The sequence below is a fragment of the Castor canadensis genome, chromosome 8, assembly GCF_047511655.1.
Source record: "Castor canadensis chromosome 8, mCasCan1.hap1v2, whole genome shotgun sequence".
Taxonomy (NCBI): domain Eukaryota; kingdom Metazoa; phylum Chordata; class Mammalia; order Rodentia; family Castoridae; genus Castor; species Castor canadensis.
In genome coordinates, this window is record NC_133393.1 from 146,765,799 (window position 1) to 146,826,746 (window position 60,948).

Below are 60,948 nucleotides of genomic sequence, written 5' to 3' on the forward strand. Positions count from 1 at the left end.
GATATGTGAGGGCAGCATCAGATTTGAAAAACAGGCCAGGAAGTTGTTGGTGTGTAGAGGTCACTAGCTTTGGGTCAAGAGATACAGCCTGTCTGAGCCTTGGTTTCCTCATCAGCTGGACAAGAGGACATCACATATCCACCTGGCTCTTCCTTCTTGCTTCTATATACTTTGATTTAATAAATGTTAAGTGATGATTCTGTGGGAAATGTAAATGGCTTATAAAAGAACCCTCTGCCACAGGCAGAAATGGCCTGTGACTTGAGAAGGGCCAGAAAGATGTAGAATTACAGAGTGTTTCTTTTTGGGGACCTGAAGACAAATGTGTGGAAGCAGCAAGACTAGTAGCTCCCCACCTTGGGTCTTTGAGAGAGGGCTTAAACAGTGATCAAGGCCAAGGTCTCTTCTATCCAAACTAAACCATACTTAACTTTTTCTCAAGATAACATCAAAGGGGTCAGCATCCTAATGCTGAGTACACCAGGGTCAGTCGTAAAGCCCACATGTCACTCTAGTGGTTGTGCTTACACAGGGTGATCTGAGAATTCGTGCAGGGTAAACAGGCCAGGGTCCCTCAGGGACAGTCATGGTGGTTATGATCAAGATGGCTGCAGTCAGGTCAAGCTGGATCCCTACCCTGACACACTGAGCCCTTGTTGTGTGGGCTGATTGGCTCACCTGTGCACCAGATGCTCAACTTGGAATTCTTGTGGATCGTTTCTCATGAGCAAGTCGTCCATTGCCTTCCTGCTCACTCACTCACTCTTACAGCCACCATTGCCCCAGACACCAGCACCTGCAGGCCCCACTGGAACACTGGGTGAAGCTCCTTGTGTGTGGCTCAGGCTGAGCGGTCCCTTACTCACCAAGCAGCCAGGGTCCAGCATTAACCGGGTCACAAGAGCCTGTGTGAGGTGTGCTCAAGGGTCAGTAGCTCAGGGACAGAGAGAGCCATACAAGAAATGTCCACATTCAAGCTGCCCCGTGTTTCTCCTAGACTTCTGGAAGGGCTTCCAGAATGTTTTTTCCTTGTGGCTCTGCTCCAGTCCCTGCCCATTCTCCACATAGGGCCACGTTGATCCTTCAGAATGTAGATTTGGTTAAGTGCCTGCTATCAGCTGTTTCATGGCTCCCCATTGTTAGGGTGAATAGTAAGGCCAGCCATATTTGGACCAGATCCCCCCCTGTTCACAAGTAGCTTACTGGAAACTCCCTACTCGACCTCAAAGATTTACATAGGGACAGTTGTTAACCTTTATCTCCAGGTGGGACCAAGGATAGTTGAGCAGACAAGTGACTTAACCACAGCTTATCTTCCTTAGTTGCCCAGCAACTAAGTGAATGCTTAGGGAAGCATTCTTAGCGACCCTCAAGAAAATTTTCCCACCCAGTGACCTTCCTGGTACCTTTCTACCAGCTCCTGCTTTATGTGCCCCAAGCTTGTATGTGGTTCTGGGCTCTCTTGCTGGAGATCCCCTTCGCATGCTCGTTCCTAATTATAGCCTGTGCTGGTGTTGAGCCCTGTCCCACCTATGCTTCCATGGTTCTCTTCAGTCTAACACCCAATTATGCTTAGCACTTGACTTGTGCTGCCTGGAGGAGCCAGCTGTAATCTGAGGTCCCAAGATGACTGGTAGCACCAGAGGCAAGGTTTGTGCTTGGTGGCTTGTTTCAGAAATGATTCTGGGAGCAGAACTGGAGCACTGGGAGGAGTGATATGTGGAAGGACAGGAAACGGACCAGTGACATGGTCTTCATTTGGTCACAGGTGGCTGATTGAACCTGACAGGACCCTATGAGAGGCCTTCAAGGAGCGTCCTCAGAGTCCTCCTCTCCAGGGAGCGAGGAGGGAGCTCCTGTCTTGCATGGGCCTGCCCAGGGGCATTAATCCTCTGTTTCCACATGGGGCAAGTGAGTGCCATGACTGGAGCCCAGGATGTGCAAGCCTGTCTCCAAATCTCCTGTCACTCTTGAGATGCCCACAGTGCCTTGAGAATCCTTTGCGTACACAATCATGCAGGAAGGTTTTCACCATTCCCCTTTCTCTCATTTGGCAATTGCTTTCCTGGGGCTTTCGATGGATTCTTCCATTCTTCCTCAAGGAGTCAACAGAGTCTTGGCCATCTACTTGCCTTGTTGTGGAAGTATGGTCAGACAAGAAACCAAGCGACACTCAGAGGAGTGGAGAACTCAGATTTTATTTTTATGCCAGCGGGCTCAGACGTGTACCTGTGTCTGAACACTGAACAAAGGATTCACAGGATATTTAAAAGGCAGTGCAGGGCATCAGGTTACAAGGAATTGTGCTCTCCCATAAATTAGGGGCTAGTAGTGGATTAGAGACCTAAGGTTTAGATAAGAACAGCAGGGGAGTCCTGCTTTGGAAAGTTTATTTACAAGTGGAGACAAAGGAATACGGGAATGAGTGTTTATCCCTGCATGGTGCCTTACACCTGGATCCTGAACTTTTGCATGGCTCTAATGGGCAATTCCTCATGCTTTACAACTCTGTCTGAGGTTACAGCTTTTAATTGACAGATTACCACGTTTTATGACCCTGTTTCAAGGCTATCTTCCTTTTTTTTTTTTTCAGGAACTGGCTGTTTTTTTTAAAATTTTACTTTTTAATTTTTTTATTATTCATATGGCACACAATACTTGGGTCATTTCTTCCCCTGCCGTCCCCACCCCCTCCCTTACTACTCATCCCGCCCCCTCCCTCTCCCCCCCACCCCCTCATGAAGGAAGGCTATCTTCCTCTTCAGCCTCATGACTTGAAAAATGTGCTTTACTTTTTTGTCAATTCTCATCAATTCTTGCATAATTCACATTCTTTGATAGATTTCAATTGTTCATTGTGTATCAGGCACCAAGTAATGGAGTTGTTCAGTGATTCTATTCCAGTGATTCCGCACACTGAGCACAGCAATAGTATCCTTGCAAAGATGCGACTCATATGGACATTTATTTACCTGATTCTGCCTCTCTATGGTTTTGTCTGGTTGTAAATCTAAATTCTTGCTGGGAGAAGGGGACAGAATTAGGAGCAAGGGATGTTAAGACAAATAAAGACCAAACCATAACAAACAAGAAGGGTGGTCTCAGGTATCAAATATAAGGTCAAACGCTGAGTCTTGGTTTCTCCTCTTAGTTACTGATAAAAGTTACTGCCCTTTTCCTCACCTCACCTCCCTCATCTGAAAAATCAACTCTCACATCCCCCATGTATGTACAATATTATATATTGATTTGAAAAATAAGGGGAAACACTATATTGTGTGGGCTCTTTGTAGTCACCCACTGTCCCTCCCTCAAACCTGATAGCAGGTGACCATCAAACTCTGTGAACATTTGCCCAGGATGAAACAGGCACCATTGGAAGGGTCAGTTGTGCGATTTACTAGCCTTGGACCCAAGGAAGAGCAGTGGACTTTGTCCCCTCCTCACAAAGTACATTAGGCAAAGAGATGTGATCAACTCTTCTGGGAAGGTGCTGGAGGGCTTCTCAGAGGAAGTAATGCTGATGTTTCCAGGTGGCAGGTGCAGGTGCTCCTGGCAGAAGAATCAGTGTAGCCAAATGTCTTGAAGTCATATGGGCAAAACATTCAACAGCAGCACAGCTGAACCTGCAGTGGGTGTCCAGGTTTGGGAGACTGTGCTGATGCTGCTGGTAGGGAAGTCAGAGAGATAGGTCTTTTGAGGTGTTCACTATTAGCCCAGGAGGTGCATAAACTGATCTGTGCCTGGCCCCAGTCTGTTGGCTATGATACTGTGAAACTTGAAGGACAGGTGACTGAAATGGAATGAAAGGACTGGAATTTCTTTCTTCCTATCAAATCTGTTCCATTTGCTGCCTCAACCTTTGAGTGAGACTCTACTCAGCTCTGATGTAGACATGTTGATTATTTAAGAAATATTTTATCCAAGACCACAGAACAAGGTGAACTTGGCCTATGGCCTGTTTGAACATATACGTTTATTTTACTCCACCTTTGTGGGGCTTGTTTGTTGTTGTTTTACTTTGTTTTAAGTTTTCAGACTCAATTTTTAGCCCTTTCATCAGGCCAGGATATCTACACAAGACAATGACACCAGCCATGAGAGCGACTCAGCAGTTCCTAAGTAGAGCTGACTGCCCATTAGCCCACTAGGCATAAGGCCACAATATTTGCACACAAGATGTCTTTCGAAACTGTGGCCATGACTAAGGGAAGGTCACTGGATTAGCCACTCCCAATAAATCAGTAAAAAATCAAGACTCTTCCTTTGTTGAGGGAGCAACTTTATCCCTTCTTGGCCAGAGCTGACTCCTAAATCAGATTGTCCCCTTAATCTCACAATCTGGTTGCTCTTTCATTTCTTTTGCACCTCTTGCAAAGATACCATTTCCAGTATCAGCTCCTCTGATTGGATCAGCAAGGAGTGTGGGACCGAGGGTGACACCCAACAAGCACCGTGTTTGCTGTGTTGGATTCATCCTGTGCTGTTCAGAACTCTGGACTTTCCATTTCCTTTTTGGGTGCCTGGCTATATTTGCTCATGAGAATGCATTTGGTTATTCCTCAGACACACAGCTAGGGACTGTATATACACAGCTAAGGATGATTGGGTCACATCCAAACTCAGCCAGGTAAGTCGGAAATAGTATGCCCTCCCCCTGGTCCTCATCCTTACAAGGACTCTTAAAGAGAAAGAGTATCTCCCAATTTCATTGATGAGCTGTGGCAATTGGCCCCAGGTCACACTAATAAAGCAGTAGCAGAATTTGGATTGGCACCCAGAATCATGTCTGACTGACCCTATCTCCCTCTGTACCCTACACATAGCAGCTTGAGTGTCAGGCTGCCTTATACAGGGCCAGGTGACCCCAGAAAGAAGGGGGCTGTAGTGGATGCAACCTCTTTGAAAAATGGAGGAACCAAAGGATGTAGGAGAGGGCAGGAGACTCAGAGGTCACCAGTCTTTGTGGCCTTGCCATCTTGAAGCTGATCCTGAGGTCCTGCTGGCAATGCCGATGGAGGCAAAGGGTTTTTAAGATAAGAGCTTGTGTGAATGTGTACCCTTTGCCAGGCCTTGTGGGAAAACAGGCCCCAGGAGAGAAGTGACTTGCCCAGTGTCCAGAGAGGAGGGAGGCTGACCATGTAAATGGCAGGGCTGAGCCTCTTTGTCCTCACCTGGCCTCTACCCAGCCTGTGGGGGATAGAGGAAGAAGACATAGGCTGTCCTGTGTAGAGGTGGAGAAGGTGACCAGATGTGGGGACTATGAGGACACATTGCAGGATGGTGTCCGCTGTACAATCTCAAGCTTGTAATACTGTAATCAGGGCACAGACAGTGGGAGTAGGTATGTGTGTGTGGGGGGGGGGGGCTCCATGTTTATAGAAGTAGGGAAAGACTAGGGACTTTGGAGTCATTACATTCACACTTTTATTTGTTTTCATCTCAGGGTCAGTGGGGTTGGGTTGGTCTCTAGCCTGCCCAGCAAAAAGTGTGTGATGCTCTGCAAGTCACTTCCCTACTGAGCCTCTGCCTTCCTACCTGATGGATGGAATTAGGATTCCCCTTCCTGCTGCCCCCACAGCAATCTGCTGTCTACCTCCAGGGGGTGGGGGGATGTGCAGGGGGAGTGAGGGCCAACAGGCATTGGGAACCCAGGTACCAGAGGGGCCTTGGGAAAGTGGGAGAGCAGCGTGGAAATGTCACCTGGTGAGGAAGCATTCTGGGTGCAGCACACAACCTCTGCAATGGTCTAGAGTTGGAGAAGCAGATCAAGGTCAAGGAGGCATGGGATCCTGGACTGTGCTTTTGGGGATTGTGAGTAGGGCAGTGAGGAAGTCAGGAGCTGCAGCAGAGAGGGGGCAAGTGTGCTGGGTGAACTTGAGCTGGAAAGTTATCAAAGATTCCATAGGCGGAGCATGCTGTCTGAACCCCTTCTTACACTGCCCTCCACACAGTGGGTAGAGGCCTTGCTGAGGGTCTCTGCTCTGCTGCACGTGGAACTCTCAGGCCCAGGCTGGGTTGGAGGGCTACAATCTGGGTGGCGAAGTTGGCCAGGACCAGGGCAGGGCAGGAGCCATCTGGGCTTCCTCCCAGCACCTGTGCTCTTCTCCCTCTATACCCTTTCTGGGAGTTGGGCAGCCACAGGTCATTCACGGTTGTTCACTGGCAGTGGAGAAGGAGGGAACATGGTACCCCCTCAGCACCCAGTTAAGGCTCAGAGCAAAGGAAGCATGACAAGGAAGTATGAGACCAAGGGTGTGGATCTTGTACTAATGTGCGGGGACACTCCAAACCCCAGCACTTTCTGCCTGCCCACTCTTCCAGCCCTCTGAGCTGTTCCATGGTCCTTGTGTCTCATGATCTCAAAAGGTTGTACATGTCTCTGGAGTCATGTACACCAACACAGAAGCAAGAGGAAGGGGTATCCAGCTTGACTGTCACGCCTGTAACCTTACAACAACAACTCCAGAAACCCCTCGTGACTTGTTTCTCAGGACTGAGTCACACTGTTGCTGTGTTACTGACTCCAGGTCCAGAAGCTCAGTCCTCAGCAACCAGCTGTCTGAGAGCCAAGAGCTGGGGGAGAAGAAAGGCTTTATTCAGAGGTGGAATAGTGGAGAAGTGGAAGCATTGCTTGAAAATCTATTTCTCAACTCCAGGAGGCCAGAGTCATAGATGTAGGACAGGAAATGAAGGAGGAAGTCATAGATATAGGACAGGAAATGAGGGAGGGAGTCCCAGATATAGGACAGGAAATGAGGAAGGGAGTCCTATATAAAGGAGAGGAAATGAGGGGGGTAGTTACAGATACAGGACAGGGAACGAGGGAGGAAGTCACAGATATAGTATTGCAGGAGGGCTCAGACAGAGACGGAGAGGGCACCAAAGCTTTTGGGAAGCAAGTTTATTAAGCAAGCTGGCGGCAGCTCAGTGGACTAGAGTCCGAAGGCTGACCCTCAAGAACAAAGGGGCCTTCCTTATATACCACTTAGAGGAGGTTACAGAAATGGAGAGGGAAGGTTCAGTTTGTCCCATACATAATCACATGCCATTGCATTACCCACTCTAACTTCTGGGTTGAGGTGACCCTTCTCTGGTCACCAGGTAACCTTCCCCGACTCCGGTTTGTCTGTTTCACTGTAGCATTTATCATCTCCCTTCTCCCTCCCTGCCTTCCTGCCCCATTCTCCCCTTTGATGTTTGGACCCACCTTTGGGTCAAAGAGCATCATCTTGATCTATGGGTTTATATTTCCATAGCACCATTTACATGAGCAGCTGTCTTTCTTTCTATAGTAGCTTCAATATGGTCCTGAACGTTGGCAGTACCAGGAATATCAGGCAGGGTAACATCAAGCATTTTCCTAAGACAAGGAATATTGCCCCTACTAAGGTCTTGAACCTACCTAGGGTTGAGAACCAGCCTCTGACAGGTTATTGGGATTCCATCCCTTCCAGGTCTGTACAGGGACAGGGGCAAGCTTTTTCATCTTATCACTTCAAAGGTAATCTCTTCAATTACCATTCCCCATCCTCAATCTGTAAACTGCAGTTACTCAGATTGAACTTCCAAATAGTTCCACCTGCTGAGGCTACCAAATAATCTACAGTTTTGGTAGATAGCGTTATGTATTTTACTTTGTTGTTTGGCTAATATGTTGAGGGGTTTAGCTGTTTTTTTAATTCATTTTATTCACTTAATCATATGTGCATACATTAGTTGGGCCATTTCTCCCCCTGCACCCACCCCCTCCATCTCCCCGCTGCCTGAAGCTGAGTGATGCGGTTGGGCTTATAGGTTGGGGTGCCAAAAGCGCTAGGAGCTGTCTGTCCTCTGCACGTGCAGTTGGACCACAATATTGAATTATCTGCTCTGGAGGCCATTCGTCGTCCCTCCAGCCCCCTATTTGCAGGGCATCTTACCTTCTTCTGTTTACCCTTTCCTCATATATGGAGACTCCTAACTTTTCACCTTGTCTGAGCAGGAGTAAGAAGAAAGAAGGCCAGATGGTGCCCAGAAAATAGGATCCAAGCCAATCACTGGGAAGGACTGTGTAAGCTCATTCCCCACAGATCCAATATAGCGCCTTAGACACCCGCCACCCTATACTCGTGGTTAGATTATTCCAGACTATTGCAGCATAGGGAATTTAACTAGCGGGTGAGGTTGGGGCTCTGTGTGATTGGGAGCCCCCATTGAGTCTCCTGAGCAGTATCATTGTAACACTTTTGTCCCAAATGGATCAAGTCCTCTACTGGGGTGGAGAATTGGCCTTTTGGATGGGAGATACAGTAATCCCCAATAATAGAGGTTTTTAGGAGCCAGACACTCTCCCTGAGGCTAGGGAGAGTAGTTTCTTCAAAGGGCTCTGTGGGGTTTAGCTCTTTCACCTTCCATGGCCAACGGTCTCCAATATTTGTTCCTCCACAAGTGTAACACAAAGTTACCTTCAGAGTCTGTGCTATGGACTCAGCTAGTGAGAGGGACAGGTTTTGGCTTTAACTGAAATGGGAAACTCACTTTGTATCTCCTCATAAAGGAGTGAAAGACCTGGTATGAAGAGCTCTCATGAGTGATCATGATGAGTTGAAAATGCAGCAAAGTGCCAGGGTCTGTTCCCTCTCCATTGATTAAAATGCCAAACTTTTTCCCAATTTCCAAACCTGTTTCATCGAGGTTGAAAACAGTGAAATTTGCATGGTTACAGGCACCAAGAGTGCAGTTGGGGGTGGCTCCCCCTTTTTGTAAAAGAGTAGCAGTTCCATGTGAAGTATGGACTTCCCCTTTAAGCCAAGTTTCCCACAGGGCAGTAGAGTTGTTCATAGTACACACAGCTGGATGTCCTACTGTCATCTTCTGGTATATGTTCATCATATATACTAGTCATCTAACCTATGATAACCTTGTCATCTAACCTATATCTAACCTGTCATCTTTTCACAAGCTAGCCCCCACAGTTTCCCCAAGGCCTGGTGTTTTCAGTGATTGTGGCACACACATCAAAGTATATAGACACAGGTTTGTTGGGGTCATTAATCTGGATGTGGTTAATGAGCTTCCTGGTGTGGAGAAGCTTCGGGTTTCTAGCCATTGCTCCCGAGGGTGATAGATGGAGTTAAAACAGATATACTGACCATCATGAGAGCACACTGAGTAGGTGGTATGGTTGTGGGTGCATGACCCAGCAATGGTGCCCACACAGGAATAATAAGAATGGAAAACCAGAGTTTTGGTAACAGCACTCCCTGCTTGGATAGTGTGCATACATGAGTCATAGTCCAAAGCCTGGGGGTGCCCAGGTAGAGAGCTGACCAAGATTAGCAAGAAGAATGAATGGGACAGACTCATCCTCAAAGGTGAGATGGGTGTCTCCTCAAGCTTCTGACATTAGACTAGTCAGCTTCCGGAGTGACTAGAGCAGGGCTGACATCTTGTCAGTAGTCTCCTATTGTCTTCTGGGAAGCAGGGTCCTGTAGGGAAAGGGCACAGGTGTTCTGAAGGGTGATTTTGTATGGTGAGGTTGGGTCAGTTGTGCACTCCCATTTGAGGGAAGCTGGCTTCACTTGACTGTGGTGGATCCAGGGAACAATCTCTGCTACTTTAATTGCAGTGGGGGTGGACAAAACAACAACAAAAGGGCCCCTCCAGTGGGGCTTTAGCGGCTGAACACTTCATTCCTTCACCCAAATGGTATCCCATGGTTTATAAGGGTGGGTGGGAGTTGTCAGGCTAACAGGGAGTCTCTCTCTTACCCAGTTGTTGAGTTTTGAGAGTCAACACAAGGGCCTGTATGTGTTGTCTCAGAGTGAGATCACCTATTTCCTTAAGATCCCCTCACAGGCCCTTGACTAAAGGGGTTGGACACCCAAAAAGAATTTCAAAAGTGGAGAGACCTGCCAGTTGGAAGGGGTTTGACCTAATCCTGAGGAAGGCTATGGGCAGTAACTGATCCCATTGTAGGTGGGTCTCCTGGCATAGCTTTCCCAGTTGCAGTTTTAGAGTCCTGTTCATACAGCCTACTTTCCCTGAACTCTGGGGGAGGTAGGTCATATGCAGCTTCTAAGTTATCCCTAACCCCTTAGCCACCAACTGTACCACCTCAGCCACGAAGGCTGGCCCATTGTCTGATCCAACAGCACAGGTATTCCAAACCAAGGGATGATTTCCTTAAACAGGCATCTGGTCACTTCTTAGCCTTTCTCGGTCAGAGTGGGGAAGGCTTCCACTCATCCTGAGAAGGTGCAGACAAACACCAGAAAATATTTACATCCTCTGGCCTGTGGCATCTCAGTGAAGTCCACAACCAGGTTTTTAAAAGGAGTCCCTTCAACACTTTGCACCTGAGGTGGTAAGGTGGTACTCTCAACCCTTGTTGGAGACTGTTTCTGGCAAATAAACTGCACCTCTCACATACTGTCTTACTTATTCTGGAAAACTTGGGGATGTAAAAATGCTAGGCCAAGGTGCTCTGGAGAGCTGTCCTCCGTGAGTGAGTCCCTTCATGGACCTGCTTGACAAATGTGGGATGCAGTGACTCAGGTATGGCAATGCGGCCATAAGTAAACTTCCACCATCTGTCCAGTAGAAAATTTCCTCCTTCAGTCTCAAACCAAGCCTGTTCTTCTGAAGTATACCATGGGTCCCATTCAGATAAAGTGCACAGGAACAAGGCAGCTGTCAGTGAGGCCAAGGTTTGTCCTCCTGTGAGGGCTGCTTGCTTGACCTATCTATCAGCCTTTCTGTTTCCCAGAACAGCTGTCATCTCTCCCTTCTGGTGTCCTTGGCAGTGCATAATTGCTATTTGCTTATGGGCCCATACAGCTTTTAGTAGTTCTAGAATTTCCTGTCCATACTTAATACTGTTTCCTCCCAAGTTAATGAGCACCATTTCTTTATATAGGGCTCCAAGGACATGAATAGTAATGAAGGCATACTTAGAGTCATATAGATATTTACTTGCACTCCTGAAGTGAGCTGGAGAACCCGCATGAGAGCAATAAACTCAGCCTTTTGTGCAGAGGTCCCAACTTGGCGTGGTCGTGCTTCAGTGACACCCTCCAGTTTCAATACTGGATATCCAACAACACGTGTGCCTTCCCAGACAAAGCTGCTGCCATCGTGAAATACTCAACATCCAGATGACTAATAGGCTGGTTGATCAAGTCTGTCCACCTGGAGAACACCTCACCCATAATCTGTAGATAGTCATGCTCCAGTGGGCCTGAATCAACTGGTAATAGTGTGGCTGGGTTTAGTGTCTTAACAACCTAAGCTGGATACACAGGTTTTCATATAACATGCTTTTATATTTGACATTTTGGGAGTTTGTTAATCAATAATTTCCTTCGTATTCCATGAGAGTCAGAACAGAGTGGAGAACTTGGACTGTGAGTTCTTGTCCCAAAGTAAGTTTGTTTGCCTCAGCCACCAAGATGGCAGTGGCTGCCAGGGTGTGTGGACAGGGCAGTCAGCCCCAGGATACTGTATCAAGTTGCTTTGATAAATAGGCCACTGGGTGGTGCCAGGAACCTAGCAGTTGGGTCAAGGTTCCTACAGCTGCCCCCAGTCTTTCATGTACATATAGGAAGAAGGGCTTTCCCCATCAGATGCTTCTTCCCCTTCTCAGGATGGAAGCAAAGAGGAGTATGGTGGTGGCAAAGATGGGTACACTGGTACATAAGGGGGTGGTGTCCCCCACTAATATGGGTTTCTCTGGCTTTTTATATTTTTTCCAGGCATTTGGAAACTGCTGCCACCCTGGCTACCATGACCTCACATGCTTCCTCTAGGTGGAGCTTTAGCCACGTGGGCTTACTGAGGACTGCATCCTGCCAGCAAAAAGGAAATTGATCTGGGTGTCTGGGTTCCCCGATTTAGGTGTCTCTTGCAGTAGTGAGTCTGTATAACAGGACCAGGGGCCCTGTTAGGACTCATCCTAGACCATATGAGTTAGCCACAGATTGGGACACCACACTTGCTTTGTAACCAGGCTATGTTTCAGACTCGTGCTTTCACACACTCTCACACAGCACAGTACTTCCACCCCACTCCCTAAACCTGAAAGACACGGTTTCACCCCCAAAAAGGGCACTACATGGGTGTCTTTGGGAGGTGATCAGTCTCCCCTTCTGCCTCCTGAGGCAGGCCTGAATTTGAACCTGGGTTCTTACCAGTCTGATGAGTGGGGTCCCAGGTTGGTTCCTGAGCCCTTCCAGGCTCCTTTGGGCAACTGGAGCTTCTTTGGCTCACTGGGAGTGAAGTTCCCTCCCCCAGATCCACATGGTCTGGTGGTGCATGGCAGGGGTGGCCCTCCTGGTGGGCTGGGGACTCTGAGCCAGCAAGAAGGAGGTGAAAACACAACCCTACAAATCCCAGATGATGCACCCAGAAATATTGCAGGAGGGCTCAGACAGAGACTGAGAGGGCACCAAAGCTTTCAGGAATCAAGTTTATTAAGCAAGTGGCAGTAACTCAGTGGACTTGAGTCCAAAGGCTGACCCTCAAGAATAAGGGGGCCTTCCTTATATACCATTTAGAGCAGGTTACAGAAGTGGGGGTAGGTACAATTTGTCCCATACATAATCACATGCCATTGCATTGGCCACTAACCTCTGGAGCGAGGTGACCCTACTCTGGTCTCCAGTTAACCTTCCCCAACTCCTTGTTTCACTGTAGCATTCATCATCTCCCTTCCCCCTCCCTACCTTCCTGCCACAATAGGACTGGGAATGAGGGAGGGAGTTGCAGATATTGGACCAGGATGAAGGAGGGAGTCCTGGATATAGGACAGGGGATGTGGGAGGCAGTTGCAGATACAGGACAGAGAATGAGGGAGGGAGTTAGGCTAATAAAGAGGAGTACCCATGTTCATCTCACTTCTGGGAAGAGATGACATCTTCTAGGAATTCAAGTGCCACCTCTTTTTGCTCATATCATGATCTGGTCTTTCCTGTCATGGAGGCTGGTGGGTGTTTTTAGTCTTGTAGTGGAAAGAGGAAGGTTGGACAAGATATGTCAAGTTAACTGTTTTGAAGGGCCCAGTGAGAGGACATTATTCTCAACTCATTGTAGGATCTGGGCTTTGGTCATAGGATTTGGAGTAGGGTTCTAGACTGCATTCTGTAGAAACTGATGGCTATTTTTAACTAAGGATATCTCAACAAATCCTATCTACAGAGAAAGAAAGCTAGAAGAGAGATAAAGCTATGTTTGGTAAAGCTGTAACAGTCATTATTCATAGCCAACACAAAGTATCTCAGTTTGTTTCTGTGATTATAACAAAATACCAGAAACCAAGGAATTTATAAAGAATACAGTTTAATTTAGGTCATGGTTTTGTGCTGGGAAATGTAAGAGAGCATGCAGGCATTTTCCTTGATCTCTGCTAAGGACCTTCTTGCTTCATCGAAGCATTCCGGAGAGCACCACATGGTCAGACAGAGCAAGTGCACGACTCAGGTCTCTCTCCATCTTCTTCTACAGCCATAAGTCTCATCATGGAGACCACAGCCTCATTTGATCACCCAATTCTAGTTACCCTCCAAAGACTCCACCTGAAAATACCATCAGCAAAAGAGACTGATGGATTACATTCCTAACACATGGAGTTCGGGTGACACACTGCAGCCATAGCAGAGGGAGTGTCTGTGCTTAGATGAAATTGTAAAGATGAAATCGTCATTTCAGTATAATCTCCTCTAAGGTTGATATTCTGGGAAGTTACTTGTATCCAATAAAAGAATAATGTAGCCTAGCTGGGATCCAGGTTAGCTTGCAAATGTCATGGGCTGGTCTTTGCTTTCTCAGCACTTATAAATATGCATATAAGTAAAAAAGGAAAATTACCATGTATATTAAGACTCTCCTTATCAAAATCAATTAACAACTAGACATTCCCTATATAATAGTTCTTCTTCACATTTCAACTACCTTTCTGAGATATTACAGTTAGCTTTCTTCTGTTTCCTAATACAGGGTCTCACTGTGAAGCCTACATTGGCTTTGAGCTTGTGATCCTCCTACCTAATCTCCTGAGTGCTTGGATTACAGGTCCATGGTATCATGCCTGGCTTTATGGACACCATTTGTGTATGTTATCTCAACTCCTGTCTTTGGTGATTATAGTGAACGCACGTTCTTTCCAAGACTCAGCTCAGCCCAGCCCAATTTAACATCAGCACACGAATCATTGTCCACTATTATTGTTGTGTTAAATTTGTGAGGATTTACCAGTGGGGCCCTCTCTGAGCATAGCTCCTTATGTCTTTGCAAGCATCCTTGCTCTCAGGAGCAGTAGATGTCACAGGTCCATGGAATTCAGTTCCCCACAAGGAATCTGGAATCCTCACAGTGGAGAGTCAGTCTGCAGGTGCACATGGGAAGGTCAAGGTGTTGCTGAAAGACAGATCTGCTCAAGGTTAGCGGTGACTGTCTTTGCCCAGTTCAGCATGCTGTCTTGTCATATTTACTTCATTCTTAGAGAGCTTGGTCCATAAATACCAAGGTTTCTCCTAGACAGACTTTTCTCATCCCAGGAGTCAGGCTCATTTCTCACTGTAGCCTGCTCACACTCCTCCATCATTGGTACAGTGTGACACAGAAGCCAGCCCTTCTTTACCATGGTTGGCGGTTACTGATTGCTAGAAAATGACTTCTGTATCTTTTTAAAAAATATTTTTTATTAGTATATAATAGTTGTACAGGAGGATACATCATGACATTTACATATGTGCTTACACTATATCTTAATTAGACTCATCCCTTCATCTTTATTCTTCATCCCCCGCCTGCCTTAAAACAATTTCAACAGGATTCATTATTCTATTATCATACATGAATACAAAACACAGTCACCACATTCGCCGTCCTTCACACTCTCCTATGCCCTCCGCCTCCTGCTGACACCCACTCCTGGACAGGACCTGTTTTACTGCCCTGCTCTTCATTTTTTGAAGTATATATTGATAGCTCAGGGGTTTTGCCTCTGCATTTTAGACATGTGCATATGGTACTTTAATCAGATGAATTCCCACTTTTAATTTTGATTTGTCCCCCTGCCCCCCATTATTACTTAACAGCTCACAGTGCTTTGTGTTACATTATCTTCATACACGGATGCAACGCTTTAATACTTTTCATGCCCTAACACTCTCTTTTCCTCTCTCCTGCTCGTAGCCCCTAGACAGGCTCACCGTGTTCACACAGTGCAACCGTGTTCTCTACTCGTATGTGTGAATAGACGCATGTGTAATCATGTGTATATTTATGTGTACATTTTTCTTATTCGTCTAACTTCCACATATAAGGGAAAACAGGTGGCCTTTGACATTTAGAACCTGGCTTACTTTATTAACATGATGCTCTCCAGTTCCATTAAGAATGCAAGAATTGTCTCTTAAAATTTAAAAACATCAATGTGGTAAGTGCATACGGTTAAGGAGAATCAATGAGTGCAGAGGGCTCTGCTCAGCCCTTTCCCATGAAAAGAATCACTTTTCATTTGTACCTTTTTCTTTAGGAAGCAAATCAACATCTTTAAATAATTTTCCTCCAGAAGAATGAGACAGGGAGAAGAGGAGTAAATGCTTAACTTCAGATAAACTACTTAACTTCTCTGAGTCTCAGTTTCTGCATCTGAAACGTTGGGTGATAGTTGTGCTTTTCTACCAGGGTTTGTGGGGGAACTAAAAGTGAGTCCATGACAAGAGAGCCCAAAGAATGGAGTTTGGTGCAAAACAGATGGGCAGTAAGTATTAGCTCCTGCTTTTTCCTTATCTTGATTTTAAATTATACACATTTTAAAATTTGCTTCTTATTAGGATTGGTAATGCTTTCCCTTCTTTTCCTACATTTTCCACCTCCTTCTCCTCATGTCCTTAAATCATTAGCCCTGTATTTCTTATTAGAAACATTGTGACTAAAAATATTTTACTTGTCCCTTTTTTCTTATTCCCTCAACTTCAGCTATATTTCTTACTTTGTAAATGAGGATGCTAGTCCTCAGCGTTTCACTACCTTACTTCTACCTTTTGCCTTTTACTAGATAGTGCTGTCTCCATTCCTTACATTTTACACTGATTAGTGACAAGTATATTTATTCCCATATGCAAATGTTCTGTTTTATTCTAATAGTTAAACTTGAATATGAGCCTTTGTAATTTTGGCATGTTCTTAATATTGTTTACAGGAAAGTTCAACTGTGAGATATGGTGGTATGTGAATAATTCTGGCACAGCTTTACTTTTTTCTGCTGTTTTCAGTTGCATTTGCTTTTTCATCCCAGTACTGTTTGCCTTCAGCGTTTCCTCAGTTCCTTTCCACTGAGACTCACATGAGGTATTGCGTCAACCTCCTTTCCCACAGAACTCTTCTCTTAGTCCTTTCTCAGCTCATTCCTTTCTAGGTCTGCTGCATACACAGTTGTAGTCTATGGATTCTCTTCTGCCTGTGCTGATTTTCCTCTTTTCTGGGACCTCAGTCTTTCTTTCACTTTGTTATCTCCACCCTTCACATACACACACACATACATGATTTTTTTTTCTTTCCTTCTCTTTCAAATCCCACCTTTCCAATGGCTATGAACCACCCAATAAATAAGAAAAAGTATTTACTCATGTAGGTATGTTTATTGTAAAAGTTTTTTTCTCATTCAGGTCCATGTCTTGTCCCCTGTGCCCAAGCCCCTGTCTTAGTAAATCACTGTGCCCCTGTGGTTTTCTAAAACCTGCATCCTCCTTTCTTCTTCAAGGCCCTTCATCCCACCAGAGCCTGCAGTCCTTTTGTACCCTGTCCCTGTCCCCACTGGCTCATCTGCTGTTCTCCCCTAACCGCTGGGCCTTAGATTGTTTTTAATCCTTTATTGAAATAGTAGTGCATAAAATTTTGCCTGCATTTGAGATAGTTACCTAAAGATATTTCTAGAGGTAAGTTGACTGGATAAAGGTATCCACATCTTAAATTTTTTTCCGTAAGCAGAGTCTCACAGTTATGCAAATTAATTGTGTCAATTTGACCTGCCACAGGTAGTATGTCAGGGTGTCCATTCTTTCAGTCTTACCAGTTATCAGTCATCTTAAAACAACAACAGAAGTCTATAAAAAGACAAAATATCAATTTCTGTTGCAAACACCTTGCCTTGGAATGTGAGCAAAGAAAGCAAATGTGTTGAAGCCCTGTTTCTGAAGGCAGAAGGACATTGATCAACTACCCCTCCTGACACCCAAGTACAGTGAGAGTAAGGCACTTACAGGTGTAATAACAACAATGAGACTCATAGCTAACACTTGGACTTCTTTCTGCACCAGTAATTGCTGTTAGCTTTATAAATGATAACTCACAGAAATCTGACAATAACCTTTGAAGAATGTGCCATTCATGTGAATTTCCAGATGAAGAAACTGAAACACAGATGTTAAGTGCTTTGTTCTAATTCAGAAATCTAGTAAGTGACAGCAGCTGGGTTCCCAGAGAGACTTGAGAACCCACACACTGCTTCTGCTCATGCTGCTGCTGGTGAAAAATGGAATGAAGCCATCAGGAGAGCAAGGCTGAGACAGCCTGAGACAGCACTGGGTGGAGAGCTGATATCTGAAGAAAGTAGGGTGGAGGGAGCTGCGGTCTAGAAAAAGCAGAGAAGGAAGCCAGCAAAAGAGAAAGGTCTGCAAGGCAAGCCCCAAGAGGGAGACTTGAGGATGAGAGCCAGACATGAGTTCACACCCCTGCTCTACACAGTGTTTACTGTGGCCTTTACTGTACAGCAGAGGGTAATCAGAGAGTACATGCTTTAAATCAAAGTCCCCTGCAAAACAAATAATTTGATCCTCCGACATTTGGAGACTCTCCATTCAATCACCCTACAGGGAAGCTTGTCCCTATCTTAAATATGAATGAGTCGTCTAGCATCAGACATATGAGGATATCAACTTGGAAGAGAGGCCAAGAAAAATAAACAAGGAAATGATGCCAGAAGATAAAATGTTATAGAATAGAAAGTAATTGTCAAACACTCTAACCCATATCTTCAGGGATGTTACAAAGATGAATTATTCATAAAATGAGAATAATGTACACTTAAAATAAAAAAAATGAAATAATAAAGAAAGTTAAAGGAAATCAACAGACAAAATGACTCTACAGAGAGATTGGAAAAGAAAGTCAGGGAAACTTTCCAGAAAAAAAATGAGGAGAAGAATTGGAACGACATGGGGAAAAGTTATCACACACAAACACTTCTTAGAAAGTTATGTGAGGAAGAGCGGCAGGGCTAAAAAGTATGTGTGTGTTTGTGTCGATGCATTTCTCAACTCCAGGGCCCAAGGAGTCACAGATATAGGACAGGTATAATGAAGGAGGGAGTTAGGCTCATAAAGAGGAGGACCCATGCTCATCTCACTTCTGGGAATAGATGACATCTCCTAGGAACTCAAGTGTCACCTCTTTTTGTCCATTTTATGGCCTGGTGTTTCCTGTCATGGTGACTGGTAAGTGTTTTTAGTTCCTGACCTTTGATGCATTTGTCCTTGACCTGCCTTTGGGAAGCATCCCTGAGGTCAGCTTCACAAGAATCCCCCTACTCTCAATGTCCCTGTCAGTAATTAATCATCCACTGCCCCTCTTCGCTGTTGACTGTAAGTCCACAGCTGTCATTACAGTGTCCAGAGCTGCTCCTGATCTCCATCCCCTACTGCAACAGCCGTGAACAAAGTCTGCGTGACTGTCTCAGCCCTACGTCAGAAAGATTTTCTTCCACAGGGTGACTCCCTGGTTGGAAATACTCCATGTGAATTGTCACATGTTTCATAAAGGACTGTTCTACATCTTGAAGACACCAGAAGCTTCATGTTTAAAGCCATGCTAGCCTCTGCCCTGTGTGTCTGTTGCCTTGCTGGTTTTTACCTGTGTCCTTGCTCTGTTATAAATCGGGAATGTGTTGTATCCATCTTCAGTGACTTCAGTGTGTCCTTCTGGTGAATTTTCAAAGCTTCGAGTGGCTTTTGGAAGTCCCCCGAAGTGCAGGGGTGGCCTTGGGACTGTACCCTAAGTCTTTGAGTTTAGCAAGCTCTGGGTATGTAGGATTAAAAAACAGACAAACACCTCAGTGTTAGAAGTGGCCAAAGATTATTTTGGTGGCTGTTAGCTCTTCCAATACTGGGAGCTCTTCCCTTCCCACATGAAGGACGTTGGGTCCATCAGTGCCTTACCTGACTGAAAGACAAGAGAGGAGGGTATTAACCCTGGCTCTACACTACCCTTCCAATTCCTAACCTACTACCTGTCACCTCCAACCTTTAAGGCCTTCCTGTCAGAAGTCACCAGCCCAATGGACACCTTTGCTGCTGACAGCTTCACATGTGTGCATACCAAGGCAATGTGCAAAACCTCTAGAGATTTTTTAGACCTGCTATTTAAATTTCTAAGGCTGAACATGTCTGAATTTGGAGAACATAATAGAGGAAGATTTTTCCTCTGAGTGGGGACGTCATCTCCTCAGACTCTGCAATTACACAATACAGGCAGCCCACCATTCTGACCTGGGAAGTTGTCACTAAACCACTGTCTTCCTTGTACTCAGGAGCTACTCTGTGTAGAATAGAAGAGGCTCCCCAATGGCAGCTGAGAACCTCTCAGCACCCAGCCAGGGTGAGGAGGAAATAACCACCCACTGCCCCTATACCCATCAGGGAACAAATACCCCCTTTTTGTCAAACACCCTTCGCCAGTTCTCAGCACCTTCCTACCCTCTCTCTGGTCACAGCCCTGCTGCCCCAACCTCCCCCACTACTCCTCCATCATAGGTCCACTCCTGCTCCATTCTGACCCTTGGCTCTGACCTGGTCCAGGTCTCTCTGGGCTTTGTGAAGGTGCATGTACTTGGCTCCCCCTCTGACCCTCACCCACGCTTTCTGTTCCATTGAACAGTTGGCAAATCTAAGTCTCTAAGGCATAGCCTGGCTCCTCACAGCAGTGCAGGGACAATCAGGGAACAGTACGGCTCTGTCGAGCTCCACTCTAGCCTTTCTGCCTCCTGGGCCTGCAGAAGGATCCTGCTGTATTCATATAATTACTGAGATGAAGAGAAAACTTAACTGAGCCAGAATCCCCAGGACCACAACTAGGGCATATCTGGATTTTTCTGACTTGTCCCAAAGCTAGTCTCTCTTGGCTCCCATCTCCAGGAAGGAGTCCCCTGGCCCTGGTGTTACGAGTCAGAATGAGGTACAACCATCCAAGAAAGACTTTTTTTTAAAATTCATATATGCACATAATGCTTGGGTCATTTCTCCCCCCTTCCCCCACCCCCTCCCTACCACCCACCCTGCCCCTTCCCTCTAACCCCCACCCCCTACATACCCGGCAGAAACTATTTTGCCCTTATCTCTAATTTTGTTGAAGAGAGAGTATAAGCAATAATAGGAAGGAACAAGGGTTTTTGCTAGTTGAGATAAGGATAGCCATACAGGGAATTGACTCACATTAATTTCCTGTGCATGTGTGTTACCTTCTAGGTTAATTCTACTTGACCTAACCTTTTCTCTAGTTCCTGGTCCCCTTCTCTTATTGGCCTCAGTTGCTTTTAAGGTATCTGCTTTAGTTTCTCTGCATTGAGGGCAACAAATGCTATCTAGTTTTTTAGGTGTCTTACTTATCCTCATACCTCCCTTCTGTGCTCTCGCTTTTATCCAAGAAAGACTTTAAAGGAGAGTCTTCATTAGCCAGCTGGTGACTGCCCGAACCAACAGGTCGTTGGATCTTTGGGTAGCCCCTCTCTAACATTTTGCAGGGTTTATAAAGCAAAAACTACATCCTGTCTGGCAATCTTTGCAAAGCAAGCTAGCCTAGGTACAGAAGCGAGACAATAGCTGTTAGCTGAGGTACAGAAGTGAGACAATGGCTGCTATCTACGAGCATGAGTGAACACAATCAACACAATCCACACAATCATTTGACCATATCCTAGTTTGGTTCCTTCTGTTCTTCTAATTTTATGGGAACCAGACCACCTCATGAACCTCCTTCAGCTTTGAAGCTAACATGGCACCTGATTCATGGCTTCCCTCTGGACACCTAATTAATGGCTTCCCTCTGGTTAAGTCTTTTACCCATTTCACTGGTTTCATTCCGGCAGGCTTTTTAAACATTAACTTTCCTTGAGTTCCTACTATGTGTCAGTCACAGCCAAGTTCTTCCCATGCGTTATCTTATCTTTTTCACAGTAAATTTCAAGGAATGAAGAAACTAAGAGAAAGTTGTAAAGTAACTTGGAGCACTCACCGAATTAGCAGATGGTAGATTTGATCCTGTTTCTTGTGGGTGTCATCTGCCCTCAACCTGAGGCTGCTCACTGCCAGGGGTAACACAGAGGAAACATTGTCATGGATTGGTAAGAAGGGCCATCCTTGACCCTAACTTCAGGACTGCCTGGGAGTTATGCTTGCCCAGAAAACCAGGACAACAGGGACGTGGGTGGCAGTGCTGTGGGCCCCATGGAGATCACCTGGACAAGTTAGCCTCTGCCACAAATGCCTTCAGGCTTCATCCTCAGTCAGAAGGAGCTGAGATTCTCTCTGCTCACTGGATCCTGGAGACACAGAAGAAGCTCTGTTCCCTACTTCAGAAGAAAAATGGTTAGAGGACAGTGTGGTAGAAACACTACCACATTGAGGTTAAAAGGGAATCAAAAGTCAAGTTTCTGAGTATCTGTCACATGAGTTCCTTTTGATGGAGTCAACAGCTCTATGATGTAAAATCCCTAACCCCCATGGCTGTATTTGGAGACAGGACTTTTAAGGAAATGAAGAAACTAAGATTAAATGATGTCGTAAGTATAGGGCCTTAATTCATGGGGATGGCATCCTTATAAGACTAGGAGACACCAGATTTCTCATTGTCTTTTTTTCCCTCTCTCTGTTTCTGTTATTGTGTATATCTATGTCTCTCTCTTTCTCTCTCCATGTCCTTGCACAGAGTAAAGGCCAGTGAGGAGGCTTCCTCTGCACACCAGGAACAGAGTCCTCACCAGAACCAAATCTGCCACACCTGGATCATGACCTTGGCTTCCAGAGCTGCGAGGAATAGAAGTCTTGTTTAGGTCTCCCTGCTTCGTATTTTGTAATGGCAGCCAGACCACGGTGATGTACCAAGGTGCTTTGTAGAGAAATGAATGGTTTTCAGCTCAGAGCAATCAGAGTGAGCCTTTCAGTGCTAAGAAGTGGGAAAATTCCAATGATGGCTTTCATCTACCTTGCGCCTGCTGCATGTCAAACACTGTGAGCCAGGGCCAATGAAAGTAACTTTCAACCCATCAGTGGATTGTGACATTAGTTTCTTAGGCCAATAGCAACATTTTGTGATGGAAGTCAAATTGGCCTTGTCACAGTGTAGTGAACAAAGTAAGGTAGGGTATTGTTTTTGTGATTTATTTTATATACATATAAGAACCCATCTCCATGAACTTCTGAATATGAAGACACCAGATATGGAGAAGATAATGGAGGAATTATTTTCCTCTGTGCCGGGGACTTTTGAGTCTCCTCAGACTCTCTCAAATTACACAAAATGGGCAGCCAATCATTCTGACATTGGAAATTGTCACAGGCCTCCTGGCTGCTATTCTCAGCTTCCCACCATGTAGACAGTCACGCAGATGGAAGTATGGGGAGAAATGTTCTGGAAGTTACTTGGGATTGGGAACACTTGTGTGTCCTCATGATAGAGCTAATATTTGTTGAGTGTTATGATGCATAGGTTCCTTTCTCGACCTCATTAAGTAATCACACATAATCCGTGTAATGAGGACCACATTGGCTCCCATTGTAATGCAGAGAGTACACCACCAAAGGTTAGGTAACATGCCCAAGTTTACACAGTAAAGCTGGAAATAGGAATTTAACTGAAGTCCTTCTGTTTCTAATTTCACCTTTTCAATAGCTATGATCTACTCTAATAAACAGAAAAATAATCACTCACTGATGTACGTTTATTGTAACAAATCCATGTCTTGTACCCTGTGCCCAAGCCTCTGCCTCAGTAAATTCACCATGCCCCTGTAGTTTTCTAAAAACTGCATCCTCCTTTCTTCTTCAAATTCCTTCATCCCACCAGGGCCTGCAGTCCTTTTGCACCCTGTCTCTATCCCCACTGGGCTTTCCTGGGTTTGTCGGCTATCCTCCTCCTAACTGCTGGGCCTTAAGTTGTTTCTAATCCTTTCTTTAAATAGTAGTGCATTTGAGGTCATTACTGTTAGACATATCAGGCACTGTCACAATCACAAATCAGACATGTGCTTGAAAACTGATGGAAAAGGCAAAATTTACTTCTGAAGAAGGGTGTACCTCCGACCAGAGTCAGGCAGACAAGCAAACTGAGCTAGAAGTCCACTCAGTTTTTTTCTCTCATGCAAGTCTGCCCCTCACCCAAATGGACTGGTTTGTTTTCACAATCTGTGTGATTGGCTACTTAGAAAAGGGGCACGTGGGATAAGGGGGACCTTGAAGCAGGGAGAACAAGAAAATTCTTTTGGGAAATATTCATCTTTAGTTTAGGACACTTTGGTGATAAACAGCTCTTTGTTTGACCACAAGAGCCTTGCAAGGTCAAGCTACGGTTCACAAAGCATGTAGGTAGCAATTCTGGGAGGTTAGCTGGCATCTACACAGTGATAGTTATACAATGACTCCTTTTATAGAAAAGACCTGACTTCAGTTGATTCTCACATAACTTTAATGTATTTTTAGAGGTAAGTTTACTGGATAAAGGCATCCGCATCTCAAATTTTTTTTAATAAGCAGAGTGTCACAGTTCTGCAAATTTATTGTGCCAATTTGCATTTCCACAGGTAGTATGTGACGGTGTCCATTGTTTCAGTCTTACTGAAAAGTTTAAAAAATGACAACAACAACAGGTCTATAAATAGAATTTCAAGTTCTGTTGTAATCACTTTGCCTTGGGGGATGAGGAAGGAAAGCAAAGGTGTTAAGGTTATTTTCAGAAGACAAAAGGCCATTGATCAACTACTCTTCCTGAATCCCAAGTACAATGAGAATAAGGCACCTATAGGTATAATGACAACATTGACAATTGGGGCTAATACTTGGGGACTTCCCTTTGCACTAGTAATTGCTATAAGACTTTATAAATGATAAGTCACAGAGTTCGTCTAAAAACCATTGAAGTGTATACCATTCATATTCTGTTTACAGATGAAGAAACTGAAACATAGGTGTTAATTGCCTTCTCCAAGTTCAGAAATCTAGTTAAGTGATAATGACTGGGTTCCCACCCAGCCAGAGAGAATCAAGAACGCATATACTGCTGCTGTTCTCGCTGCTGCCAATGAAAAATGGAACAGGGCCAACAGGAAACACGAGATGCCAACAAATGGGAGTCAGCCCAGAGTGGAGAGGTGATTACCGAAGACAGTTGTCTAGAGAAAGAAGAGAGAGCAGCCAGCCAAGGAAAGAGGTCTGTGAAGCAGAGCCTCAAGTGGGAGACATGAGGATGAAAGTCAAATGAGTTCACACCCCTGCCCCATGCAGAGTTCAAGGTGGCTTTGTGTCTACAGCAGAGGGTAAATCAGAGAGTCCATGCCTAAATCAAAGTCCCCTGAAAAACAAGTAACTTGATCCTCTGACCTTGACAGACTGCCTATTCAATTATCTAACAGGGAAGCATTTGCTCTCTTAAATACGAATGGGTCTTCTAGGATCAGAGTATGAGAAAGACATGGATGTGGAAGACAGGCCAAGATAAACAAAAGTGTACCTGTGTGTGTGTGTGTGTGTGTGTGTGTGTGTGTGTGTGTGTGTCTGTGGGAAGGATGGAGATAACCAAGAGAGAGAGAGACATGGGTTCCAGGAAAGAAGAAAATCAACCAGGATAGAAGTTAGTTCATGGATGACAGCTGTGTATGCACTAGAACTAGCTAGATGGCTGTCCTGATTGGAGTAAAGGAAGAGTTCTGAAGGAGAGTTAATTGATATAATGCTTCATGTGAGTCACAGTTTGAAATGGTGAAGACAAACAGTGCAGGGGTGAGGGAGGCAAAGGCCATTAGAAACACCAGGAAAAACTAGAGCTGTCCCAGAAATCTACATTTACAACCGTATCACAGAGCTTAGTTTTCCAGTAGAATATCACAAAAATGTCAATGCTCTTATTTGATTTTTAGCTTTTAGAACAAAAGAGAACATATAACATAAGACTGAACATATTGTTATCAGTCAGTGTGAGATGAAAGCACAGTGGTAGTCCTCGGGAGGTGAGCACAGAGTACTGAGGAAGAGGATTAATAACCTCGTTACAGAGTGAGGAATCAAAAAACACTGGCTACAGATGAGGGCTTCAGAAAAAAAGGTGTGAGTAAGTTATTTACAGCCACAAAATTTCTAAGAAGTAAGATAGGGAGTTAAGGACATTAAGAAATGTTGGGAAGAGGAGGGAGAGATGAAAAGTAAGTGCAGTCCTTATCCATCCTAATACGAGGACATAAACTGCTTCTGCCACGTGAGGAGGAAACAATGGAACGAAGCAGCTGTGTGGTGTCCCGATGGACCCGAAAATGTGGAGAAGGTATCAGTAGGTTCTTTCTTGTTCCAAGTCACCACAACTCTGGCCATTCCTGGGCCAAGCCATGTCCAGCTACAGGACTCTGCTCCCTGACCTTTGTGTCAAGAGCACAGTGGCTCCCAAGGCCCCAATGCCTGTTCATCAGGGCGGAAGAGACTTGGCTCCCATACCCCCTGGCTGACTGTCACTAGGTACAAGGTGTTGGGGATCATTGCAGCTGCCTGCCACTAAGGAAAGCCTAATTAAACCTTCTAAAATCATTTGCTCCTAGTTGAAAGTGAAAAATCACTATTTAGTGTTTATTGTACCTGAAACCTGGACCACATGGCTTATAATGATAACAGTTTCTAGGTTAATTTTCAGGACATGAAGGCTACGTTTGCTGAAAACACTGACTGTTGAATCTACATATACCCCAAACGTCACTAGAACTGGTTGAGAAGACCTGGCACCTCTGTCCTCATATTATATCTGTCTCTTTTTTAGCTTTGACCTTTGGGTCAGATCCTACTAAGCTCTGCATGCACATATATTCATCTTCTGAGAAGTGTTTTGTATGAAACTATGATACAGGGTTAACTTGACCTTGACCTTGTTTCATCTCTCTCTTCCTCCTTCAAGGCTAATGACACCTACCTGCCACTGTGACAGGAAATTCTGAAGAATAAAAGGAGAAAAAGAAGTGACACTCAGTTTGTAAAGAATCGCAGTCTCTTCCCAGAAAGAATGTGAACATTTCTCCTAATTAGCTGATCTCTCTCTCATTATTCCTGTTCTGTGTCTGTGACTCCCCAACCCTTGTGAGGTTGAGACATTGATTTGCAAAGAAAGAACTTTGGTTGCTGAATTGAACCTTTTTTTCTCCCATAACACTTAAATCTCCAATACTGGTGTTTCCAAGGGATGATCTTTGGGATCTGGGTTCAGTAACATAGTGATTGTGTGTTCAGGGCTTGACCAGTGAGACACAAGGGGATGTCTGTGAAGGGTTTTCTGGGGGCTGTTGCTATAAAGTACTGGTGTGACACACAGCTGGGTTCCATTTCCACTTGCTTCCTGCTTCAAAGAGTGCCATGACCTGAGCAAGAGAGGGAGAGAGGAGAGGGAAAGGGACAGGGAGAGGGAGGGAGAGAGTAATAGAGAGAGAAGGAAAGAGAGAGAGAGAGAGAGAGAGAGTGCATCCTTATGAGATCATGAAACATGAGGACCATGAATCAACCCCAAGACTATAGAAGAGTGGGCAGGCAGAAGGAGCTGAGACTTAAGTGATTCCCCAACATTTGCAAAAGCACCTGTACCCTGGTTCTCATTCTTCATTTTCACCCTTCCTTGTCACCCTTCCTCTTGATCTGACCTTTTCTTGGACTTGCCTGAGTACTGAGGTGGGACAGTGTTCCCTCCGGCTAGACTGGCACCCAGTGAACCGCCTGGATGACTTGCAGGCAGCTCAATTCCTGGAAAAGCTGCTTTGGAGAGAAGAGGGCAGGTTCTGGAAGGAAGCCCAGATGCCTCCTGCCCCACCCTGTCCTGCCCTGCCCTGCCCTGCTCTGCTCAGGGACAAATGCACCTCCCAGATAGGGAGCTGTCCACTGAGCTGGGGCCTGACCTCTCCACATGCAGCAGAGCAGAGACCTCAGCTAGGCCTCTCCTCCCAGTGGCTGCAGGACATCTCCCTTGGGCAGGTAAACAAGTGGTTTAGATTGTGCTTACTCCTGAGGAATTTTTGATGCCCTCCCAGGGTCAGGTTCAAGTCTCTTCGCCCTGCACGCCCTGTGTCCTGCCTACTCCAGCTCCTCCTTCCTCACCTCTCTCTGCCCATTTGCACCTGCCAGTGCTCCCTGGCCCCTTGACCAAGATCTGCTTCCCACTTCTAGGTCTGTCCTGCGGTAGCTCACTCCCACCTCCAATGCCTTCCCAACTGTCTGCACCAATGGAAACTTCTGTCTTTTCCCACACTTTTCCATGGCCTCTGTGGAGCCTGAGTTCCCAGTGCCTGCTCTTCCCTCACTCTTACTGCACTGCCTTCCACCCAACCCCACCTCACAAGTGGAAAATACACTGCTGGGGTGTCATAAGGGCAAGGAATCCTAACTCCATCTGTCTGGTGAAGAATCAGAGGGTCAGAGAAGGGAAGTGAGTTACCTAGTGTCACTCAGCTCTTTGTGGGCAGACTGAGAGCCAACACTGGATCAAGGATGTTGAGACTGGACCAAAGGAATTTGATTTAGATATTAAAGAAATTCCTAGGTTTCTGTCCCAAGGAAAATATAGAGATGTACACCCCCCCCCCCCACACACAGTCTGGCCTTTGATATTAGGATTGCAAGGTAGCAGAAACACAGCAAGGACAAGTATATGAAGCCCCTGGAGGATCTCACCACCACCTGCCATATCCTGCTGGTGGATTAGCTCCTGAACAGGCACTGAGGATCCCCTGGCCTCCCAAGTATATTCACGGGAATGCAGAGAATCCTGTGGGAGATGAGGTGAACAAGTCCCATCCTGGGTAAATGAATCCAACATTACAGCTTTGCAGCAGCAGGAGTGGCTGGAATAACTTGACAAGGCCCTTGCCACCTGGGCTGATGTTGGTCCTCTAGCAACTCCTCCCTCTGTTTTTTTCATACGCTTATCTCCTGGCAGCGCCTTTTGAAAGACGTCCTGAGTCAGGTGGGAACATCATGTTCCCATGGTCTATTTTAATTTTTAAAATTCAGTGGTGGGTAGTACTGGGGTTTGAATTCAGGGCTTCATGCTTGCTGGGCAGGTGCTCTACTGTCACTTGCTCCAACTCTAGCTCCAAGCCCATTCATATTTTCGAGGGGACTTCCTCCCTGCAGGTGTGAATGGGGAGTCAGTAAACGTCAACACATCATATTTCTTGTTATCTCATTTCTGTCACGCACTCTCTGATTTTCTCCTCTGCTGTAGACTCGAGGCCTCCATGAACACTGAATGAGGTAGGGTGAGACCTCGTCTTTGGCGCTCATCTTCACGTCTCCCTCTTGAGGCTCTGCCTCACAGCCCATTCTACTTGTCTGTCTGCTGTTTAACTCTAAATCACAGTTCCCTCCAGTCTCCTTCATTCGGTTATCACCACTCCACCCAGTGCTGCCTCCAAACTTTGGTTGGCGTCTTGGTCTCCTGTTGGTCTCATTCTGTTTTACACTGGCAGCAGCGTGAGCAGAGCAGCGTGTGGGTTCTTGAGTCTCTCTGGCTGAGTATGACTCCAGTCCTAATCATTACCTTAGTTCTGACCTTGAACAAGGCACTTAACATCTGTTTCAGGTTTCTTATCTGTAAATTGGGACTCCAATGGCACACATTGAAACTTTATTGGAAGAATACTGTGGTTATAACTTATAGCACTTTAGAGAGATTATGAGCACAGAGCAAAGTTCCTTACGTTTTAGGAACTGCTAGTGTTATCATTAGCAGTTATCACACTTATGAGTGCCTTACTCTCATTATACTCCAGAAGTTTAATTAATCAATGCCCTTTGCCTTTTTTAAATGATGTATAAGCACATTTTCTTTGCTTGTCATGTCCCAAGTAGGACAGTCACCAGGGAAGTGGAGAGTCTCTTTTTACAGACTTAAATTTTTTAAAATTATGAGTGAGAAATGGTAAAAATGAAAGAACAGAAAATCTCATGTGTTGCCTGGGAAAGTGTTCCTTGCACAACTCATTTGGATAGTGTTGTTACTATTTTTGCAAAGACTTTTTAAATATGGATATCCTCTGACCCACTCATCTTAGTCAGAAATGCATTTGGAAATGATCTCAAATACAGGTAAAGTTCCATGCAAGGAGAACATTCTCGCACTGCTAGTAACGTAAAGGATTAGAAACAACCTAGGGTCCAACAGTCAGGGGAGGAAGCAGAGGGGCTGGGCCTTACCCGGCAGGACAGGGAGAGGGTGTCCCAGCCCTCCTGGCCCTGGTGAGGTGAGGATCCTGTAGAAGTGAGGGGACAAGGGTTTCGGGGTCCATGGGGCACCAATTATATATGGGCCCAGGATATAAGGCATTGGTTTGAAAGGTATATATGTTTATTTATAATTCAAAATTTATATTAATTTAAATATGATATTATCATTGTATTATAATATTTAATATTACTAAAACAATGATTATAATTTAATAATTATGATATAATATTATGTAGTTATTGCATAATAATAATACAAGCTTTTTCATCTCTAATAAACTGGGGTTTAAACACAGAGCCTACACCTTGAACCACTCCACCCGCTTTTTTTTGTGATGGGTGCTTTGTTTATTTATTTATTTATTGAATCAAAGACATTTTAATTCAAATTCTTGCAGAGCAGGTCTAAGAATATCACTTTGACCTTCTTTCTGCTTCTTTTTTCCCCCCTGTGGAATATTATTTTTTAAAATTTTTTATGCATTTATTCACATGTGCATACATTGTTTGGGCCATTTCTTCCCCCTGCCCCTGCCCCCTCCCTCTCTGCCCCATCCTCCTTGCTTCCAGGCAGAACCTGTTCTGCCCTTATCTCTAATTTTGTTGAAGAGAAGACATAAGCAATAATAAGGAAGACAAAGCGTTTTTGCTAGTTTTGATAAGGATAGCTATACAGAGAGATTCCTAGCGTTGCTTCCATGTACAAATGTGTTACAACCCAAGCTGGTTCATCTCTACTTGACCTTTTCACTAGTTCCTGATCCCCTTCCCACACTGACCTCTGTTGCCTTAAGGTTTCTGTATTTGTTCCTCTGCAGTAGAGACATCAAACACTTTCGTTTTGGGTTTCCTACTTGTGATAGATGTTTTAGAGATAGGGTTTCATGAACTATTTGCCCAAGCTGGTTTGGAACTGTGATCCTCCTGATCTCTGCCTCCTTAGTAGCTGGGATTACATGCGTGAGCCACAGGTGCCTGGCTCCATTTCTAATATTCTTAATTTAGGTCTTCTCTTTCTTCCTTTTGGTTAGTTTGGTTGAGAAGTTGCAAATCTCATTTACCGTTTCCAAGAACCAACTCTTTGTTTTCTTGATTCTTTTTGTTTTGCTTCTTTTTTAAGGTACATTTTTATTAGTACATATTATTGGTACAGAGAATTTCATTGTGACATTTCCATATGTGCTTACAATGCACCTTGGTTAAATTCACCCCATCATCATTCTCCCTCATCCCCCCTCCTCCCTTCTTAAAACAATTTCAGCAGATTCCATTGTTCTGTTTTCAGACAAATATATGAGGTACTCGACCATATTCAGTCTCCTTCACACTCTGTATTCCCTTCCCCCCACACTAATCCACTCCCCTGAGGAGCACCTGTTTTGCATTCCTCTGCTTCATTATTTCAAGTGCATATTAATTGTTCAAAGTGATTTCGCCATGGTGTTTCACACGTGCATATATTGTACTTTACTCAGGATAATCTCCTTGATTACTCTCTCTATCTCTTCCCCCCTCTTCCCCCCTGCAGTGTGGGGAGTTCGTAGCCCTGTTCGGGCTGCTCCATCTTGAGACTGTGTTCACAAGTCTGACTGTGTCAGTGCATTCTGCATGTTATCAGAGGATCCACAACATGGTAACTGGTTCTATATCTCACGATGGTTTTGTGTGGCTGTCATGCTAACAGCATGCTGATAAGAGGTGAAAGAATTGATGGAAAGGACTTGCTGGGAAAAAATTACCAAAAAATTAGCTTGCAAGAAAGGGAGGTCTCAAATGTCAAATGTCAAAGATTAGACTTAACTTGGTCTTGGCTCCTCTCCTGAGGAACCCATGAAAGCTACTGCTTCACCCCTTGCCTGTGTTTTCACACCTGAAAAACCAGAGCACATACTCTGTAAATATGAACATTTTTATTAAAAATAGGTGAAAGTTCCACACTACCCGGGATACATAGTAAGGAACTGCCTCAAAAACCAATGAAACAAAAATAAATAAATAATGAATATTTCTTTTAAAAAATGGGAAAAATCGATTTTTAGGAAATGATTATAAAACTCTAAGCAGGTGGCAAGTTGATGCACAGCACATCTTGTGTGTGGCTTCTGTGAACCCCCCTGCCATCACTTCTGAAAGGCAGAGGGAGTGGCTATGAAGTCTGATGGATTTTTGCCTAGAATAAAACAGCTCCAATGGAAGTTACAAGTTGGCCTCAGGTCCAGCCCCACTTGCAGCACCTTCTAGCTGGGGCAAAGCAGAAAGTTCTGACAGCAATCCAGCTGTGTGATCTACCTGCCATGGGACCACCCAAGCAGTGGCATTGGCCCTCTTAGACAGCAGCCATGGGATCAGAGCAGGGGTGGTGGTCTCTGCTGGGGAGGATGCTGAGGGCTTCTGAGAGGAAGGAAGGCTGATGCTTTTAGGTGGCAGAAGAACCCATGTAGACACCTGTCTGGAGGCCATGTGGGCAGGACACTCAGTAACAGCACCACGGTGAGTCTGCAGTATGTCCAGGATGTGAGGAGACTGTGCCAACAGAGAGGTGGGGGAGGTGTCCTGGGGGGCTGGGCAGAAGACCATGATGTGCAGGGAGTGATCTGTAGAGGGTCCCACAAGCTGTCAAAGGCAGGTGTTTCTTCCCAAAGACCAAGAAGACCTCCAGTTGAGATGGTTTAGGGTGAGAAGGACCTGGTATGTCAGGCCAAGGTCACTCCTCTGAGTGGGACAGCATGGAGGGTGGGACAGAGGGTGGAGTTCAGTAATCTGGGTGTTGGTTGTTGGTTTTACTGTGAGCTCAAGGCATTCACTTTTCCTTTCAGGTGCCTGAGTATATATAACCAGGAGTCTTGTCATAATTCAGATAAGCAGCTAGTGATTGGATGCACACAGCTAAGGGTAAGTTTATAACACCCAAACCTAAGCAGAGGAAGACCGTGGTAAGTTGGGGATGGTATGATTCGTACAGAGTCCTCATAAGGGCTCTGGAAGAGGACAAAATTGTCCCTATTTTGCACATGGGCTCAGAGAGGTTAGGCAATCAGAACTCTGGTCACATTACTTAATATCAGTAGCAGAGCCTGGACTGGCACCCAGATTTATGTCTTCCTGCTCCGCCCTCTCTCTGTACCCTGAAAGAGAAGAGAAGGTGTGGAACCACTCAGATGGGTTCACAAAGCTGCCATGGGCATGCCAGCCTGCCTATGAGGCAGGTGACCCCAGGGGGAAGGTGGATATTGTGAGTGTCACCATTAAAAATTTAGGAACCAAAGGCAGTAGGAGGGCAGGGGCTCCAAGCCCACCAGTCCTTGTGGCATGGCCTCCTTGAAGCTGGACCTGGAGTGCTGTTGCTAAGGCACAGCACTGTCTTCTGACATTTGGTGGAGCTTTGCTTTCCTGTTTGCCTCATTCCACTTTTCACTGACAGCAGTGTGAGCAGAGGTAATGTGTGGCTTCTTTTTTGTTTTGTTCTGTTTTTGGGTCTGCAGTTTGAACTCAGGGCTTTGCACTTGCAAAGCAGGTGCTCCACCACTTGAACCACACCTCCAGTCCAATGTGTATGGGTTCTTGAGTCCCTGTAGCTGGTGTGAACCCAGGAGTGATCACTTACTCGATTTCTGACCTCAAGATAGGTTTGTTTTGGTTTCCTCCTCAGTAAACTGGAATATGCAGAGTACACACTTTAAAGGTTATTGAAGAATCCTATGAGTTATCACATATAAAGCATTAGAGAAACTACTGGTACTGAGTGATGACTACAGGTGTTTGTCACTGCTATCATTATCTGTCATTACACCTCTCAGTGCATACTCTCATTGTAATCGCATCTCAGGATATTTAGTTGATCAATGTCGTATTGCCTTCTTAAAACAAAGGCCCTCAATCCCTTTGCTTTCTTTTCTTATTTCCCCAGGTAAGGTAATCACAAGAGAATGGAAATTTTCTGTTTTTGTAGGTCCATAGTTGTTTTTGAGATGACTGTGGATCTGGTCCACTGAAAGAGTGGACACCATCGCACACTGCCTGTGGGACTGTTGTTTGTACACTCACTTGCATAATGGTGTTCCATTGGTATGAAGAAATTTAAAGGTTTATTCCCTTGGACCAGTCATTCTACTTCTAGAAACATCTTAAACAATCTGAAACGCAAAGTTTTATGCAAAGATGATGTTCTTAGAATTGTGATGTACAGAAAGGAGTAGAAACAACCATTAGAGAGGGAAGGCAGCCCACAGATGACAAGGACAGGGCTGGCAGGACTCTGTACTGTTATGTGAAAGTCAGCACAACTATCTGCCTTTCTCCTTGCATCCAGAAGAAGAATTTAGGGCAGCCACAAAAATGGAGTGAAAATGACAGCAAAGTTTATTACGAGAAGAGGTCACTTTTAATAACTGAAAGCGGGTCATCTCTAGAGTGAGGACACTATCAGCATTTGGAGTCCCAGGTCCTTCTTTCTTTATGATGCAGCCAATGGGCTTGGTCTTTGTCTTGCAGAAATAAAGTGATTATCTGTGGGAAATTCCCAGCCCCAGGTCCACCTGATGCCTAAGGGTGGACTCTTTTGACCTTAACAGACACTGTTGAGTGTTGGAAAGTTTGATTGCAATGTTTTCCTCTCAGAGAAAATTCATGAAGAATCCTCCATTTTAGGTTCTCCTTACATATCCCCTTCATTCGTGGCTAACTGCTACCTAACAAGATCGTGGTGGGATGAGAATCTTTCAGAAGCAAGGAGGGAGGGGTTCGGGGAATCCACAGTGGCACCAGTGCATTTACCAAGACAGGGATTGGTCTAGGGTACTTCTCAGAAGGAGAGCCGTCCTTCACAGTTAACGTGTGTGGGTGAGTAAATACTTTTGTAAGTTTAAGGCAGTAGAGCACAGTCATTTGAATCAGATGGCTTGGGTCAATCCTGAATCCAGCACTATTGTGCAAATTGGCCACCGCACCTAGCCTTTGTGGTTGTTCCTCTGCTTTAAGATGGGAGTCACAGTTGACCTCATCTCCTGGACTTGTGTGATCTCTTAAGGAGGTGGGAGTCAGAGTCCTGCTTTTCACAGACACTCAAGAAACATCAGCCATTGCCAGGAGTTCACACAGTGCTCCCACCCCCAAGTGACTGCCAGAACATTCCTCCCATTCTTTCTTCTGTGCATATCTTTCTACATTTCCGGTCCTCATCCCATTTCCTTCTCCTCGGACCCTATCAGCACAAGAGGCCTCTGACTGTGCTGGGCTGAGGGCAGAGCAGCTGGAGCAAGATGGCTCACTTTCTTTCCACAGCAGCTGCAGAGCCCAGGGGAAGAGGAACACTGTGGGTTGAGTCTGGCCAGGCCTCTACTGCACCATGGAGGGATGGGCAGGAGACCTGGCCCCTGACTGCTGCCTGGGCTGCAGCTGCCTCGGCTGTAGCTGCCTCTCATTCCTTCCCTCCATGTGCTCTCTCCTCCCTGCAGCCTGGACGCCACCTTCAAGCTTCTCAGAAACCTTCAGAAACACCACTTCAGGCCCCATGGATTCAAGTGCCCTCTCAGGTATGCTATCCTAAAACCGGTTCCCTGACCTGACCTCAATAGTCATTAACATAATGTGAGCATGGTTTTTGAGGAAAGGAAATAAGGTTTATTATCTGTCAGTGGAAGAGTAGGACAAGAAGAGTCATCCTCTTAAAACTCTGTCATCCCACTTCTGAGAGAAAATGTCCCTTTTTAAGGGGAGTTCATTGGCTCAGCTTGAATATGTGGCAAAACACAAGTTCAGAGTGGCTGCTGGTCTTGGTCTCCTGGTGTCTGGTGCCTTATCTCTGAAGCTCTATTTCTTGGCTGACAGATTTACTTCTCTGGAGGTCAAAGAGAGATAAGTGGTAGATTGTGTGGTTTAATTAGTAAAGGGAGTTAACTGTGGACCCTCCAGCATGTAACAAAGAAGGAAGAAATGTCAGTTTAATTAACAAACTGAGTAAACTGGCCAGCATGCAAGCTGGCTACAACTGAAAGTTTTTCCCCTTAAATTTTCTCCAATGTCCATTTATTCCTTCTGTTTCCTTGGAAAGGAGGCACGGCAGTCATCTAACTGCTTCCTGCCTGTGGTTAATTCCTGCACCCAAGTAGAGAGTCAGTGCTCCTTAGCAAAAGCGGCTTTTAACCCTCTGCAACAGGTAGCCATGGTCTTTTCTGGATGTTTCCTTCTTGTGGTCTAGATCTGCACCTGGGAATGACCAGGTGCTCATTTCATCCATACCCTGCCTCCTCTTCTGGGCCCAGTATAACCTCAGGGTAGGGGAAGGCACATAGGCAGGGATGCGAGGGAAGGGAGAGAGAAGGGGATAGGATGTGGGAGGGCATGGAAAGGATCTCCAAAGCAACCTGGAGGTTTCTCTTACCCACTCACCTCCCCCTTCTTCTGGGTTGACCCAGGCCTGGTACCTAAAGGGAGGCTGTTCCTACCAGCTAGATGCTAGAACTGCTGTGTGGTTCAGCAAGAATGAGGCATGATGCCACTGACTGGATTTCACTGTGACCATTGATACCACTCATGTTTCTGACCTAGAGCTCTGCACTTCACCTGTGACAAGAGAAGAGTGTTTCTCCATGTTGTTCTGAGGATCAGATGTGACATGTGTAGGTGGTCCGCACAGGTGTCTGTCAGTTCATAGGTCCCTCTTTGAACACTGGGGTGCAGGAAGAGGGGGGTTCATTCAAGGTAGAAAGTTCTCTCAACACCAGCCCTAAAACTGTGCAGAACATCTGCCAATGGCAAAGCACCTGCTCACAGGTGTGGCTGGCTCAGGCAGGGACTGATTCTACTCATCTCATGGAAAAGAAGAGCTTGAAGGTGACACAATTAGGAAACAGGCTCCACCAGAGACCACGCTCCCACCACCCCACCCATGCCAGCCTCCCTGCAGTCCTGCTCTTTCAGGCCCTTTTCCTACCCTCCCCCAATTGCCCTGTATCCAGGTCAATTTTTCCCAGGAGCCAATGCTGGAGAGTAAATTGTGCCTGGTGGGGTCACATTGAGGAAAAATGGATGGGGAAAATTTGGATACTAGGAACTCCCAGCAGGTCCTGGGTCCAAAGATGCCATTGAAAAGCCACTTCCCCTGAGACATGGAGAGGTCACAAGGATGGAGGTGAGGGTCTGGTCCCCGCTACCTAAAGATCCCCTCCTCTGTGAGGCTCGGATCATCAATCATTAGCACGATCATTTCACTGCATAGAGAAATATTTCCAAATTTAAATAAACCCTACAGGGGAATTTCAGAGTAGAAAGCAGAAATCACAGGAATTTGAAAAAAAAATATGAATCTAGAGAGTAATGTCAAAAATGTTGTCCAGTTGGCCTTGGGTTCAAATTCTGAGTTCTCTGCTTGCTGGCTTTGGGCTGTCCCTTTTCCTATTTGAGTGTCACTTCTTCTGTGAAATAAGAACTCTCTTCCCTTGTGGAGGAGAGTTCAGGGCTCACATTCTCACAGAATGGTCCTCAATACCGACCTGATCATCTGATAACCTCACATCTCTGCAAACGACACAATTTTGGGGTGACTCATGTGGACTGTACTCCTGACCTAAGACCATTTACAGTCAGTCTCACACTATCTCATTTAATGCGAATATTCACTTGTTTCACTGCTGAAACATGAATGCCTGTGGTCACTAGGATTGGAAAGTAATACTCCCACGTGCCCTGTTCCCTTCTAGAAAATTAAACATTCCTCTAACTATAGATTTCAAAATGGCTAAGAGGGAGGATTTGGAATGTTTGGACCCAAAATAATTCTAAATATTTGCAGTGATGACACACCAATTACTCTGAGGAGCAACATGGCACTCTGTAAAAATGTGCAATTACAGAGCTTTTTTTTAAAAAATTGAAAATTCTTGTAAAATATTTTTTAAAGTCTAAAAATTCTGAATTCCCAAACATATCTATGTCCCAGGAATTTTAAGTAAGGTTTTGTACATTTATATTAAAATAATTCACAAAACAATATTCACTCTTACAGTACACTCTTTCGGTGTCAATTCTACTTGCTCTTAAAAATGCTCCCCTTGACCCAATAAATTAATGTCAGAACCTTGTGGTGGGTTGAAGTCACATTCAAAGGTGCAGGTGCACAGTGATTGCCACACAGCAGGCATAGGGTAGACAAAAGCTACCCTTGGGGTTTTCCAACTTCTTGTACCTGACAGGGTCACTTTCTGATTGCTCTTAGCTGAAAAGATTCAGCCCGTGCCTGCTGTATTGGTCTCTGGCTGCCATCACAGAACATCAAGCAGGAAGGCTTGAAAAAAAAGACCTCTATTTCCTCACAGCTCTGGAAACCAGGTCATGATCCAGGCATGGCAGGATTGGTTCTGGTGAGGGTTCTGTTCCTGGTATGCAGATGGGGCCTCCTCATTGTTTCTGCACATGGCCTCCACTATGTGTATGGAGACAGAGAGAGAGAGAGAGAGAGAGAGGGAGAGATCCAGTGTCCCTTGGTCTTATAAGCAGAGAAAGCGTAAGGATTAGGGCCCTACTCTATGACCTCATTTATTTTATTTTATTTTTTTGGTGGCAGATGTGCAGAACCATGATGCTTAATCTCCTTGAACGTGATGCCATTTACACTCTACCACAATGACCTCTGACCTTCTTCATCTTTCCCACTAGATGTTCAAAGCCTCACTAAGGCAATCACTTCATTTATCATGGATGAACTGATCCCAGAGCATGTGCACATCCTGGTGACTGAAGATACAATATGGAACGTGTTCCTGACTGAGGCTAAATTGTCCAGGTGACCTCAAATTAAGAGCTTCCCTTTCTTCCCCATTTCATCCCCCATCTCCCGCCAGCCTGTTGGATGGTGTTACACTCCATCAGTGTGCGTCTCTTCCCTCAGTTCTCTGACCCAAGTGCCAATCATCTCTGGAAACCCCTCTGTGGCACACCCATAATGGTGCTTTACCAGTCTTCTGCATCTGTCAATCCAGTCAAGTTGACCACCTAGATTAACCATCACAGGGCTTTACCCCATGCTGCCTCAACACTGACTTGGAGTGTTCCCTCCAGAAGTCAAGGCCTTCAGTGTCCAGTGTCTCTTGAAGTCAAAAATGATACCAAAACTCCCACCACACATTGCATCATTAAGGTTGAGCATCTTTTATTGAAGTGCTTGGGACCAAAATGTTTCAGATTCTGGACTTTTTCTTATTTCGAAATAGTTACAGATGCATAATGAAATATTTTGTGTCTGGGACACCAGACACAAAATTCATTAATTTCATTTTATACCTTACACACATACACATAGCCTGAAAATAATTTTATGTAATATTTTTAGGCACTTAGCAATTTGACTGTAACCTTCCCTGTGAGATCAGGCATAAGACTTTCCACTTGTGGTAGCATATCAGTGTGCCAAACATTTCAAATTTTGGGTGAGGCATGGGAGATACATGCCTGCAATAACATCTACTTAGGAGGCAGACAGCCAGATGGCAGTTCCAGGTCAGGGTGGGAAAAAAGTTGGTGAGACCCTACCTCAAAAACAAGCTGGGATTCTACTTGGAAAACAATTTCCTATGCTTATATCTCTACATTTTCTATGTTTCTCTGTAGTAGTTTCAAAGTTTCAGGTCTTACATTGAGATCTATGATCCATTTAGAGTTGATTTTTGTACAGGTTGAGAGATAGCAGTCTAATTTCAGTCTTTTGCATGTAGATAACCAGTTTCCCTGCCCCATTTGTTGAAGAGGCTGTCTGTTCTTCAACTGATGTCTTTGACTCTTTTGTCAAAGATCAGTTGACTGTAGCTGTGTGGAATTATTTGTGGATCTTCTATCCTGTTCTATTGGTCTTCATGTCTGATTGTGTGCCTCTACCATGGTGTTTTTCTTACTGTGAATCTGTAGTATAATTTGAAGTCTGGCATTGGGATAGCTCCAGGTTGCTCTTTTTGTTCTGGATTACTCATGCTGTTAAGAGTCTTTTCTGCTTTCATGTGAATTGTAGGATGGATTTTTGCATTTCTGCGAAATTGGCATTGGGACTTTGATGGGTAGACATTGCTTGAATCTGTAATTTGCTTTTGATAGTATAACTATTTGCATGATGTTATTTCTGCAAACTCATGAACATGGGAGGTTTTATGGAACTGTTGATGGGAATATAAACTAGTGTAGCCACTATGGAAATCAGAATAAAGTTTCCTCAAAGAGCTGAAAATCGACTTAATTTATAACCCTACTATACCACTCTTTGAAAAATATGCAAAGGAATGTAAATTGATATACAAAGAAAGATACTGCACACCCATATTTATTGTAGCTGTGTTCACATAGCCAAGCTGTGGAGTCATTGAAGGTATAGAAAAACTGATGAATGGGTAAGGAAAATATATTTTATAAATATGTCTATATACAAATAAATATTTACACATTATATGTATGTATATATACATATACACCATAAAATATTTACTAATCCATAAAGAAAAATGAAATTATACCATTTGTAGGAAGATGGAGACCATAATGCTGAGTGAGATAAGCCAAACTCCAAAAGCTAAATATCACATGTTCTCTTTCATTTGTGGAACCTAGACCTGAAATCATGAAGATGATGATAATGACAATAATGGGACATGAATGTGAAAGGGGAACTGTCCTGTGGAGGATCAGGGGACTAGACAGGGGGAAAGGATACTGAGGGGTGAAGAGGATTGAAATATGCCATGTGTATGTAGTGAATCCCACCCATCATGGTTTGGGGGAATGGGAAAATGAGGGAGGGGATAAAGTTGCTCAAAATGCACTGTATACACATGTGGAATTATTGCAATGATATCCTCTTGTATTATTAATTATTGTATACTGACAGAAAAGTAAAATGAAATTATAAAAAAACAAAATGGGCCTGGTGGTGCATAACTGTGGTCCTAACTACTAGAGAGGTGGATACGGGAGGTCAGAAATGATGCCAAAACACCCACTACTTGTGAAAGTCCTAGGGTGGCCCAGGTAAAGTTAGTAGGAAATCTTATCTGAAACAAACTGAAAGGAAAAGGACTGGGAGCCCAGCTCAAGTGGTAGAGCATGTGACTAGCAAGCTACAGGTCCTGAGTTCTACCTCAAATACTGAAAAAAATTTAGATTTTGAGGCGCTTCAGGTTTAGGAATTTTGAATTAGAGATGCTCAACCTGTGTGGTCTTGTGGCCACAGTCTCCAGGCAAACACAGACTTTCCTAGAAGGTAGGACATTCAAGGGTCTACAGACCTCTCCCCAGCTGCCGAGTGCAAAGGGAAGGCTTCTCTTTGGGTTATGTTAATTCTTCACTACATCTTGATATTCTATGAACTAAGGCATTTTTTGTGCTCCAATTAGTCTTTTTGTTCAACTACAGAATTTCCTATCAACAAATACCTTGGTATCATGGCATTACTCTTGAGAGAGAAGGTGTTTCTATCAAATGCCACACATTAAAGAGCATCTTAAGATGACTGTACTCATCAATCCTTTACTAAGGACCATAAAATATCTATGATGTACCAAGCATGTACCTCTTCAAAAGAAAAATTCTGTGCACTTGTAAATTCCTTTTCACTTGATTTATAGTGCAAGCTGTGTGATTAGTGCAGAGTGGATCTTATGCAGCCCATGTTACAGATAAGCAAACTTCCTTAATCACTTGACCTTTGCTGTTACAGGGAAGAGACTGATGAGCTGCGTCAAGCTCTGAAGAAGCTCACGACAGGCATGACCTCAGAGGAAAAAGAGAGGCTACAGAAAGACCTGCAGAATGTGAAGAGGTTTTGGAATGAGTTTCCTCGGGTGAAAAGGGAGGTTGAAGAGTGCATAAGAAAACTTCATGACCTTGCAGAAGAGGTCGACAAGGTGGATAGGGGCTGCACCATCTCCAACGTGGTGGCCAGCTCCACTGGTGCTGCCTCTGGAGTCATAACCATCCTTGGCTTTGCTCTGGCACTCGTGACAGCAGGGACAAGTCTGGCACTATCAGCAGGTGGAATGGCGCTGGGGGCTGTGTCTACTGCAACAAGTGTTACCAGTACCATAGTAGAGGAAACAAAAATGTCATTGGCCAAAGCTGAAGCCCACCGCTTGGTGTCAACCAGCATGGACATATTGAAGGAGGTTGAAAGGATTATGTTTCAGTGCGTACCCAAAGTTGCATTTGGACTCGATGATTTGAAAGCATACTGGAGTGACCTTGGGAGAACCGTCCATGCCATCAAAAAAGCCAGAGCCGATCCTCGCTTAGTACGTGAAGCCAGGCACTTGATGATCACTGGGACAACATCAGCCCTAAGTCCTGAGAGGGTGCAAAGAACTTTTGGAGGCACTCTGCTGACAAAGACCAGACTGGCCCTGCTCAGGGGTGGAATCTTTACAGGTATCTCCCTTTTGATAAATGTATACAGCCTTGTGAAAGACTCAATGCATTTGTACAAGGGGAAAGAAGCAGAGTTGGCTAAAGAGCTGCGGCGGGTGGCTCAGGAATTGGAGAAGAAGTTGAAGGAGCTTGTCCAGTTCAAGAGGACTTTGCAATCAGACCCTACCCAGGGACAGCTTCCTCCTCCCTAGCTGTGTGAAGTTCAGGGGAGATGTGCTACCCAGGGAGTCCACTCACAGAGGCATTTTATTTGAGGGGACAGAGGGTGAGTTCAAGTCTATGGAACTGAATGCTAAGGAGCTTGACATTTTTGTGGCTGAGCACAGCAAGGGTAAAACAGATAGTAACTGGGTCAAAGAGAAATAAGGGACATGAGGAGACAAGAGAGTGTGGGAATGGGAAGAAACAGTTTATTTTGGACTAAAGAACACAATGGAGGTGTGGATAGAGAGGAGTCTGCAGTAACAAGCAGTGACGTGGTCTAAAAAGTAATGAGGTAAAAGCGGAGAGAGCCAGAGTCAGTTGATGGAATTGGGAGAAGATACGGTGACTCCTCCACTGACCCCCACCCCATTGTCTGATGTCCCAGCACAAATAAAGTCTATCCCTGGTCTCCAGCCCTGTGTCTGCAGTATCACCTTCCTCTCATCTTAGTCAGCAGTGACTTCTTGACTATTCCCATGGTGATGATGGTGATTGAAGGAAGACGATGATGAGGGTGGTGGTAACAGTCAAGTGGGTGGAACACAAAAAGTGTCCTGGTTGTACTGAGGGACCAATGAAATCTCAATGAAACTCCAGATGTTGAGTTGAAATAGTCATTTATATATGGGAGGCCAACAGATTTGAGGAACAGGTCAGGAAGTTGTTGGTGTGTAGAGGTCGCTAGCGATGAGTCAAGAGATACAGCTTCTGTTTCCTCATCAGCTGGACAAGAGGACATCTCATATCCACATTGCTCTTCTTATCTTGGTTCTATATACTTTGATTCAATAAATATTAAGTGATGATTCTGGGGGAAATGGAAATTGGGTGTGAAAGAACCCACTGACACAGGCAGAAGTGACCTGTTACCTAAGAAGGGGCAGAAAGAAGTAGAATTGCAGAGTGTTTCTTTTGGGGAACCTAAGGAGGAAAGTACAGAAGCAGCAAGACTGGTGGCTCCTCACTAAGGTCTGAGAGACGGGGCTAAAGTGCCTTCCATCTAAATCAAACCATACTTGATTTTATCTCAAGGTAACACCAAAGGTGTCAAGCACCTTCCTAGTGCTGACAGCGCCAGAGTCAGTTGTAAAGACCACACGTCACTCTAGTTGTTGTGCTCATGTAGGGTGAGCTGGAAATCCATGTGGAGTAAACAGGCCAGGGTCCCTCAGGGGCAGTCATGGTGGTTATGATCAAGATGGCTGTGGTGAGGTCAAGCTAGATCCCTACCCTGACACATTGAGCCCTTGTTGTGTGGGCTGATTGGCTCACCTGTGCACCAGATGCTCAACTTGGAATCCTCACGAATCATTTCTCATGGGCAAGTCATCCATTGCCTTCCTGCTCACTCTCTCACAGCCACCACTTCCCCCCAGTGTCCAGCACCTGCAGGCCCCACTGGAACACTGGGTGAAGCTCCTTCATGTCTGGCTCAGGCTGAGCAGAGGTCCCCTTCTCACCCAGAAGCCAGGGTACAGCATTAACCAGGGTCAGAAGAGCCTGTGTGAGGTGTGCTCAAGGGTCAGCAGCTCAGGGACAAAGAGAGCCATACAAGAAATGTCCACATTCAAGCTGCCCCGTGTTTCTCCTAGACTTCTGGAAGGGCTTCCAGAATGTTTTTTCCTTGTGGCTCTGCTCCAGTCCCTGCCCATTCTCCACACAGGGCCACGTTGACCCTTCAGAATAGAGATTTGGTTAAGTACCTCCTATCAGCTGTTTCATGGCTGCCTATTGTTAGGGTGAATAATAAAGCCAGCCATGTTAGGACACTCTGTCAGGTGGCTTACTGACCCTGAAAACTGACCAAGGGACAGTTATTAACATTTATCTCTAGGTGAGGGCCAAGACTGTTGAGCAGATGAGTGACCTAACTAAGCTAAGGAAGCTTATCTTCCTTAGTTGCCCAGAAACAGCATTCTTAGTGACCCTCAAGAAAATTTTCCCACCCAGTGACCTTCCTGGTACCTTTCCACCAGCTCCCCCTACATCTACCCTAAGCCTCTACGTGGCAGTGGGCTCTAGCTCTCTTGCTGGAAACCCCTCCTCAGGCTCTCTTTCCCAATTAAAGTCTGTGCTGGTGTTGAGCCACCTCCCACCTGTCCTCCCATGCCTCTCGTCTGTGCCAAAACCAGGCATGGGCATGCAGGTTCAACTCTGAGCTCTCCGCTCTTGCAACCTGGGAAGCAGTTGGCAGCAGCAACTTGGGCTGAGCTAACTCCTGGACCCTGAGTAGAGACTAGGCTCGTCCTCCCCTGTCCTCTGCTGCCTCTCCCTCCTTTTTGCCACCTGTTAGGGGGAAGGGGTCTGGTCCTAACACGGCTGGCCTTACTGTTCACTCTAACAATGGGAAGCCATGGAACAGTTAGTTGATAGCAGGTACTTAATCTCTCCCAGCCTTTTCTTCCTTTCTTTGATGGCTCTATCAGGGAGCACCCCCTCCATTGCTGGACCCTCATCCAACACTGGCCTTTGGTTTTGGTGAGTTTCCCCTTTTCCAGGATTCTCTTTCACTGCCTGTCTTATTGTGGACATCCTACTGTGGACCCTGATGACATGTCAGCACCAGGTGAGAAGCTCCCTCTGTCCACCAACTGGTTGGGCTCACCAGTTATTTCTGAGGATGCTTAGGAAATATGAGGGTGTATCATAGATTATCAGTTGGTAGTGAGGATGGTCCTATCCTTTGATACCTCTGTCCTACCAGGTAGGACCATTGTGGGGAATTCCTCACCACCTTTTGCACAAAAATGGGTCAGAAAGCTCCGAGGGACAGTCCGCTGGGATGTTTCCTTCAAAATCCCCAGACCCTGGGTCTCACAGAAATCATTAAGCCTAAATGGTTGATTTTCTACTGTAACACATTGTCGCCCCAATATAAATTGGAAAATAATAACCGTTGACCTGAACAGGACACTTTCAATTTCCAAATTCAGTGTGATCTCAAAAACTTGCTCCAACTCTATGGAAAATGGCCCAAGGCCCCCCTGTATCTAGGCCTTTGTTTATCTTCACTCTTTCTAAAGAAAAGTCCCCCTCGAGTTTCTCTGTCTTCCATTAAAAACCTCTCTTCCTCCTCTGACTTTATCCCAGCTCTATGTCATCTTTTCTCACAAGGTATAAAAAGGGTTTAATTTTAAAACTCTTCTCACTAAATCTCTCTCAGCAATGGATGGAGGTTTCTTTCATCCCTCCTGCTCCATATCCTACTCCTGGTTCCTCTTGGACTGGCCTTCTGTGTGAGAACACCACGGCATGTCTTGAGTCATATGACAAGTCTCCTTTCTCTGCCTTCACCATGCCTCTTTATTTGGTGTTTAGGGTGACTGGTTGGACCTGGCATGTAACATTCCAGGAGTTTGGGCTTTGGGTCCAGAACTCCAGTTTTGGCTACTTTTGCCATTTGTCCAACAAATATTTTGGATCCCTTATTCAGAGGCTTCTTTGAACTTAAAAATCTTGTACTAGTAACTGGTTAAAAAAATAAAGTAACAAAACCCCCAAAATGTTTGTGTTCAAGATCTCCATTGTAAATAGCTTAAGAGTAAAAAGCACAATTTCCATCTTGCCCCCTAGGAAAAATTCTAGTCTACTAAAAAGAAAAAGACAATGTCCAATAGAGTGCTCTCAAAATTGATGTAATTGTTTTGTGTGTCATTCTGTGGATTTTGTCTGTGTCTGTTTTTGTATGTCTATGACAATTGGCTTTTTAGAGGCTAAAATCTGATTGCCATGGCAACAGTCTTATTGGAGACTGAAAATGACTTTTCCAGCATCAACTCTTGGTTCAGCCGTCAAGCCTGGCAAAATGAGTCCTAAAAAGAACATGAAACACATCTCGCTCTGCTCCTGAAATTTTGAGAAATTACTGACCAATGAACATGTGGCACTAAATTAATTTGTACATGTTCTTGAGTTCATGAAACTATGTGCCCTTAAGTTGACAGACATGGTATGCCTTATTTAAAACTTTTTTCACGAGAATTCCAACATGGCGGCTAGAGGTAGGAAGCAGAAAGCGAGCCTCCTATAGTGAAATCTTGGAGAGACGCTGGAGACACACTTTGCAGGCATAATCACCGAGAAAAGGCATAACTTTGACTCCTCCGCATCTCCAGCCAGCGCAGAGAATCTCCACTTCACGTTAAACGGAGAACCGAGGAGGCCCCCGGGCCGCCAGTGGCCGGCGCCCATACGGCTTGGGAAGACGCGGACCAGGTGAGCTTCGCGGTACCGCGGTTCCCCACAGACAAGCCTGGGCCAGAGCAGCATAGCCCCCTGGACAGACTGACCTCCACCCGGGAAAAAAAGAGAAACTGAGTACTAAGCAATAAGAACAGTTAAGACACGCTGGAAAGAGGGTGGGGCGCCCTGAGCGCTGAAGATTGGGGGAAGGGAACCCTTCCCGGGATTGTAAATAAACGAGCCGGGCGGGCCGGAGAGGCTCTGGCGGGAGCGGGACGCTTGTGAGAGGAGGGAAGACCCGCTTCCCACGTGAACTGTAAATAAACACGCAGGCCTGACAACACGGGGCAGTGTCGCCTTTCCCAGTGCTTGGAAAGGGAAAAGCCTGTAGCAGAGGCCCCCCTCCCCCACACAGGAGAACTCTGAGCAAACAAAGCCTGTGGGACCAGGTGAGTGCTAAGCTCACCCCAGAGATCTGCATAAATAACGCCGCCAGCTACAGGCTGAGAGCAGCAGGCAGGCAAGCCACAGTTGCAGATACCACTCTCAGAACTGCCTCCAGACGCTTTTTTTTCTTTTTCTCCCTACCTTTGATGAGAGAACAACCGAATTACACCTGCAAGCTGAAAAACTTACTGAAACTGTATTGCATTTGAACTGGGGACACTTGGTGGGGCTTTTTTTTTTTCTTCTGTGTGTGTGTCAGTGTAGTTTTGTTCTACTTTATGCATCCCCTTTGATGAGACAACTACAGAACAACATCTGAGGCACCAACTCCAGGACTGGAGATTGAGACGGACATCCAAATTAATAAGACTGAAATTGCATTGCATATAAACTTGGAAGTTTTTTGGTTTTTTTTTTTTTTTTAATTTTCTGTTTTCCATTTTATTTTAATTCATTTTTATAAATAGATATTACTTTCATATACTTATTTTTTATTTTTTTATCTTTGATTTTTCAATCCTCTCTCTTCTGTCACTCTATTGTCTGTTCAGCTTACTGTCGATTAGTACACTAACACTCCCTGTTTATACCTTTGAAACTCTCTTGTCTGATACCTTGTTCTGCTTTCTCCCTCTTGTCTGTATATTTGTTTTCCCCTTTTCTTTAACTTCTTGCTTTCCATCTCAGCTCACTCTTCCATTCTCAATATTACCATTGTTATTATTACAAGCTAGAAAATACTTAATTACACACAGTACAGGGACAGTAACAACACCAAGGACAATGACAGGAAGACAGAAAAAACAAGGAAACCAGTTTCCCCACAGCAAAAAATTAGTACAGGAACCAGAGGGGAATGAAGAGAACAGATACTCAGAGCCAGACTCCAACAAAATGAAGATAAACTATGCCAAAGAACCCAATGAAGCCCACAAGAATAATTTAAAAGAAGACATACTACAAGTACTCAATGAGAATTTTATAGAGATGATACTGGATAGGGTCAACCAAAATGTACAGGAGACACTCAAGAAATTCCAAGACAATAAAAATAGAGAATTTGAAAAAGCAAAAGAAGAAATAAAGGAAACCATAGAAGCACTGTATAAACACCAAAGTGAAAGAGAGAACACAATGAATAAATGGATAAATGAACTCAGGACAAAAATAGACAACAATAAAGAAGAAAACTGCCAGGATATGGAAAACCTCAGAAAAAAGAACGAAACAGAACTGAAAAACAAAACGGAAGGCCAATCCAGCAGAATAGAACAAACAGAAGACAGAATCTCAGAACTTGAAGATGAAATGGTAATTAAAGGAAAAACTGAAGAACTATTAATTAAACAACTCAAGACCTGTGAAAAGAAAATGCAAGAACTCACTGACTCCATCAAAAGACCAAACTTGAGAATCATGGGCATCGAAGAAGGAGAAGAGGTGCAAGCGAAGGGACTGCGTAATATATTCAACAAAATAATAACGGAAAATTTCCCAAATCTAGAGAAAGATACTCCCATACAAATGCAAGAGGCCTCCAGGACACCAAACAGACCAGATCAAAATAGAACTACTCCACGACATATCATCATTAAAACAACAAGTTCAGAAACTAAGGAAAGAATATTGAAGGCTGTAAGAGAGAAAAAACAAGTAACATACAAAGGTAAACCCATCAAAATCACAGCAGACTTCTCAACAGAAATATTAAAAGCAAGAAGAGCGTGGGGTGAGATCTTCCGGGCACTGAATGAAAATAACTTCAACCCCAGGATACTCTACCCAGCAAAGCTATCATTCAAAATAGATGGAGCAATAAAAGTCTTCCATGATAAGCAGAAACTAAAACAATATGTGACCACAAAGACACCATTACAAAAGATTCTGCAAGGGATCCTGCACACAGAAAGTGACACCCAACTTAACCATGAAAAGGCAGGCAGCACCAAACCACAGGATAAGAAAAAGCAAGACATTAGAGAGTAACATCAAGTTAGGTACACACAATCAAACCTTCAAACAACTAAGATAACTAAATGGCAGGAATCACCACATACCTATCAGTACTAACACTTAATGTTAATGGACTTAATTCACCCATCAAAAGACACCATTTGACAAAATGGATTAAAAAAGAAGATCCAACAATTTGTTGCTTACAGGAGACTCATCTCACCGACAGAAATAAGCATATGCTTAGGATGAAAGGCTGGAAGAAGATTTACCAAGCCAATGGCCCCCGAAAACAAGCAGGAGTAGCAATACTTATCTCAGACAAAGTAGACTTCAAACCTACATTGATCAAACGAGTTAAAGAAGGACATTCCATACTAATAAAAGGGGAAATAGACCAAAAGGAAATAATAATCATCAATCTGTACGCACCCAATGTCAACGCACCCAATTTCATCAAACATACCCTGAAAGACCTAAAAGCATATATAAACGCCAACACAGTGGTTGTGGGAGACTTTAACACTCCATTATCATCAATAGATAGGTCATCCAAACAAAAACTCAACAAAGAAATCCAAGATCTAAAATATGCAATAGATCAAGTGGACCTAGTAGATGTCTACAGAACATTTCATCCAACCTCTACACAATATACATTCTTCTCAGCAGCCCATGGAACCTTCTCCAAAATAGATCATATCCTAGGGCACAAAGCAAGCCTCAGCAAATATATGAAAATAGAAATAATACCATGCATACTATCTGACCACAATGCAGTAAAAGTAGAACTCAACAACAAAAGTAAAGACAAAAAACATGCAAACAGCTGGAAACTAAATAACTCATTACTTAATGAAGAATGGATCATCGATGCAATAAAAGAGGAAATTAAAAAGTTCCTAGAAGTCAATGAAAATGAAAACACAACCTACCGGAACCTATGGGACACAGCTAAGGCAGTCTTGAGAGGAAAGTTTATAGCCATGAGTGCATATATTAAAAAGATTGAAAGATCCCAAATCAATGACCTAATGATACATCTCAAACTCCTAGAAAAACAAGAACAAGCAAATCCCAAAACAAATAGGAGAGAAATAATAAAAATAAGAGCTGAAATCAACGAAATAGAAACCAAAAAAACCATACAAAGAATTAATGAAACAAAAAGTTGGTTCTTTGAAAAAACAAACAAGATCGATAGACCCCTGGCAAACCTGACTAAAATGAGGAGAGAAAAAACCCAAATTAGTAGAATCAGGAATGCAAAAGGGGAGATAACAACAAACACCATGGAAGTCCAGGAAATCATCAGAGACTACTTTGAGAACCTATATTCAAATAAATTTGAAAATCTAAAAGAAATGGACAGATTTCTAGATACATATGATCATCCAAAACTGAACCAAGAGGAAATTAATCACCTGAATAGACCTATAACACAAAATGAAATTGAAGCAGCAATCAAGAGTCTCCCCAAAAAGAAAAGTCCAGGACCTGATGGATTCTCTGCTGAATTCTATCAGACCTTTAAAGAAGAACTGATACCAACCCTCCTTAAACTGTTCCACGAAATAGAAAGGGAAGGAAAACTGCCAAACACATTTTATGAAGCCAGTATTACACTTATCCCAAAACCAGGCAAAGACACCTCCAAAAAGGAGAACTATAGGCCAATCTCCTTAATGAACATTGATGCAAAAATCCTCAACAAAATAATGGCAAATCGAATTCAGCAACACATCAAAAAGATTATTCACCACGACCAGGTAGGCTTCATCCCAGGGATGCAGGGGTGGTTCAACATACAAAAATCAATAAACGTAATAAACCACATTAACAGAAGCAAAGACAAAAACCACTTGATCATCTCAATAGATGCAGAAAAAGCCTTTGATAAGATCCAACATCATTTCATGATAAAAGCTCTAAGAAAACTAGGAATAGAAGGAAAGTTCCTCAACATTATAAAAGCTATATATGACAAACCTACAGCCAGCATTATACTTAACGGAGAAAAATTAAAACCATTCCCTCTAAAATCAGGAACCAGACAAGGATGCCCACTATCTCCACTCCTATTCAACATAGTACTAGAATTCCTAGCCAGAGCAATTAGGCAAGAAGAAGGAATAAAAGGAATACAAATAGGTAAAGAAACTGTCAAAATATCCCTATTTGCAGACGACATGATCCTATACCTTAAAGACCCAAAAAACTCTACTCAGAAGCTTCTAGACATCATCAATAGCTATAGCAAGGTAGCAGGATATAAAATCAACATAGAAAAATCATTAGCATTTCTATACACTAACAATGAGCAAACGGAAAAAGAATGTATGAAAACAATTCCATTTACAATAGCCTCAAAAAAAATCAAATACCTAGGTGTAAACCTAACAAAAGATGTGAAAGACCTCTACAAGGAAAACTATACACTTCTGAAGAAAGAGATTGAGGAAGACTATAGAAAGTAGAGAGATCTCCCATGCTCATGGATTGGTAGAATCAACATAGTAAAAATGTCGATACTCCCCAAAGTAATCTACATGTTTAATGCAATTCCCATCAAAATTCCAATGACATTCATTAAAGAGATTGAAAATCTACTGTGAAATTTATATGGAAACATAAGAGGCCACGAATAGCCAAGGCAATACTCAGTCAAAAGAACAATGCAGGAGATATCACAATACCTGACTTCAAACTATATTACAAAGCAACAACAATAAAAACAGCATGGTACTGGCACAAAAACAGACATGAAGACCAGTGGAACAGAATAGAGGATCCAGATATGAAGCCACACAACTATGAGCAACTTATCTTTGACAAAGGAGCTAAAAATATATGATGGAGAAATAGCAGCCTCTTCAACAAAAACTGCTGGGAAAACTGGTTAGCAGTCTGCAAAAAACTGAAACTAGATCCATGTATATCACCCTATACCAAGATTAACTCAAAATGGATCAAGGATCTTAATATCAGACCCCAAACTCTTAAGTTGATACAAGAAAGAGTAGGAAATACTCTGGAGTTAGTAGGTATAGGTAAGAACTTTCTCAATGAAACCCCAGCAGCACAGCAACTAAGAGATAGCATAGATAAATGGGACCTCATAAAACTAAAAAGCTTCTGTTCATCAAAAGAAATGGTCTCTAAACTGAAGAGAACACCCACAGAGTGGGAGAAAATATTTGCCAATTATACATCAGACAAAGGACTGATAACCAGAATATACAGGGAACTTAAAAAACTAAATTCTCCCAAAACTAATGAACCAATAAAGAAATGGGCATGTGAACTAAACAGAACTTTCTCAAAAGAAGAAATTCAAATGGCCAGAAAACACATGAAAAAATGCTCACCATCTCTAGCAATAAAGGAAATGCAAATTAAAACCACACTAAGATTCCACCTCACCCCTGTTAGAATAGCCATCATCAGCAACACCACCAACAACAGGTGTTGGCGAGGATGCGGGGAAAAAGGAACCCTCTTACACTGTTGGTGGGAATGTAAACTAGTACAACCACTCTGGAAAAAAATTTGGAGGCTACTTAAAAAGCTGGACATCGATCTACCATTTGATCCAGCAATACCACTCTTGGGGATATACCCAAAAGACTGTTACTCCAGAGGCACCTGCACATCCATGTTTATTGCGGCACTATTCACAATAGCCAAGTTATGGAAACAGCCAAGATGCCCCAGCACTGACGAATGGATTAAGAAAATGTGTTATCTATACACAATGGAATTTTATGCAGCCATGAAGAAGAACGAAATGTTATCATTCGCTGGTAAATGCATGGAATTGGAGAACATCATTCTGAGTGAGGTTAGCCTGGCCCAAAAGACCAAAAATCGTATGTTCTCCCTCATATGCAGACATTAGATCAAGGGCAAACACAACAAGGGGATTGGACTATGAGCACATGATAAAAGCGAGAGCACACAAGGGAGGGGTGAGGATAGGTAAGACACCTAAAAAACTAGCTAGCATTTGTTGCCCTTAACGCAGAGAAACTAAAGCAGATACCTTAAAGCAACTGAGGCCAATAGGAAAAGGAGACCAGGAACTAGAGAAAAGGTTAGATTAAAAAGAATTAACCTAGAAGGTAACACCCACGCACAGGAAATCAATGTGAGTCAATGCCCTGTATAGCTATCCTTATCTCAACCAGCAAAACCCCTTGTTCCTTCCTATTATTGCTTATACTCTCTCTACAACAAAATTAGAGATAAGGGCAAAATAGTTTCTGCTGGGTATTGGGGGGGGGAGCGGGAGGGGGCGGAGTGGGTGGTAAGGGAGGGGGTGGGGGCAGGGGGGAGAAATGAACCAAGCCTTGTATGCACATATGAATAATAGAAGAAAAATGAAAAAAAAAAAAAGAAAGAGATCGTGGAACACTACAAAAGGTGGAAAGATTTACTGTGCTCATGGATTGGTAGAATCAACATAGTAAAAATGGCTGTCCTACCAAAAGCAATCTACATGTTCAATGCAATTCCCATCAAAATCCCAATGACATTCATAACCAAGATTGAAAAATCTACCCTAAACTTCATTTGGGAAACACAAGAGACCACGAATAGCCAAGGCAATACTCAGCCAAAAGAACAATGCTGGACATATCACAATACCCGACTTCAAACTATATTATAAAGCAATAGCAACAAAAATAGCATGGTACTGGCACAAAAAGAGATATGAAGACCAGTGGAACAGAATAGAGGACCCAGATAGGAATCCACACAGCTACGCCCACCTTATTTTTGATAAAGGTGCCAAAAATATACAACAGAGAAAAGACAGCCTCTTCAACAAATGTTGTTGGGAAAAGTGGTTATCCATCTGCAAGAAACTGAAACTAGATCCATGTTTATCACCCTGTACTAGTATCTACTCAAAATGGATCAAGAACCTTAATATCAGACCTGAAACTCTGAAGTTAGTACAGGAAAGAGCAGGAAACACTCTGGAATTAATAGGTATAGGCAAGGACTTCCTCAATAGAACTCCAGCAACTCAGCAACTAAGAGAAAGAATGGACAAATGGGACTTCATAAAACTAAAAAGCTTCTGCACAACAAAAGAAATGGTCTCTAAACTGAAGAGACCACCCACAGAGTGGGAGAAAATATTTGCCAGCTACACATCAGACAAAGGACTGATAACCAGAATATACAGGGAACTTAAAAAACTAAACTCTCCCAAAATCAATAAACCAATAAAGAAATGGGCATGTGAACTAAACAGAACTTTCTCAAAAGAAGAAATTCAAATGGCCAAAAACCACATGAAAAAATGCTCACCATCTCTAGCCATCAAGGAAATGCAAATCAAAACCACTTTAAGATTCTACCTCACTCCTGTTAGAATAGCCATCATCAGCAACACCACCAATAACAGGTGTTGTCGAGGATGCGGGGAAAAAAGGAACCTTTGTACACTGCTGGTGGGAATGCAAGCTAATGCCAATCACTCTGGAAAAAATTTGGAGACTTCTTAAAAATCTAAACATAGATCTGCCATATGATCCAGCAATCCCACTCCTGGGGATAAACCCAAAGGAATGTGACACAGGTTACTCCAGAGGCACCTGCACACCCATGTTTATTGCAGCACTGTTCACAATAGCCAAGTTATGGAAACAGCCAAGATGCCCCACTACTGACGAATGGATCAAGAAAATGTGGTATCTATACACAGTGGAATTTTATGCAGCCATGAAGAGGAATGAAATCTTACCATTCGCAAGTAAATGATGGAACTGGAGAACATCATTCTGAGCAAGTTTAGCCAGGCTCAGAAAACCAAAAATCATATGTTCTCCCCTATATGCAGACTTTAGATCTAGGGTAAATACAGCAATGTTGTTGGACTTGGGTCACATGACAAGGGGAGAGCACACACATGAGGTACGGGGATAGGTAAGAAACCCAAAACATGAAAGTATTTGATGTCTTCACTCCAGAGGAACTTACACAGAAACCTTAAAGCGACAGAGGTCAATATGAGAAGGAGATCAGGAACTAATGAAAAGATCAGTTAGAGATGAATCAACTTGGGTTGTAACACACTTGTGTATGGAAGCAATGCTAGGAATCTCTCTGCAAAGCTACCCTTAACTCAACTAGGAAAAACGCTTTGCCTTTCTTATTATTGCTTATGTCTTCTCTTCTACAAAATTAGAGATAAGGGCAGAACAGGTTCTGCCTGGAAGCAAGGAGGGGGGTAGAGGGGAGAGGCAAAGGGTGGGGAGTTAGCAGGGAGAAGTGGCCCAAACAATGTATATACATGTGAATAAATGAAAAACAGTAAATAAACACTGTTAATTGAAAATAAAAATAAAACAGGCTCCAATGAAAGTTGCAGGTTGGCCTCAGGTCCTGCCCTACTTGCAGCCCCTTCTAATTGGGGCAAAGCAGAAAATTCTGACAGCAATCCAGCTGTGTGATCTACCTGCCATGGGACCACCCAAGCAGTGGCATTGGGCCCACTTGGACTACAGCCATGGGATCAGAGCAGGGGTGGTGGTCTCTGCTGAGGAGGACGCTGAGGGCTTCTGAGAGGAAGGCTGATGTTTCCAGGTGGTAGACGAACCCATGTGGGCACCTGACTAGAGGCCAAATGGGTAAGAAACACATGAACAGCACCACTGTGATCCTGCAGTGCGTCCAGGGCATGGAGAGACTGTGCCAACGTGGAGGTAGGTGAGGTGTCCAAGGGGGTTGGGCAGAAGCCCATGATGTGTAGGGAGTGATTTGTGGAGGGTCACACAATCTGTTAGAGGCGGGTATTTCTTCCTGAAGACCAAGGAGACCTCCCTTTGAGTTGGTTTGGGGTGAGAAGGACCTGGAATGTCAGGCCAAGGTTGCTCCTCTCAGTGGGACAGCAAGGAGGGTGGGACGGAGGGTGGAGGTCAGCAATCTGGGTGTTTGGTTGCTGGTTTGATTGTGAGCTGTTCACAACTTGGGACTTTTGCTTTCCCTTTCAGGTGCCTTCATATCTATAACCTGGAGTCTTGTTATAACTCAGACACACAGCTGGAAACTGGATGCACACAGCTAAGGGTAAGTTTGTAACACCCAAACCTAAGCAAAGGAAGACTGTGGTAAGTTGGGGATGGTGATTTGTCCAACTCCTCATCCTCTTGAGGGCTCTGGAAGAGGACAATATTGTCCCTATTTTGCAGATGGGTTCATAGAGGTTAGGCAATTGGACTCTGGTCGCACTACTTAATAGCAGTAGCAGAACCTGGATTGGTACCCAGGATTATGTCTGACTGCCCCCCACTCCCTTTGTACCCTGAAAGAGAAGAGAAGGTGGAAGAACCTTCCAGTTGTAGTCTTAAAACTGTCAGGGGCTCAGCTTGGATGCCAGCCTGCCTATGAGACCAAGTGACTCCAATGGGAATGTGGATGGTGTGAGTGCCACACAGTTGGAAATGGAGGAACCACAGGCAGTAGGAGGGCAGGGGACTCAGAGCCCATCAGTCACTGTGGCATGGTCCCCCTGAAGCTGGACCTGGAGGGCTGTGGCCAAGACCTGTTGGGGGCAAACTGTTGCTCTTGAGACACAAAGACAGAGTGGTATCTCATCTACACTGTCCTTGAGCACCACTCTGGGCCTGGCCCTATGGGGAAACTGAGGCCCAAGGGGGAGAATGACTTGCCCAGGGTTCCAGGATGGAGGATGAGTAGGTAGATGGCAGGTCTGCACTCCCTGTCCTCACCTGGTTCTTGCCCAGCCCATAGGGACTGACACAAGTCAGAGGCTGTCCTGTGTGTCAGGGTGGGGAAGGTGACCAGAAATACAGACTGAGAGGGGCATGTTTCAGAATTTTGCCTGCAGGACCATCCTGGTTTTGCAATTGTAAGATCAAAGTCTAGTCTGCCATTGTGTGTGTATGTAACATCTGTGTGTATAGAAGTAGAGACAAACCTAGAAACTTTTGGATGATTTAAAATCACATTTTTTGCTTTACTTTCAGTCACTCTGCTGACCTCCCACAGGGGTGAGGTGGGTGGTGGTGCAGTGGGAAGGAAGGAACAGCAGGTATTAAGGACCCAGGTCCCACAGGGACTGTGAGAAAGTGGGGGAGCAGTTATAATTTCATATGTGGGGAAGGCATTTTAGGGAAGGGTGTCTACTGGCACAGGCCTGGTGTAGGGAGCAGATCATGGTCAAGGAGGCAGGAAGGCCTTGAAGGTGCCTGGAACCTAGGTACAAGCAGTGCAGGGAGAGGAAGGAAGGAGGAGCTGCAGCAGGCAGGAAGGCTGTGTGCTGGGTGAAGGGGCTTTAAGTTGGATTTCATCAAAGCTTCCTCAGGAGGGGCTGCTGTCTGGACCCCTTCTTTCCCTGCTCAATGCAGTTGTCCTGCATTGGGACAGTGGGAGGGAGAATCCATGCTGAATACCTCTGCTTCTGTGAATGGGGAGAGCTCAGGCCCCAGCTGGGACTGGAGGGTCCCTATCTTGGCCATGCAGTTGGCTGAGGGCAGATCCAGCCAGGCAGGCACTATTTAGGCTTCCTCTAGCACCTCCCTTCTTCCCCAACAGTAAGTCAGTCTCACTGAGAATTGAGGAGTCTAGAGGCTGAGGGAGTACAACAGGAGGGGCACTGTCACACATCATCACCCAGCAGAGGCCCAAGGAAAGGTGAGACTGAGACCAAGGGTGACAAGAAGGATGAGAGCCAGGGGACAGAAGCTTAGCAATGTGTGGAGTCACTCAGGCCCAGCTCTTTCTGCCCTTGCAGCTCTCAGGTTGGCTCATGGTCCCCATATCTCATGATCTCACAAGGCTGCCCTCTCTTTGGGGTTATGTAGACTTTGAGCAGGAAGAATGAGCAAGGGGCATCCAGAACTCCTGTCATACCTGTCCCTTAGAGCTACAGCCCCAGACACCTCTTGTTAGGCTTCACCTCATGTCTCCTTGGTCAGGACTGGGTTACACAGTCATTGTGACTCTGAACTCACTCCAGAAGCTCATCTCTAGTGAAAAAACAAAACAAAACAGTGTTTGAGAGTTGAGCATTGGGATGAAAGAAAGGCTTCAGTCAGAGGTCAGAAATGGAGAAGTGGGAGCTTTGCTCTGTATCACAAGCTCACGGATACAGGACGGGAATACTAAGGAAGACAGACAGTCTAGTAAAGGGAGCCACAGCCATGTTCTTTCTGGGACATACAGAAGTCTTTAACGGATGTGGGAGCCACCCTTTTTGATCCTTTCCTGTTCTGGTGTTTCCTGTCCTGGTGGCTGGTAGTTCCATTTGCCCTGAAGAGGACATTGAGAGACTAGACAAGTTACCCTTACATTATAGTGCTGGACAAAACCTTTCAGAACCAGTCACCTGAATGTCCCCTGTCTGAGATGGGAGGCAGATAGAAGGAAGGGGGAGGGGCATGGCAGCAAAGACAACTGGACATGAATTCTCTGATAATGACCTAAGGTGCTGTGGCTTGGAAAGAGAAAGGAACTGGTGGGAGCCTTCCCCACCTTTGGCTGGCCTGACAGGGACACCTCCCATCTCCTTGGGTTCATTTGTTTTCCTCACACAACAGAAGCAATATGTGTCTATGCAATCAATGTCCCGTAGCCCAAGGCCACCAGGGACACTCACAACTCAGTTAAACCAGTAGAGGTGATTTTTTTCAGCTAGACAGAGGGCACACCATGAAGACCCATATCCCTAGTGAGAAGGCATTATCAAGAACCAGTTATAGAACTGGGCTTTGGTTGAGTGCTTTGGAGAAGTATCTGGGCAGCAGAAAGTGAGGGACAATTCCATCCATGGAGAGTTAAATAAATAAAATAAATGGTATCTGAATAAACAAAGTTAATCTAGTCTGAAGGGGCCAGAAATGGATAAAGCTGAAGTTGGGAAAGAAGCAACAATCATTCTTTATAGCCAAGATAGGGGTCTCTGTTTCTGTGACTGTACAAAACACCTGAGGCCAGGTGATTTATAAAGAATAGAGATTTGTTTAACTCAAGGTTTGGTGCTGGGATGTGTAAGAGCATGGTTCCTTAGTGTTTGGTGAGGATCTTGTTGCTGCATCAAAACATGGTGGAGATCATCACATGGTGAGACAAAGCAAGTGTGTTAGGTCAGGTCACTTTTCCTCTGCTTAAAAAGCTGTAAATCCCACAGGGACCCCATCCTCCTGACATCACCTAATCCTAATTACCTCCCAAAGGCCCCCCTCCAAATACTGTCAACAAATGAAGTGGGGGCTACGTTTCCAACCCAGGGAATTTGGGGGACATTTTTAAACCAAAGCAGAAGCAGTATTTTCTATTGTGTGGGTGACACAGCTGCCTTGTTTTTGTCTCATTTAGTCATGCTCTTAGGCAATCTTCTCTGAGGTTGATATTGTGTGAGATTATTTGTGTTCAACCAAAGAATAACGTGGCCCAGCTAAGCCAGAGTATGTCAGGGGCTGCTCTTTTCTTTCTCAGCCTTACAGACAGGCTCATAGATAAATAGAAGGAAACCATCCATGTCTATTAAGACTCTTCTTCCTATTAAAGTCAACTCACAGTTAACTATTCCCATTATAATAGCTCTTCTTTGCATTAAAACTATGTTTTGAGCCATTATATCTATCTTTTTTGTATACTCTATTTCAATTCTTCTCTATGAATATTATAGTGAATTCATGACCTTTCACAAATTCAGCCTGGGTTAATTAAACCTGACCATATCAATCATTACCCATTATTATTATCATATTAAATTTGTGAGGACTTACCAGTGGGCCTCTTTGCACATGGTTCCTAATGTCTTTGCAAGCGTCCTTACTCTCTAGAGCAGCAGATGTCACAGGCCCAGGGAATTCAGTTGCCCCAAGGAGTCAGGGATCCTCACAGTGGAGAGACAGCCTCCAGGTGCGCCCGGGAAGGTCAAAGTGCTGCTGGAAGACAAATCTGCTCAAGGTTAGTGGTCACTGTCTTTGCCCAATTCAGCATGCTGTCTTATCATCCCTTCTTCATTCTTAGAGAGTGTGGTTCATCAACCAAGGTTTCTCCTAGACAGACACCTGTCACCTCAGGAGTCAGGCTCATTTCTCACTGGTACCTGCTCCTACTCCTCCATCATTGGTTAAGTGTGACACAGAAGCCAGTCCTCCTCAACTGTGGTTGGTAGTTAGTAACTGCTAGAAAGTGACTTCTGTTCCTTAAATAAAAACAAAAAGTATTAAGTGCATAAGGTTAAGGAGAATTAGTGCAGAGGGCTCTGCTCACCCCTTTCCCAGTGAAAGGCAATTGTTATAATTTGTACCTTTTTCTTTAGGAAGCAAATCAACATTTTAAAATTACGTTCCTCTTGAATAGTGTGAGTCAGTCTGTTCTGGAACTGTGGTAAATTCTTAGCTTCTGTTGCATTACTTAACTTCCCCCAGCCTCAGTGTTGCATCTGAAATGTGGGGTGGTATGTGTGCTTTTCCAGCAAGTTTGTGTGAGATTTGAAAATGAGTCTGTGCCTACAGAGTACTTTGTATGGTGCCTGGTGCAAAGTAGATGGTCAACCAGTATTAGTTCTTGTATTTTTCTTTTTCAGGAATTTAAAATTTAGACATTTTTAATTCCTATTAAGATATTTAGGGACTTCCCTTATTTTCATACTTTCTCTACCTCCTGCTCCACCTTCTCCTAATATCTTCATATCACTGGTTTTTATTATTTATTGGAAACTTTGTGGCTGAAATAATTTACTTTTGTCTTTGCTTCTGATGCCCTCAACTGTAGCCAATATTCTTGATTCCTCACTTTATAAAAGAAGAATGAATCTTCTTTTCTGGTCCTTAAATGCTTCACCTCTTAATTACTAACACCATTCTTTAATTGTCTTTGTTTCTAATTTTTACACTGATTATTTACTTCTTATATTTATTTGGGTCACATATTTAAATGTTATCCCTTGTTCTAACATTTAAAATGATGGCATTTACATAGCTCTACTGTTCTAAATATTGCCTAGCTGTGTAATATGGTTGTAAATGCCCAATTCCAGGACAGATTTAGAGTTTCCTGGTGTTTCTAATTGCATATGTTTTTCCCCATTGCACTGTTTGTTTCTAGCATTTCTTCCATTCCTTTCAGAGACTCACATGAAATATCCTATCAACTTTTTTTTTCTGACAGAACTCTTTCCTTACTCCAAACAGGAAGGGTTCATGTCCAGTTTTGCTGCATGCACAGCTCTGATTCATGGAGTCTCTTCTCTGAGTTGATTTTCCTATTTTCTTCCTTCCCTTCC

The 60,948-nt window shown here is 44.3% G+C and overlaps 1 protein-coding gene across 3 annotated transcripts; it reads left to right on the plus strand.

Moving 5' to 3' along the window:
• The first annotated feature begins 34,211 nt into the window (after positions 1-34,211).
• Positions 34,212-43,070, plus strand: LOC141425838 (apolipoprotein L3-like). Of its 3 annotated transcripts, XM_074084399.1 has the most exons (4): positions 34,215-34,806; positions 34,949-35,026; positions 38,148-38,274; positions 41,188-43,070. In XM_074084399.1, the coding sequence occupies exons 2-4, from the start codon at positions 35,005-35,007 to the stop codon at positions 42,080-42,082; spliced, it is 1,044 nt and encodes a 347-aa protein (XP_073940500.1). In that variant the 5' UTR covers positions 34,215-34,806; positions 34,949-35,004; the 3' UTR covers positions 42,083-43,070. The 3 variants fall into 3 exon arrangements, with proteins under 3 accessions (XP_073940501.1, XP_073940500.1, XP_073940499.1); XM_074084400.1 differs by lacking the exon at positions 38,148-38,274 and having other exon boundaries at positions 34,212-34,806; XM_074084398.1 differs by having other exon boundaries at positions 34,215-35,026.
• The last annotated feature ends 17,878 nt before the right edge of the window (positions 43,071-60,948 follow it).

Bases quoted from the DNA above. Each gene is read 5' to 3' on its own strand.
- LOC141425838 (XM_074084398.1), top strand. From the start codon at position 34,840: ATGGAGGGATGGGCAGGAGACCTGGCCCCTGACTGCTGCCTGGGCTGC. The intron at 35,027-38,147 runs GTATGCTATCCT...CTTTCCCACTAG, and splicing joins GGATTCAAGTGCCCTCTCAG to ATGTTCAAAGCCTCACTAAG. The intron at 38,275-41,187 runs GTGACCTCAAAT...TTGCTGTTACAG, and splicing joins ACTGAGGCTAAATTGTCCAG to GGAAGAGACTGATGAGCTGC.